Source organism: Nicotiana tabacum, chromosome 10 (genome assembly GCF_000715075.1).
Source record: "Nicotiana tabacum cultivar K326 chromosome 10, ASM71507v2, whole genome shotgun sequence".
In the NCBI taxonomy this organism is placed as follows: domain Eukaryota; kingdom Viridiplantae; phylum Streptophyta; class Magnoliopsida; order Solanales; family Solanaceae; genus Nicotiana; species Nicotiana tabacum.
Genome location: NC_134089.1, coordinates 173,181,931 through 173,254,019, shown reverse-complemented (window position 1 = coordinate 173,254,019; position 72,089 = coordinate 173,181,931). Strand labels below are relative to the sequence as shown.

Genomic DNA, 72,089 nt, shown 5'->3' with positions numbered 1-72,089 from the left:
ACCTTACAACGCTACTTGCATGACGCTTAGCCGTTCCATTGCAAAAAGCCATCAGCCGCCACGAGAGGGGGTTACAAACACAACCCACAACAATCGATGGCAATAGGCAACTTACTATGCTTCGCCCCATGCACATGGCACCTTGCAGCACTACTTGCACGATGCTTTGCTGTTCTTTTGCCAAAAGCCATCAGCCTCCATGAGCGATGTTTCCCGCAACACGCGATGGCAATTGACATGTATTGAGCTTTTCTCCATGCACACGGCACCTTGCGGCGCTACTTGCACGACGCTCCGCCGTTCGTTGTCAAAAGCCATTAGCTACCACTTGTGGTGCCAGAGACAACCCACAACAACCGATTGCAATCAGCAACTTACTAAGCTTCGCCCCATGCGCATGGCACCTTACGGCACTACTTGCACGATGCTTTGTCGTTCTGTTGCCTAAAGCCATCAGCCGCCACGAGCGATTATGCCTCCCGATTTAAACCGCAACATCCAATGGCAATCAACATGTATTAAACTTCGCCCCATACACACGACATCCTGAGGCGCTACTTGCATGACGCTCCGCCGTTCATTGCCAAAAGCCAATGTTTGCCACAAGCGGTGTCACCACCAGGCGTACTACGAACCCACACGAGTACTTGCCGGCGTGGTTTGCGAACATCGGGGACGTAGCACGGACAAGCCGTGCATGCCTCCAATGCCCACGCCCTCTACCAGCGTCCCCCATGCATGCCCGCCTCTTCCTGGCAGCAAGCACCTGAGGTGCCTTTCAACACCTCTACCCCCCTTATATATGCTTAAAAAAAACCAAGTTTCAGGAGTAGACATATTTTGGCCAGAGAATCATAATAGACATGTACAACACCAAATAGCACAAACCAAAGTACAACTTAGCTAATATAGTCACAAATGACTTTTAAACATTGTTAATGATATTTTTTTTCAAAAACTAATATTTTTTTGAAATATTTTAATTAAAAAACGAAAAATACTTAATAAAATACTAAAAAATATGAAAATTATTATAAATATAGAAAAAACAATAGAGAAAAACTCCAATACATCTTATAATAATATGATACATAAAAGATTAAATATTTTTTAAAAAAGTGACATAAAAACTATTTAAAATTACAAAAAATGCATAAAAATTAATAAAAAATAGGTAAAATACATAATATTATTATAAAAGCATATAGATGACCAACCACCAATAAGCATGAGGCACCTCCATTGTCGCAACCACAACAAGTTATTCCGATTTGAAATCACCGCCGCCAACCACCAAGCATCGACCAACCGTCGCTGATCGCTATCGCTCGAAACACCGCGACTTTCCACCACCGCCACCAACAACCACCAACGTCATTGCACTTTGCATGTTGCTAAGCATTGTCTAGCACTAAACGTGGTGTGACATGGAGCGACGTGGAGCGGCTTGGTGCGATGTCGTGCCATGGGCACGCCCTGCCATGTCCTGCAACGTCCTGACATGTCCTGCGCCATGCCATGTCGTGCAACATCCTGACACGTCCTGCACCGTGCCATGGCCACGCCCTACCATGTCTTGCGACGTCCTGACACGCCCTGACCCGTGCCATGGCCACGCCATGCCATATCCTAACATGTGCCATGGCCATGCCCTGCCACGTCCTGCACCATCTTGAAACGTCCTGACACGTGCCATGTCCATCTCCTGCCATGTCCTGCGACGTCCTGACACGTCCTGCCATGTCCTACAATGTCCTGACCCGTGCCATGGCCACTGTTACACCCCAAGTTTTCATACGTGAGAGTACGTCGTAAGTCATTGATGTAAGCTTGGAAATGAGATTATACTTGGAAGCAAATAAAGTAAGTTAATCATGTTACCTTGGAGGTTACAAATATTTAAGATCATGAATAATGAGTAACAAGAGGGTTGGAAATCTTAGAAGCTAAACCAATTGAAGAAAATAAGTTTCGTCAAAAGTCGACAAGTTTGGAATGTTATAACATGTACTTTGGGGAAAGACTAGGGTTATTAACATGATAAGGAGGTTATTATATGAGTTATGTTAGTCGTATGATAATAATTTTCTACATTTTGAAGGCAAGAAAGTTGTGGAACAAGAGTTGGCAAAGGTCATCACAAGTTACATTCATAAATTTGCTGAAATTTAGGTCAAATGTATATTAGAATTTCTCCAAATATACTTGGAATCATGGGGTTTTCTACCTACCAAATTGAAGATCCACGAGTCTAGTTTCTAACGCATTAAACCGTTTGGCAATACGACATCGGAGTAGAGAGATATTCATGTTTTCACGAGACCGCGCAAGCAGCTCCCAATGGGACCCACTTAGGCGGTGGTTGACCTACTTCAATTTATAAACGATTTGAACGCCTATTTTTGCTCATTTTTCAACTAAAATTCGTCTCCAAACTTCTCCTAACCCTCCTAAACATATACCACAAGGGTTTGATGTGATTCCAAAGTGATTACACCATATTTCAACATCAAAACTTAGTTCTAGTGAAGAACAACACCTCTTTGAGGTTGTGTTGTCACTGAGGATTGTTGTGGGCTGTATTTGGATGAAATTCCAAGTTTTTGCTGCTGTATAAGGTGAGTATAACATCCTACTAATTGTGCTTAATCTTGCTTGTATGTTGGTTAAGTTGTTAGGATGATAAACTACAAGATAATACTTGGGTTAGTTTAAGTCACTTCTATGGTGTTGTATTGCTATTGAGGGTTGTTGTAAACTGAATATAACTTGGATTTTGACTTGAAGTTACTGTAGGAGGTATTTATATAGTGTTCTTACTTATTCCTAAGGTTATCTTGATGTTGATTAAGTTAAATGGATGGGCTAGACATGAACTACTGAATAAAGTTGCTAATTGAGGATAGTTGAAGTTGTGGATTAGTTTTGTTGTTATAAATATATGGTTTAAGGATGGAATAATTGATTAATGACTTCATTATCATGTTAATGATACTTTTATGTTGAAGTAAGAAGTCTATAAGGATTGATAAGGGGTATACGAATTCCAATCGGAGCTTGCCGCTCGTCGTAATGTAGTTGTGACTTGTTATTGTTATATGGTGTCTTGATATTGATAATTATGTATTGATGGATTGCTCCGGTCATTGTTGTTTGTATATGGTATTGGAAGAGGCCCTTGTTACAAGGGAGATGCTGCCAAAATTTACGTAAACGAGCTACTAGCTTAAGTTATAGACTTAGCCTTTGCTCAGCACTGATTTTGAATCTCCTTATACTATGATAGATTTAGTTGACTTGTTTGAAGAGTTGCTTGGAATTGATTAAGGACTTAACAGGTTTAAGGTATGTTAAGGCACTTTCTTCTTTCTTTTGGCATGATCTAAAGTGAAATGAATACGCTACTTCATAACGGATCTACTCCTAGCAACTGAGGTTGTCCATGTTGTTCTTTCCTTATAAAATTATTCTAAGCAAGTGTGTATGATCCTTGAATCCTACTAAGGTTCATATTGAGTGTATGGATGTCCATAGTGTTCTTAAGTCACTCCAAAGGGTTTAGAAGGTGATTCCATTAGTCTAGCATGCATTATATATAGTATCTATTTTACACTACCGAGCCGCACTATAGTCGGCCGGGTACGGCACCTATTGTGCAACAACTGATCAGTTGGGTTTACTGAGCTCCACGTGGCCGGGTACAACTATACCAAACCTTATGATGGTCGGGTATGCTTTTACTGAGTCCTCTTTGAGGTCGGGTATGATATGATGATGATGATGCCCACAGAGGCGAATGTTTTATAAAGTTTATGTATATATATATATATTATGCATTTCATATCATAGACCCTAGAGGCACTCAGATGTTACATGTTGTATCTCCTCTATCTCTCTCTTTACATTACTGTTCTTGCTTATGCTTTCCTGCCTAACATACTCGGTACTTTATTCGTACTGACGTACCTTTTGCCTGGGGACATTGCGTTTCATTCCCGCAGGTCCCGATTGATAGGTTGACAGTCCTCCTAGTAGGCTATCAGCTCAGCGAAGGTGTTGGTGCACTCCACTTGCTCTGGAGTTCCCTATTTGGTCAGTATGCTTTGGATTTGTATTGATTGGTATGGCGGGGCCCTGTCCCGGCCTTTATGATTTTATGTACTCTTAGAGGCTTGTAGACAGATGTCAGGTGTATGGATAATTGTATGGCCTTGTCGGCCTATGTTTCGAGTTTACTAATGGTCATGTCGGCCTTATAGGCCCGTATGTCACATATATTAGTTTGTATATCATGTTGGGTCTTCATATGTTGAGTATTCCCTTATGTTTTTTTCTTGTTATCTCATGACGGGTTTTCTGGCTCATTTACTCATGATAACATGATAAGAAAGATATGTTACGTTGGTACTCGGTTGAGTAAGGCACCGGGTGCCCGTCGCGGCCCTTCGGTTTGGGTCGTGACAGAAGTGGTATTAGAGCAGTTCTGTCCTAGGAAATCTACAAGCCGTGTCTAGTAGAGTCTTGTTTATGGGTGTGTTGTGCACCACACTTATAAGCAGGAGGCTACAGGGCATTTAGGTTTGTCACTCTTTCTTCTTACTCTAGATCGTGCAGTAGAGCTCAGTTGTAAGAATTCAAACTCCTAAATTCGACTTTAGTCATAATACAATGATACCTACATCCACAAAGATAGTTGGTAAGAGATTGCATGTGAATGTGGAAGAGTTGAGTCAGAGGAACTCGATTTCGCATCATGCTTATGATGAGTAAATATGAGGTCTTCAACAGATCATGTGTATACTAAGATGTGTATGCTTCTTAATAAGGAGCCTTAAGGCACGAATATCTATTCACGAATATGGTGAAAATCTATGAGGAATTCAGAAGCTAGATACAAGTTTTAACAAGTAAAAGAAGTAAGGTGAAGAGGGGTACAAGGCACCTAGATAATGAAGATTATCAATATTTTCAAATCACATAGAGAAATATAAGCATTTTGGTACCTTCATCAATGACAGAGGTAAGTACAATTGGCCACACCTATCTCAGTTATGTTCTATGGGAGCTAACAAATATTATTTAAGAAAAAGATGGGATATCAGGATCCAGTTGGAGTTAGAGTAACCCAAAAATTGTGGATAGGTTGTTATCATTAACTAACGTTTCCGAAAGATGGTGCAAATGTGGTAATAGATCTCCTTCTAAGACACCCAGATGGTGAACTCTAGAGTAGTACAATCAGATACGAATACTGGAATATTCAGAAATTTCAGAAGATAGGCAGTGGGATCCTAGAAGGGACAAATATTTACCTTAGTATGACTCTAGCCCCGAGTAAAAAAAAGAATGTTAGGCATTCCCAAGAGCCAGTGAGATGAAGCTAGGGGAGCTTATAGGGAAAGAACTTTTTATTGAAGTTTTCAGAATAAAGTGATAGACAAAAAATATATTATCTGGAGAATAAGAAGAAAATAAATGAAGCATAATGAGTAAGATGTGATATATGGGCGATAATAGTAAATCAAAATATGACACGATGACAGAGTCTATAGTCAAGTGAAGGAAAATACAATAGGTGACAAGCCTTAAGGCAATAAAAGAGTATAAGCCATAAAGTCATATTCTTATTTCGATAAATGAGATGGTGACTTCAACGTGATTACCAGGAGGAAAGGTTAGACCCCAGAGTAATAAAAATCAGTATGGGCTGGTGAACAAGATAAAACCGAACATGAATTAGGGACCGGAGGATTTGATAATGGTCGAAATCGTGAGAATTTCAAAGATCGTGCTCCAACAATAATAGAATAGACAACAGACGAATAACCTTTAAAGGCCATTTAGGAAGTCGCTCACCTAAAGCAAGCATTCTGAGCAGAGTTAATCTTATGGGACTAAGTGTGCCAGTTACAGTAGGTGTCACCTTCGTGCGTAAGAAATTTAGTTATCCCTGGTACAGAAGGTTACCATAAGGTGATTAAGGTTCATTGATAATGTGAAAAGACTCCAAAGATGAAGAGGTAAAACAACTATAGGTAGATCGTCATAGTACTAAATCTTAGTACTCCACTGAAGGCGGAATATGGTGTGATATGGTATTAAGTCGGAGTTAAGCGGTTCAGTTAACTATGGAATGGTAAATGAAGAATGTGGTAAAAAGGAGAAAGGGATGATGTTGCATTTATTCAGTTCCTGCAGATATGTTGCGACTCCAGAACATTATACAAGCACGACACCGGGGAGAGGCAGTAAAAGTTTTCGGCCAGGATGTTATTAATAAATAAGTGTGAAGGGACACTTGATACATCAGGAGCTAGTGGCAAGAGATAAGTTAAGACAAAGGATATATCCCAAGAGGGATTAAGACAATAGATATATCCCAAGAGGGATTATATATATATATATAAGAATGGACCAACGAGTAATTAGTAGTTGATTCAGGAAGAGCCCAGTTATGGCTAGACAAGAGGTCACAGATAAATCAATAGATCATGCAAGATAAATGTAGTGAACCGCAACATAGTGAATTCAGTCTCGCAGATACGAGATCGCAATCATTTGAAAAAATTTCAGATAGGAGTTGAGGCAATTAAAGGTACCATTTTTAAGGTTTATAAAAATAAGAGAGAGTGCCACTAAGGAGACAATAAAAATTTGAGCTTAGAAGTAACCCTACGAGCACAAAGGCATAAATTTATGTAACTAAGGATTATTATAGGCGAGTAAGAGTAATGAAAATTACCTTCGGGTGTACGATATATCAAGCTCGCAACTTTACAAGAGCCAGAAGGTCTCCCTAAGTACTACAATGAAAGACTAGCTGAGGAAATAAGGAAGAAGGTTTCCACCTAAGCATAGTGAGCTAAAGAGTAAATGATCCTGTAACAACAGTCTCATTACAATATTGTATACACTCCATAAGAAAGTGGCACCTTTCATGGCTAATGAATGGTAAAAAAAAGCCATCAAAGGTGATGTTTGAGATCATATGAGGTACAAGAAATTATAGTATTCGTGGGCAAAAAGACAAGCCAAGTAATCATGCAACAAGTGATAGAACGACCAACAAAAGTAATTGCTTACATTTAAGGACAACTGAGAAGGAACGAAAGGAAATTTATGGTGCTAGCAAGTTAAAGGAAGGTCGCAAGTAGTATAAATAGATCGGTGTAGGTCCTAAAGTAAAGTATTGTAGAGCAACAAGGTTTTAGGTAGATAGGATAAAGGATACGAAAAGGTGAGTGAGAAGGTGACGAGAATATGTATATCCTCGGGATTAAACCCATCAAGACAAGGGAGCTGATGATTTCCATATGTAATAAAAAGCTCGGTACAACCTGAATGAACATAGAGAAGTCTGAGACTAGGTGCATTTAGAAGAGATGGAATGCTTCCCTGGCAGTAGAATAAGGGTGTAATTGTGATAGATAAGAGGATGATGCTTAGGCCTTTGATTGAGTAATGATTTAACGAGAAAGGGATTCCATTAATTGCACGGGATTAGAATACCCCCATAAGATGAATCACGTTGGGATTCAATGAAATACGGTTATTGAAGTATAGTATTATCCCTAGGTGGATCAGGAAAATCACTTCATATGTTCCCCGATAAGATGTGAGCCCTAGTGACAGTGTATTACGTAAGAGGTTGCAAGTTATCAGTGATAGATTATAGATCAACATTAAGGTGAATAAACAATAGATGGGTACAAGTTCCAAAGTTCGAGATGAGATTTGTTTGTTATTCTTAGATGAATAATAATGAGGAAGCACTAAAGGACTTAGATTTATACATATAGGATAAGCAGCGAGAGAGTAACCTGGAGTTGGGTAGCAAACCTCGGTAATAATAAACCGAAGTAAGTTTTATGGTATAGTATAACCTACCTAGATGTAGTAAATCCATAAGGATAGATATACAAGGCTATGAAACAAGAGATAGAAATAGTCTTAAGTTTGATAAAGTACCAAGCGAAAGACATCAGTACACTTATAGATGCCTAGAGGGACAGCTTGTCATAATTCTGTATATGTTCATAAAGGGAGGCTTAGAGATTGGCTAAAAGATAGAGGAAAATGAGAATACAAGTTGCTAGGCGCTCATACAAGGACACAGTCGTACATGCTGCATGACATAAGGTAGAAAATGTTACGATGTTGGAAGAATTCCGACCACATGTCATGGCGTGACAAAGAGGCCTAAAAGGGGGGAATGCCCAAGCATTTGGATTTATTCACAAAATAGTGGCTTAGATGGAAAGATGAGCATTAAAGTATTCATAAGAGCTATAGTTTATGAAACTGATAATAGCATCAATCAACATTCGAGGACGAATGTTCCAAAGGGAGGAAGGATGTTACACCCCAAGTTTTCATACATGAGAGTACGTCGTAATTGATGTAAACTCGGAAATGAGATTATATTTGGAAGCAAATAAAGTAAGTTAATCATGTTACCTTGGAGGTTACAAATATTTAAGATCATGAATAACGAGTACCAAGAGGGTTGGAAATCTTAGAAGCTAAACCAATTGAAGAAAATAAGTTTCATCAAAAGTCGACAAGTTTGGAATGTTATAACATGTACTTTGGGGTAAGACTAGGGTTCTTAACATGATAAGGAGGTTATTATATGAGTTATTTTAGTCGTATGATAATCATTTTCTACATTTTGAAGGAAAGAAAGTTGTGGAACAAGAGTTGGCAAAGGTCATCACAAGTTACATTCATAAATTTGCTGAAATTTAGGTAAAATGTATCTTTTCTCCAAATATACTTAGAATCATGGTGTGTTCTACCTACCAAATTGAATATATACGAGTCTAGTTTCTAACTCATTAAATCGTTCATCAATACGATATCGGAGTAGAGAGATATTCGTGTTTTTGCGAGACCGCGCAAGCAGCTCTCAATGGGACCCACTTAGGCGGTGGTTGACCTACTTCAATTTATAAACAATTTTAACGCCTATTTTTGCTCATTTTTCAACTAAAATTCGTCTCCAAACTTATTCTAACCCTCCCAAACATACACCACAAGGGTTTGATGTGATTCCAAAGTGATTACACCATATTTCAACATCAAAACTTAGTTCTAGTGAAGAACAACTCCTCTTTGAGGTTGTGTTGTCATTGAGGATTGTTGTGGGCTGTATTTGGATGAAATTCCAAGTTGTTGCTGCTGTATAAGGTGAGTATAACAACCTACTAATTGTGCTTAATCTTGCTTGTATGTTGGTTAAGTTTTTAGGATGATAAACTACAAGATAATACTTGGGTTAGCTTAAGTCACGTCTATGGTGTTGTATTGCTATTGAGGATTGTTGTAAACTAAATATAACTTGGATTTTGACTTGAAGTTACTATAGGAGATATTTATATTGTGTTCTTACTTGTTCCTAAGGTTATCTTGATGTTGATTAAGTTAAATGGATGGGCTAGACATGAACTAGTGAATAAAGTTACTAATTGAGGATAGTTGAAGTTGTGGATTATTTTCGTTGTTATAAATATATGGTTTAAGGCTGGAATCATTGATAAATGACTTCATTATCATGTTAATGATACTTTTATGTTGAAGTAAGAAGTATATAAGGATTGATAAGGGGTATATACAGATTCCAATCGAAGCTTGCCGCTCGTCGTAATGTAGTTGTGACTTGTTGATGTTATATGGTGTCTTGATATTGATAATTATGTATTGATGGATTGCTCTGGTCATTGTTGTTTGTATATGGTAATGGAGGAGGCCCTTGTTACAAGGGAGATGCTGCCAAAATTTACGTAAACGAGCTACTAGCTTATGTTATAGACTTAGCCTTTGCTCAGCACTGATTTTGAATCTCCTTATACTATGATAGATTGAGTTAACTTGTTTGAAGAGTTGCTTGGAAGTGATTAAGGACTCAACGGGTTTAAGGTATGTTAAGGCACTTTCTTCTTTCTTTTGGCATGATCTAAAGTGAAATGAATATGCTACTTCATAACGGATCTACTCCTAGAAACTAAGGTTGTCCATGTTGTTCTTTCCTTATAAAACTATTCTAACCAAGTGTGTATGATCCTTGAATCCTACTAAGGTTCATATTGAGGGTATGGATGTCCATAGTGTTCTTAATTCACTCCAAAGGGTTTAAAAGGTGATTCCATGAGTCTAGCATGCATTATATATAGTATCTATTTTACATTACCGAACCGCGCTATAGTCGGCCGGGTACGACACCTATTGTGCAACCACTGATCAGTTGGGTTTACCGAGATCCACGTGGCCGGGTACGATTCTACCGAACCTTATGATGGTCGGGTACGCTTTTACCGAGTCCTCTTTGAGGTCGGGTACGATATGATGATGATGATGCCCACAGAGGCGAATGTTTTAAAAAGTTTACGAATGTTTTTAAAATCTTTATGTATATATATGTATTATGCATTTCATATCATAGCCCCTAGAGGCACTCAGATGTTACAGGTTGTATCTCCTCTATCTCTCTCTTTACATTACTATTCTTGTTTATGCTTTCCTGCCTAACATACTCGGTACTTTATTCGTACTGACGTCTCTTTTGCCTGGGGACGCTGCGTTTCATTCCTGCAAGTCCCGATTGATAGGTTGGCAGTCCTCCTAGTAGGCTATTAGCTCAGCGAAGGTGTTGGTGCACCCCACTTGCTCCAGAGTTGCCTATTTGGTCAGTATGCTTTGGATATATATTGATTGGTATGGTAGGGACCTGTCCCGACCTTTATGATCTTATGTATTCTTATAGGCTTGTAGACAGATGTCAGGTGCATGGATAATTGTATGGCCTTGTCGGCCTATGTTTCGAGTTTACTAATGGTCATGTCGGCCTTATAGGCCCGTACGTCACATATATTAGTTTGTATATCATGTTGGGTCTTCATATGTTGAGTATTCCCTTATGTTTTTTTCTTGTTATCTCATGACGGGTTTTCTGGCTCATTTACTCATGATAACATGATAAGAAAGATATGTTACGTTGGTACTCGGTTGAATAAGGCACCGGGTGCCCGTCGCGGCCCTTCGGTTTGGGTCGTGACAGCCATGCCCTGCCATGTCCTGCGACATCCTAACACGTCCTGCCATGTCCTGCGATGTCCTAACACGTGCCATTGCCATGCCCTGCCATGTCCTGCGACGTCCTAACACGTCCTGACTCGTGCCATGGCCATGTCCCGCTACGTCCTGACACATCCTGACTTGTGCCATGGCCATGTCCTGCGACATCCTAACACGTCCTGGCACGTCCTAACTCCTGCCATGGCCTTGTCCTGCGACATCCTGACACGTCCTAACACGTGTCATGGTCGTGTCCTGCGATGTCCTTACACATCCTGACTCGTGCCATGGCCATGTCCTGTGTTGTCCTGACACGTGCCATGGCCATGTCCTGCGATGTCCTGATATGTCCTGACCTGTGCCATGGCCATGTCCTGCGATGTCCTGACACGTGCCATGACCATGTCCTGCGACGTCCCGACACGTGCCATGGCCATGTCCTGCGACGTCCTGACACGTGCCATGGCCATGTCCTGCTGTCACGGGGGTGTTTTTGGTCAGTCCAAAGTCACACCTACGCGGCAGTCAAGTCACGCACTTCACTCAGCCTTCCCCAAACACTTTGCCAATTTTCAGCAAGTTTGGCTTAAACGAAATTTTGGCAGCAATTCAATAAGAACAATAGCAAATACGGGAAAATCCAAACCTTTGCATTAATATGAAAAATATACAAAGGACCCCTCACTTTGCTATGAACACAGTCCGCTAACAGCCCACTTTTGACGAAGAACACAAGTCTTTCTTGGCCAACACTAAGACCTGCCCAAGCCTAGCCTTAGTCCCTTCTTGAAACACTCACGTTTCACTCTTGTTTCCCACTTGTAATTTCGCACGAAATTACCCACCACCTTCTGCCTAAGTCACAAAGTCCCTATTTATAGAATATAGGCAGCCCTTAGACTTGACAGCACATGACACTTGTCGTCTACACCTTTTGCCACTTTTCGGGCTAAGAGTAAATCTGTTACTAACATATAGTTGACATCCCCAACTACTTAGGACACAATATACACGAAATGGTATCATGATACAAGCATAATCAGATCATGGGACAAAGGGGTTATGACAAGGTAACCGCCAACTACTTTTCATGTGCATTGCATGTGCCATTTTCACTTGGCCAGCTGATTCACGCCCAAGGCTGGCATTGCGCCCAGCCTTGGCTCATCTTGACATTGCTCTGCGCCAATGCCTTGCCCGCAATCTGCTACCCATGATTTTGCTGCACATGCCTGACGCCGCTGCCGCCCGCACACTGCCTTGGCCGAGTTTCTGCCTTGCCCATGTCAACCTTCATTTCCCTCTACTTGCCCACAACAACCCTCAATGCAATGTCTTGTCTGTCATCCACATGATCGTTTTGCCCGCACATAGGCTAATGACAAGGCCATCATGCCTAATTCCTTGCCACAGCCGTACCACGTTTGATGACAAAGAGTCAGGCCCTAACAAACCACCCGCACTCTTTTAAATCGACGTCCTTGTCGAGCCAACTCAATGAAGCATCCCCAAGGGGTTTTTGACATACACCGCCCCTGGTGCTCCATTCCTATCTGCCACAGTGGCATTCGCCTCCGCCACTTGTTCCTATTTTTATGCAGCCAGCATAGCGTTCACCCTAGCTTGCACCAGACAGTCCTTCTTCAAGTGCGGTCCCCCACAAGTAAAGTAGCCTTTGAACTTGCCGCTCCTCTCTTTGCCGTTGTGAATCTCCTGTCTCACATTCTTGGCAAATCCCTCATCTTCGGCAGCTTGGCCCTTCCCACTTTTCTTCCATTCCTTAGCTTTGTTTTTCTTCCTGCCAGCCTTTGAATGTGAAGTTTCAGCAGGGTCATCACCTATGTTTAGGTCAGCCAACGCATCTGTCGCAACAATGGCAATAAAGAGGCTTTGAACATTCTGCCTTCTCAACTCCAATTGCGCCAGCCCTTCAGTGATACTGGTATAGTATATAAGTATGCTATATCAGTATACTATGCGAGTATATAACTGTATTGGTTTGTCTTTGTTATTATCAGTAAAACATAATACCAATATAGTATATATGTATGCTAAATCAGTATACTATGTGAGTATAGAATTGTGCTGCTTTGTCTATATTTTTTATCAGCAAAATATGATATTGATACAGTATATAAGTATACCAACAGAGTATACCATGTGAGTATATAATTGTACGGATTTTTGTGTGTGTTTTTTATCAATAAAATATTATACATAACTGTATTTGTATTATAAACAGGTATATCCTTGAATGCGTGGATGAAAGATGCACTTGGAGACTTAAAGCATCAAGCCTGCGAGCATAAAAAAAGGACGAAAATTCCTTGACATACTCTGCCACCGTGCCACTTTGTTTCAAGTGGCGCAGTCCATCTCGTGCAATCCATGACGAGTTAGTTGGAAGGAATTGGGATTTTCATTCCTTCTTCAGCATCTACCAAGTTTCGATCTTGGGCAGTCCAGCACTTTCCACCTCTGCCACTTGTGTACGCCACCACACCTTTGCATCATCAGTCAAATACATTGGTGTGATCGTCACCTTTTTATCATCCTGCACATGGGCAGCCTGGAAATACTGCTCCATATCCCACAAGAAATTTTCCAGTTCTTTGGCACTTCTTGCACCCCCATATGCCTTTGGTTCCGGAATCCTCAATTTCGTGCGTTCATCACGTCTAAGGACAACAGTTTGCAATTCCCTTCGAAGTTGAACCACTTCCTCACGCAGTTCTTCTCTTGGCATACCAAGGCCATTTCTGCCAGCGTTGTCTCATGTCTCGCTGCATAATCTACCTCCAAACGTGCCATTCTCGCAAGAATAGAAGAATTGCCATTCACTTAGAGAGCCTTCCCAATGAGTGCTTCCAACTGCTCTATCATTTGACGCAGTTCCGCATTTATGCCACCAGCCATGTTCTCAAATAGCCCAACGAAATCTGCCACCGATCGTCTTGCCACTGCCACGAACCTGCTCCGCTCTGATACCAATTGTCACGGGGCATTTTTGGTCAGTCCAAAGTCACACCCACACGACAGTCAAGTCACGCACATGACTCAGCCTTCCCCAAACACTTAGCCAATTTTCAGCAAGTTTGGATTAAATGAAATTTTGGCAGCAATTCAATAAGAACAATAGCAAATATGGGAAAATCCAAACCTTTGCATTAATATGAAAAATATACAAAGGACCCCTCACTTTGCTATGAACACAGTCCGCTAACAGCCCACTTTTGACGAAGAACACAAGTCTTTCTTGGCCAACACTAAGACCTGCCCAAGCCTAGCCTTAGTCCCTTCTTGAAACACTTGAAACACTCACGTTTCACTCTTGTTTCCCACTTGTAATTTCACACGAAATTACCCACCACCTTCTGCCTAAGTCACAAAGTCCCTATTTATAGAATATAGGCAGCCCTTAGACTTGACAGCACATGACACTTGTCGTCTACACCTTTTGCCACTTGTCGGGCTAAGAGTAAATCTGTTCCTAACATATAGTTGACATACCCAACTACTTAGGACACAATATACACGAAATGGTATCATTATACAAGCATAATCAGATCATGGGACAAAGGGGTTATGACAAGGTAACCGCCAACTACTTTTCATGTGCATTACATGTGCCATCTTCACTTGGCCAGCTGATTCACGCCCAACGCTGGCATTGCACCCAGCCTTGGCTCATCTTGACATTGCTCCAAGCCAATGCCTTGCCCGCAATCTGCTACCCATGATTTTGCTGCACATGCCTGACGTTGCTGCCGCTCGCACACTACCTTGGTCGAGTTTCTGCCTTGCCCATGTCAACCTTCATTTCCCTCGTGCCATTGCTTGTATTTTCCTTCACATAGCTTTGCCTTAGTTTTTTAAAGCCTTTGCCATCGTCCCGCATTTCCGTCTTGTCTTAGTTTAGCCCGTCCTTAGCTACCACAACCCAAAGTGTCGTGCCACTGACTTTGGAGCACATGCCATGCCATGCCGCCCTAATATTGCCCACCCAGCTTTGTTAAGCTTTTTCCAAGCACGACTTGCCTGTCCCAAGGCCTTGGCCAATACTTTCCCACAACAACCCTCAATCCAATGTCTTGTCCGTCATCCACATGATCGTTTTGCCCGCACATAGGCTAATGAAAAGGCCATCATGCCTAAATCCTTGCCACAAACGTACCACGTTCGATGACAAAGAGTCAGGCCTTAACACCTGCCATTTCCTGACTCATGCCACGTGCCATGGCCATGTCCTGCCATGTACTGACATGTCCTGACACGTGCCATGACCATGTCCTGTGACGTCCTGGCACGTGCCATGGCCATGTCCTGCGACGTCCTGACACGAACGGACCCGTGCCATGGCCATGTCCTGCCATGTTCTGCGACGTCCTGACACGTCCTGCGATGTCCTGACACGTGCCATGGCCATGTCCTGCGACGTCCTAAAACGTTCTGCGTCGTGCCATGGCCACGCCCTACCATGTCCTATGACGTCCTGACATGTCCTGCGCCTTGACATGGCCACGCCCTGCCATGTCTTACGATTCCCTGCCATGGCCACACCGTCATAGTCCTTGGACTCTCAAGCGACACCCCAAAAAACCTCTACTTGCGACATAGAATTGGCACATTGCTCTTGGCTTGTGCCTTGGCCTCGCACCGCGATGCCTCAAAAAACCTCTACTTGACAACTTGTATTAGCACATCACCCTTGGCTTAGGCCTCAGCCTCGCAAGCGACACACCGAAAAACCTCTACTTGCGGCATTATATTGGCACATTTCCCTTGGCATAGGCCTCGGCCTTGAAAGCGACACACCGAAAACCTCTAGTAGTGAAATTTGGTTTAACCTTTCGCTCGACATGACTAAGTGTCAAGTCACATTGGCTACTTAATACAGAAATAGTATACGTTCCAAGGTCTTGAGGACTTGTTCGATTTTCCAACACTTAGTATAATATAGCATCAAGGGAGGAGTAAACCTCTTTTCGGAAAAGTTTGAAACTGATTGGATTGGAGGGAGAGGGACGAATCGGAGCGACAAAGGGCTGAATCTCAGTGGATCATGGCAGAAAGGCCACTCTGCCACTTACAATACCTCATCGCGTATTTAAGTCATCTGCAAAGGATTATACCCGCCACTTGATGGAAATTGTACTTCAAGGCGGCCACTGCGGCTATTCCACTGCGATGACTTAGCCAACGACATGTGCCCTTGGGGGCCAAAGGCCCCTACTGCGGGCCGAAAAACGGACAGCGGGCGCATGCATCGCTTCTAGCCCGAATTCTGACTTAGAGGCGTTCAGTCATAATCTAGCGCACGATAGCTTCCCGCCACTGGCTTTTTAACTAAGCGTGATGACCAATTGTGCAAATCAACGGTTCCTCTCGTACTAGGTTGAATTACTATTGCGACACTATCATCAATAGGGTAAAACTAACCTGTCTCACGACGGTCTAAACCCAGCTCACGTTCCCTATTGGTAGGTGAACAATCCAACACTTGGTGAATTCTACTTCACAATGATAGGAAGAGCCAACATCGAAGGATCAAAAAGCAACGTCGCTATGAATACTTGGCTGCCACAAGCTAGTTATCCTTGTGGTAACTTTTCTGACACCTCTAGCTTCGAATTTCGAAAGTCTAAAGGATCGTTAGGCCACGCTTTCACGGTTCGTATTCGTACTGGAAATAAGAATCAAACGAGCTTTTACCTTTCTATTCCACACGAAATTTCTGTTCTCATTGAGCTCATCTTAGGACACCTGCGTTATCTTTAAACAGATGTGCCGCCCCAGCCAAGCTCCCCACCAGATAATGTATTCCACCCGGATTGGCTTGCAAGCAAGCCTTGGGTCTAAAACGAGGGGTAGTGCCCCGCTTCCGATTCACGGAATAAGTAAAATATCGTTAAAAGTAGTGGTATTTCACTTTCTCCTTTCGGCTCCAACTTATACTACACCTCTCAAGTCATTTCACAAAGTCGGACTAGAGTCAAGCTCAACAGGGTCTTCTTTCCCTGCTGATTCTGCCAAGCCCATTCCCTTGGCTTTGGTTTCACTGGATAGTAGATAGGGACAGTGGAAATCTCGTTAATCCATTCATGCGCGTCACTAATTAGATGACGAGGCATTTGGCTACATTAAGAGAGTCATAGTTACTCCTGCCGTTTACCCGCACTTGGTTTAATTTCTTCATTTTGACATTCAGAGCAGTAGGTAGAAATCACATTGCATAAACATCCGCAGGGACTATCGCAATGCTTTGTTTTAATTAAACAGTCGGATTTCCCTTGTCCGTACCAGTTCTGAGTTGGTTGTTCGACAACCGGGGAAGGCACCCGAAGGAACCATTCCCAGTCCGTCCCCCGGCCGGCATGCGGCGATCCGCTCTCACCGACGGGTTCGGGACATACCCTCGTGCCCAGCCCTCAGAGCCAATCCTTTTCCTGAAGATACGGATCCATTTTTCCGACTTCCCTTTCCTACATTATTCCATCGACCATAGGTTGTTCACCTTGGAGACCTGATGCAGTTATGAGTACGACCGGGCATGGACGGCACTCGGTCCAGGGTGCGTAGGCTATTAAACTGAAAAGATAACTCTTCCCGAGGCCCCCGCCGACGTCTCTGGACTTCCTAACATTGCCGTCAATCACCACGTCCTGGTTCAAGATTTTTAACCTGATTCCCTTTCAGGGTACGCATGAAACGCGCTATCTGTCGGGGTTCCCCCGACCCTTAGCATCGACTAACCTATATGCAAGTGCCGTTCACATGGAACCTTTCCCTTCTTTGGCCTTGAATGTTCTCACTTGAATATTTGCTACTACCACCAAGATCTACACCGACGGCCGCTCCACCCAGGCTCACGCCCAAGGTTTTGTAGTGACCGCCGCGCCCTCCTTCTCATCAGGGCCTGGAACTTGCCCCGACCGCTGGGTGTAGGTCGCGCACTTAAGCGCCATCCATTTTCGAGGCTAGTTTATTCGGTAGGTGAATTGTTACACACTACTTAGCGGATTTCAACTTCTATGACCACCGTCCTGCTGTCTTAATCGACCAACACCCTTAGTGGGATCTAGATTAGCGCACAGTTTGGCACCATAACTCGGCTTCCGGTTCATCCCGCATCGCCAGTTTTGCTTACCAAAAATGGCCCATTTGGAGCTCTTGATTCTGTGGCGCGGCTCAACAAAGCAGCCACGCCGTCCTACCTATTTAAAGTTTGAGAATAGGTCGAGGGCGTTGTGCCCCCGATGCCTCTAATCATTGGCTTTACCCAATAGAACTCGCATGCGAGCTCCAACTTTCTTGAGGGAAACTTTGGAGGGAATCAACTACTAGACGGTTCGATTAGTCTTTCTCCCCTATACCCAAGTCAGACGAACGATTCTCACGTCAGTATCACTATGGGCCTCCACCAGAGTTTCCTCTGGCTTCGACCCCTCAGGCATAGTTCACCATCTTTTGTGTCCCGACAGGTCTGCTCACACTCGAACCCTTCACAGAAGATCAAGGTCGGTCGGTGGTGCACCCCTCAGGGGGATCCTACCAATTATCTTCCTTACGCTTTACGAGTTTACTCGCTTGTTGACTCGCATACATTTCAGACTCCTTGGTCAATGTTTCAAGATGGGTCGAATGGGGAGCCTACAGGCCAGCGTCTGGAGCGCGTAGATGACAAAGCACACCAGAGGCACGCGTTGCCTACCACAATCAAGTAGATAGAGTTCCACGAGCATATAAAAATCCCGGGCTTTGACCTCTCCCCCAGTCCACGCTGGTCCACGCCCCGAGTCGATCGGTTGACCAGCTCAACACTGTTCCACATCCGACCGGGGCATAACTCCGGCCCCATCCGCTTACCTCCCGACAATTTCAAGCACTCTTTGACTCTCTTTTCAAAGTCCTTTTCATCTTTCCCTCACGGTACTTGTTCGTTATCGGTCTCTCGCCTGTATTAAGATTTAGACAGAATTCACCGCCCGATTTGGGCTACATTCCTAAACAACCTGACTCGTAGACAACGCCTCATGGTGTGATAGAATCCGGGCATAATGGGGCTCTCACCCTCTTTGGCGCCCCCTTCCAGGGGACTTGGGCCCGGTCCACCGCTGAGGAAGCTTCTCTAGACTACAATTTGGACGACGGAGCCGACTGATTCTAAGGCTGGGCTGTTCCCAGTTCGCTCGTTATTACTAGGGGAATCATTCAATCGGTAGGAGCAACGACTTCTAGGGGAACCACCGCGATCCGAATGTTTTACTAGGGGAACCACCGCGATCCGAATGTTTTACTAGGGGAACCACTGCGATCCGAATGTTTCACTAGATCATTCAATCGGTAGGATCAACGAGCGGTGTGTACAAAGGGTAAGGACATAGTCAATGCGAGCTGATGACTCGCGCTTACTAGGAGTTCCTCGTTGAAGACCAACAAATGCAATGATCTATCCCCATCACGATGAAATTTCAAAGATTACAAGGGCATATCGGCCAAGCCTATAAAATCGGTGAATACAACAGTGTAGCGCGCGTGTGTCCCAGAACATCTAAGGGCATCATAGACCTGTTATGGCCTCAAACTTCCGCGGCCTAAAAGGCCGTAGTCCCTCTAAGACGCCGACCGCGAAGGGATACCTCCGCATAGCTAGTTAGCAGGCTGAGGTCTTGTTCGTTAACGGAATTAACAAGAAAAATCACTTCACCAACTAAGAACGGCCATGCACCACCACCCATAGAATCAAGAAAGAGCTCTCAGTCTGTCAATCCTTACTATGTTTGAAGCTGGTAAGTTTCCCCGTGTTAAGTCAAATTAAGTCGCAGGCTCCACTCCTGGTGGTGCCCTTCTGTCAATTCCTTTAAGTTTCAGCCTTGTGACCATACTCCCCCCGGAACCCAAAAACTTTGATTTCTCATAAGGTGCTGGCGGAGTCCTAAAAGCAACATCGGTCGATCCCTGGTCGGCATTGTTTATGGTTGTGACTAGGACGGTATCTGATCGTCTTCGATCCCCCAACTTTCGTCCTTGATTTATGAAAATATCCTTGGCAAACTCTTTTGCACTTGTCCGCTTTTCATAAATCTAAGAATTTCACCTCTTACTATTAAATACGAATGCCCCCGACTGTCCCTGTTAATAATTACTCTGATCCCGAAGGCCAATTTAATAGGACTGAAATCCTATAATGTTATCCCATGCCAATGTATACAGAGCATAGGCTTGCTTTGAGCACTCTAATTTCTTCAAAGCAATAGCACCGGAGGCACGACCCGACCAATTAAGTCCAGGAGCGCATCACCGGCAGAAGGGACGAGACGACCGGTGCACACCTAAGGCGGACCGGCCGGCCCATCCCAAAGTCCAACTACGAGCCTTTTAACTGCAACAACTTAAATATACGCTATTGGAGCTTGAATTACTGCGGCTGCTGGCACCAAACTTACCCTCCAATGGATCCTCGTTAAGGAATTTAGATTGTACTCATTCCAATTACCCGACTCATAGAGCCCGGTATTGTTATTTATTGTCACTACCTCCCCGTGTCAGGATTGGGTAATTTGTGCGCCTGCTGCCTTCCTTAGATGTGGTATCCATTTCTCAAGCTCCCTCTCCGGAATCGAACCCTAATTCTCCGTCACCCGTCACCACCATGGTAGGCTACTATCCTACCATCGAAAGTTGATTGGGCAGAAATTTGAATGATGCATTGCCGGCACGATGGCTGTGCGATCCATCGAGTTATCATGAATCATCGCAGCAACGAGCAGAGCCCGCATCGACCCTTTATCTAATAAATATCCCTTCCAGAAGTCGGGGTTTGTTGCACATATTATCTCTTGAATTACTACGGTTATCCGAGTAGTAGATACCATCAAACAAACTATAACTGATTTAATGAGCCTTTTGCAGTTTCAGAGTCTGAATTTGTTCATACTTACACATGCATGGCTTAATCTTTGAGACAAGCATATAACTACTGGTAGGATCAACTAGGTAGCATTCCTCATTGATGCCATCGTCGCATGAGCATGGCCGATCCAAAGGGCACTGCCAAGTCCAAGACGAGCACGACCGTCTTTTGTAAGGAGCATTCTTTGGGCAGATAGGAGCCAATGAAGACTCCATGCCCATTGCGTTTACCGAATCCGAGAGTCCGAGCATACTAGTCATGGACCTAGACATCGCACGATGAAGTAATGATGACCTGGGACACAACTACAGCTATTGGTTCACCCCGCACGTCAAACGCGAGTGGTGAAAGACGACCAATTGTGCTTGATAATGCCTTGGCATTAGGTATGCAACAGAGAAAACCGACGCCGAACAAGCCTAATTTGCGCTTGTGCCACGACTGAGATGGCATGCGGGCTAGGACGTCGCTGCTCAAGCAGGGATCCAACCTAGCCACACAAACCGAACACCACTCATGTGCAGCACGTACACTTGCCTCGCTGATAAAAGCCAACAACAACCCCAACACGCGATGCGCAGCCATGTATTGTTGCCGATGCCAACATTGCAAAGCCAAGACAAGCCCCGCAAAGTACTAATAGGGGGTTGGAGAAATGCCAAACACAACCCACAACAATCGATGGCAATCGGCAATTTACTAAGCTTCGCCCCATGCGCATGGCACCTTGCAGCGCTACTTGCACAATGCTTTGCCGTTCTATTGCCAAAAGCCATCAGTCGCCATGAGCGATGTCGCCTCCCGATGTTGCCCACAACAACCGATGGCACTCGGCAACTTACAAAGCTTCACCCCATGCGCACGACACCTTGCGGTGCTAATTGCACGACGCTTTGCCGTTCTATTGCCAAAAGCCATCAGCCACCACGAGCAGTTCCTGACACAACCCATAACAACCTATGGCAATCTGCAACTTACTAAGCTTCGCCCCATGCGCACAGCACCTTGCGGCGCTACTTGCACGACGTTTTGCCGTTCTGTTGCCAAAAGCCATCAGCCGCCACGAGGAATGTCGCCTCCCGATGTTACCTGCAACAACCGATGGCAATCGACAACTTACTAAGCTTCGGCCCATGCGCATGGCACCTTGAGGCGCTACTTGCACGATGCTTTTCCATTCCATTGCCAAAAGCCATCAGTCGCCACGAGCGGTTCTAGACACAACCCACAACAACCGATGGTAATGGGCAACTTACTAAGCTTCGCCCCATGTGCATGGCACCTTGCGGTGCTACTTGTACGACGCTTTGCCGTTTTGTTGCCAAAAGCTATCAGCCGCTACGAGCGATGTCGACTCCCGATGTTGCCCGCAACAACCGATGGCAATCGGCAACTTACTAAGCTTCGCACCATATGCACAGCACCTTACGACACTACTTGCACGATGCTTAGCCATTCCATTGGCAAAATCCATCAGTCGCCACGGGGGTGTGGGGTGTGGGGGAAGGGGGTTTACAGACATAACTCACAACAACCGATTGCAATAGGCAACTTACTAAGCTTCGCCCCATGTGTATGGTACCTTGCGGCGCTACTTGCACGATTCTTTGTCGTTCTGTTGCCAAAAGCCATTAGCCTCTATGAGCGATGTTGCCTCAGCACGTGGGCAACACCAACACTTGGTCCGCGATATACGTTAACTCATACGCATAGTTTTAACATTACATCTGTATCATCATCACAACTTGTTGGTACCCAAATGATATCAAGTAATAAAAATCACATACAATGAGTAGAAAGGAATTTGATATATAGGCTTCTATCCAAGATAAAGACACATGATAAGAAATCAACAAAAGGGAAAGTTTCCTAAAGCCTTATTGTTACACCCCATGTTTTGTATGTAAAAGTACATAGTAAGTCAACTGATGTAAGCTCATAAATAAGATTATCTTTAAAAGTATATAAAGTAGTTAATCATGTTACCTTGGAGGTTACAAATACTTAAGACCATGAACAACAAGTACCAAGTGGTTTGGAAGGTTTAGAAGCTAAACGAATTAAAGAAACTAAGTTTCATCTAAAGTCGACATGTTTAGAATATTGTAACCCATAGACAAGTTTAGAATATTGTAACCCATACTTTTGGGGTGAAACTAGGGTGCATAACATGATAAGATGCTTATGTTACGAGTTATTTTAGTTGTATGATAGTCATGTGTTAAGTTTCTAAATAAGAGAGTTGTGGAACAAAAGTCGATGAAAGTCGTCACAAGTTACATTCATAAATTTTACTGATATTGGGTATAATATCACTGAGCTTTTCTCCCAATATACTTGGATTTACGGGGTTATCCACCCATCAAATTGAAATTTTACGAGTGTCGTTTCCAATAAATTAAATCATTCATCAATACGACATTAGAGTAGAGAGATACTCACGTTTTTGTGAGACTGCTTAGGCAGCCCCTATGGGACCCACTTGATCGATGGCCGACTTTCACCTATTTTTATCTCATTTTGGGATGATCTTTGCTTATTTTTCAGCCTCATTCCATCCTCATACTCTCCAAACCCTCTCAATAAGCTTCCCTAAGGCTCCAAACAAATTCCAAAACAAAATACACCATAACCCAACATTGAAGTTAGCCAAAAGTGAAGAATGACCCCTCTATGATGTTGTGATGCGAATAAGGATGATGGTGAGCATAATCTTAAGGTTCGAATTTTATCTACCGCATAAGGTATGTTTAACATTATTTTGGTTGTGTTTAAGGTTAATTACATGTTGATTGTGATGTTGGAGTGAAATATTACAAGATAGCAGTGGAAGATATGTATGTATGTATGTTGTATGTATATTATGGCTGGATATTATGGAAAATAATTTGATTATGATATGGTTTTTGTTGTTATGCATGTCTATATGTTTCTCATACGAATTGATTAAAGAAACATATAAAACTTTAGATTAGAAGTGAAGATTAGCTTAAGTGAAATTTAGCACTTCTATGGCTCCTCCCCTAGCCTGAGAGACGGCTGGTGCCATAAGAAATACACCGGCCTAGGACACACTCTCTATAAGGCCTACCACGTGGACTAAGGCATTCTGAAGTACCGGGGTAGTAATAAACCCCTCTGGGACCTGAGCTTGTCCAATTGGAATGGCCAGAAGAGGGATTTCCTCCCCCTACTTGATCTGAGGCTCTGCAATAAGTGTTGTTGCACGTGCTCTAGTTTGAACTCTACCTCTGCCTCTGCCTCGACCCCGGCCCCTACCCCTTGTAGTGGCTACAACCTGAGGCTCTGGCTCCTGATCAACTGCGGATGTTGTATGTCTCCTCACCATCTGCGAGAGATTAAGATAAGAATGTTTCATACTTCAGCGATAGAATAAAGCCACGCGGTAGAGAATGAAATAAGTGAAATTTTGTAAAAGCCTTATAGCCTGAAGATAAGTACAAACGTCTCCATATCGATCTTCAAGACTCTACTAAGATTTCTCATAACTCGTGAGACCTAGGCAAGCTAGTGCTCGATACCAAATTGTCACGACCCAAAATCCCAACCATAGGGTCGTGATGGCGCTTAATATCCACTTGTTAGGCAAGCCAACATTAGCTAAAGAATTAATCAATTTTAACAATATAAAGGTAGAATATTAATAATTAGTGATTGAATCCTCTAAAATACATTTAATGAATCCACAAATAAAGCGGTCTAAACTACTCCCAAAAATTCGGGGTCATAAGTACATGAGCAACTACTATACTACAAATATAGTCTGAAATAAAATACAACTATTTGAAATAAGATAAACAGTAAAACAATATAGAAGGGAGTTTAGGGATTGCAAACACCATGCATCTCCACCTCAAGTCTCCCGAAAAGATCGGAGAAATATCCTCTATGCACCGCTAGGACCAATAACGAAATCTAGACAAGAAGTGCAGAAGTGTAGCATGAGTACCACCGACCCAATGTACTCTATAAATGTTGAGTCTAACCTCGACGAGGTGGTGACAACACTAAAACAAGACACCTACAATAAACTTGTACCGTTATATATATGTATGATAGAATAAAAAGTAAAGAGTCAAATGAAACAACAAAGTAGGGACGTGTATAAGGAACAATAGACAGAAAGAGTAAATAAAGAATCATAAAATAAACATCTTTCTAAAATGGGTAATGAAACCACCACGTGAAAATCCACATTACCAGATATCAAGTAAAATTATGGAATCAATAAACTCGCACAGAATCACCTTTCATGCTTTTACTCTCATGCTCACTGTATTAGATAAATGCAAGTACACAACATCATATTTTTACTCTAATACTTATGTGATCAATGTATAGGAACGACATCACCCTTTGTGCTTTAACCTCTCATGATAAATAAGCATTGTAACACCTCGAAAAATTTCAAAGTACTTAAGCGCTATTAAGAAAGTTGATGTGTGCTAATTATATTATTTTATGCACTGACGAGGACTATTAATATGATGGATATAACTTTGGCATGATAATAAGTGTACGATGCATATTATAAGTGATGTGGGGTCTAAGGATAGACCTAAGTCTAAGTCGAGTTGGAAATTACATGACAGACTAAAGTTCCAAAAGAGTACACACAAGACCAATTTTGGATGAGTATAACTTCATTGATATAAGGAGTTATGTGATAATTAACCTATCATATTAAAGACATTTGAGTCTAGTTTCTAACGCTTCAAACCGTTAATCATTTGGACACTCCTACAAGAAGTTATGACCAAATTACAATAGACTGGAAGAATGTGATTCTACGGTCAGATGGGCGACCGCAAAACCATTATGCGCACCACAAAAGTGGTTTGCGGACAGCAAAATGGTCGCAGACCTGACCAGTGTAGCCTAGATCTAGGCATCAGTTTTATTGTCCATTGTAGAACCCACATACCCATTGTGCGGTCCATTGTGTGACTGCAGACCTGAGTTCGGAGGGTCCATTTTCATATTTTTATAACCCAATCCTAATTCATTAAATAGACGAGATAGTCCATTTCTTGAGCAAAAATGTAATATTTTGAGGGTGTGATAGTGCTGTAGTGGAGAAAGTTTTCCAACAAATTGTTCTTCAATTCTTGCTCAAATATTGAAAGATTAACAAGGAAAACTCACTCGGTCTTCATCCTTAGAGGTAAGATTCTACACCCTAGTCCTTAATTTTGAATTTTCATTAAGGATGGGTAATTACCAAAACAATTCTTGGGTAAGAGAGTTGTTTATTTTGCATGCATGTATTATCAAAGGGTGTGAGAAGATTGTTGAGCTAAAAGGGTAGAGAATGGGTTGTGGGATGATGGAATCCTCCATAAACGGACCTTGAAACCTTAATTCACACCTAGTGTTTGATATAATGCTCAAATGAGCTAGAACAACGATCATCTTCCTAATTTTGATTCAATTTGTTATATTTCTAAAATAGATCGAAGTTGCTAAGAATTCTGGAACATTTTAGAGTTTAAGGAAGCTCAATTGAGGTATGTTGGCTAAACTACTCTCTTAGAATTGAATTTTATGATATTCCCGTAAGTTTCAAATATGGTTGTCTCAAGTTCCTTATTCTATGATCCGAGTTGTTCCCAATAAATTCGATTGTCCCGAATAAGAAAAGTGTTAAGAATTATGTATTCAAAAGATGTTTCGAATGTTCCTATCGCATTATGTTATCATTTGGGAATGTGTTCAAGAATGATATGTGCATTAAAATGCGATGTCTGTGAGTCGTGTTTCAAATGAAGGTTATGATGCCAAATTGTGTGAGAAAATCACAATATGCTTAAGACTATTAATTATTCATATGTGTACCTAAAGTCATGATTGGAAATGTATTGTTGTTGATAATTTATAAAGATGCTTGAAAATGAAATAAGCGAATTGGGAATATAAAGTGTGGCAAATGTGCCAAGAACGAAAGTTATACTTGTGGCTAGTGGTGCCAAACGAATGAGATGATGTGAGAAAGATTATGATATGATTTTTGATTCAATTGTTCCAAATTGACTTCGAAAATAGAATTGCCTAAAATATTATGTACCCAAATGATGCCCATTTGTGGCCGTTTTAGCTAATGCTATGTTTTGTAAGTAATTTCGATGTGTTTTGCGTTCTTACATATTCGTGAGTTGAAATTGTGTATTGCCCCTTTTGAGGAAAAATATTTCAATAATAAATGATGTGTTACTTGTTTATGATTTACTTGTGCTTCAATTGTCAATCATTCTACTCTATTTCTTGGAATGAAATCCATTGTGTTTAAAGCCTTCATTACTAATGAACCTAAAGTTGTGATTTTCGGAATGTACTATTTGTTGATATTTATGATGATGATCCATGAAAGGAAAGAAATGAAAGTGGAAAATATGGAATACGACCATTGTTCCATGAATGAGGAATCATATGTATGACAAAGAGAGCCAATAAAATAATGATGCTAAAAGTTGTTGAAAGTGTCAATGTGGCTATATACGGTATGACAGGTTATGAGGTAAATGCATTTGTATTGTTGTTTCATTTATAAGAAAATCCAAAATATTTTTGGGAGTATCGATAATTACCGAGGAAGGGTAGGCTGGAATAACCTAACCCCGAAATATTTTGGATGAAATTGATGTGATAAAATTATTCCCCTTAATTGGGATGAGATGATTCATAGAAAAGGATGATGTCGATCCACACAATATCGTAGTGAGATGGCCTAGCCGATCGGGTCGTGATGGGACACCATGCCGCACACATGGTGGTGGTTGTGCTGGAAATTATAATTAAAATTGTGATTGTGATTGATATCTTAGATGAGACGGCCTAGCCGATCGGGTCGTGATCAGACTCAGTGCTAAAAGTACGGTGGTACATGTCAATTGAAAGGGGCCACGTGTCCTCATAAAGTTAAAAGAAATTTGAGATTTATCACAAATTCGTCACATGAAGATCTTGTTGTTTGCCCATCTCAGTGAGACTTTCATGTCCACCTAAATCGTCTCATAATAAGTAGCTCACTTTGTTCCTGGTATTGTACTTTCCCATGAAGTGGCCTGGTATTATAGCTTGAGAGTTATTATGGCAGAAACATGTTTAGCACATAGAAAAAAATGTTCATTCTTTCTAACTAATACATAATTTCATCCCAATATTAAGATGTCCTAGCTATGTGGTTTCACTCGTGAAAGATTGAAATTAAATGCTTTCAGATTTTTGGCACATATCTTGAGTCTATTGTTTTGTCATACACCTTTGTCGCATATCTAGTTCTCTCATATGGGATCAACCATCGGAAAGGGGTAAGCTGTTAGAATGATAATAATCTCACAAGTGTTCCACTACTTTTTCATCCTCGTTAGCTTGGGGCATAGATTCCTTGTGCTAGCTACTGCTAAGCGTATCACATAAATAATGCAAGAAACATTATGTTTAAGTTGGTAAATTCCGTTAAGTTTAAGCTTAATAAACAGACTTCGCCTTGCTGTTGACAGATTGGTTAATTGGAATATTGTCAGAAAGTTATTGTTCTTCACTTTGTGCACTGTATCTGTTACCAAGGATTACATATATTTTGCATTTTCAACTCAACAAATAATATGTATGTGTACAACACCAAATCAAATACAATTATATAATAGTAAAAAAATATTATACATAATTAGAGGTGAACATGAGGTTGAAGAATCATAATAATTTGTTATTACCCATTTTAGAATGTTGGTGGAAAATGATACAGTAATACCGCAACCTCTTTTCAATACGCAATGTAAATACATATTCCTGCCATGTACTGCGTTAACTTTATGGAGAAATATCAAAGAACTAGGTGGTAACTAGAAGTGACCAAATTTAAGGAATGGAAATAAGAACATGTACGTTATTAGGTAGGAAACTTGAAGGATGAATAATATAGATTTTGCATTTCCAACAATGGCAGTAGCAGGCGTGCATTTTTAAATAGTAGCTAGAGAGCACAAAACAAGTTGCGAATAATAAAAATTTTAAACAGGCATAACTTTGCGCTCGGTTGTCGGATTGACGCGATTTGTTTTTGATTTCAGGTATTTTTTCGAGATCTAGGCGGACAAACAGACGCAAGGCGGTTTGGCCCAACTGAATTTGAGAAAAACAGCCTTTTACCCGGTACTGAACCGTTCGTTGCCAAAACAGCCAAAAGTACTAAGCCGAATTTGAGAAAAATAGCCAAAAGTACTGAGCCGTTCGTTGCCAAAAGCCAATGTTTGCCACGAGCGGTGTCACCACCAGGCATACTACGATCCCACACGAGTACTTGCCGGCGCGGTTTACGAACATCGGGGACGTAGCATGGACAAGCCATGCATGCCCCCAATGCCCACGCCCCCTGCCAGCGTCCCCCATGCATGCCCACCTCTTCCTGGCAGCAAGCACCTGAGGTGCCTTTCAACACCTCTACCCCCCTTATATATGCTTAAAAAAAAAACCCAATTTTCAGGAGTAGACATGCTTTGTCCAGAGAATCATAATAGACATGTACAACACCAAATAGCACAAACCAAAGTACAACATAGCTAATATATTCACAAATGACTATTAAACATTGTAAATGATATTTTTTACAAAAAATAATATTTTTTTTAAATATTTTAATTAAAAAACGAAAAATACTTAATAAAATACTAAAAAATATGAAAATTATTATAAATATAGAAAAAACAATGGAGAAAAATTCCAATACATCTTGTAATAATATAACACATATAAGATTAAATATTTTTATAAAAAAGTGACATAAAAACTATTTAAAATTACAAAAAAATGCATAAAAATTAATAAAAATAGATAAAAAATAGGTAAAATACATAATATTATTATAAAAGTGTATAGATGACCAACCACCAATAAGCATGAGGCACCTCCGTTGTCGCAACCACAACAAGTGATTCCGATTTGAAACCACCGCCGCCAACCACCAAGCATTGACCAACCGTCGCCGGTCGCTACCGCTCAAACCACCTCAACCAACGTCATTGCGCTTTGCATGGTGCGACGTTGAGCGAAGTGGTGCGACGTGGTGCGACTTGGTGCGACTTGGTGCCATGGGCATGCCCTGCCATGTCTTGCGACGTCCTGACACGTCCTGCGTCGTGCCATGGCCATGTCGTGCCTTGACCACGCCATGCCATGTCGTGCAACATCCTGACATATCCTGCGTCGTGCCATGGCCACGCCCTACCATGTCCTGCGACTCCTGACACGCCATGACCCATGCCATGGCCATGCCATGCCATGTCCTGACACGTGCCATGGCCACACCCTACGACGTCCTGCGCCGTCCTGAAACGTCCTGACACGTGCCATGGCCATGTCCTGCGATGTCCTAACACGTCCTGCCATGTCCTACAATGTCCTCACCCATGCCATGGCCACGCCCTGCCATGTCCTGCGATGTCCTGCAATGTCCTGCGATGTCCTGACCCGTGCCATTGACACGCCCTGCCATGTCCTGCGACGTCCTGACTCGTCCTGACTCGTGCCATAGCCATGTCCTACGACATTCTGACACGTCCTGGCACGTCCTAACTCGTGCCATGGCCATGTCTTGCGACGTCCTGACACGTCCTAACACGTGCCATGGCCGTGTCCTGCGACGTCCTGACACATCCTGACTCGTTCCATGGCCATGTCCTGCACTGTCCTGACATGTCCTGACACGTGCCATGGCCATGTCCTGCGACGTCCTAACACGTGCCATGGCCATGTCCTGCGACTTCCCGACACGTGCCATGGCCATGTCCTGCGATGTCCTGACACGTCCCATGGCCATGTCCTGCTGTCACGGGGGTGTTTTTGGTCAGTCCAAAGTCACACCTGCGCGACAGTCAAGTCATTTACTTGACTCAGCCTTCCCCAAAAACTTAGCCAATTTTCAGCAAGTTTTGCTTAAACGAAATTTTGGCAGCATTTCAATAAGAACAACAGCAAATATGGGAAAATCCCAACCTTTACATTAAAATGGAAAATGTACAAAGGACCCCTCACTTTGCTATGAACACAGTCCACTAACAGCCCACTTTTGACGAAGAACACAAGTCGTTCTTGGCCAACACTAAGACCTGCCCAATCCTAGCCTTAGTCCCTTTTTGAAACACTTGAAACCCTCACATTTCACTCTTGTTTCCCACTTTTAATGTCACACAAAATTACCCACCACCTTCTGCCTAGGTCACAAAGGCCCTATTTATAGAATATAGGCAGCCCTTAGACTTGACAGCACATGACACTTGTCGTCTACAGCTTTTGCCACTTGTCGTGTTAAGCTTAAATCTGTTCCTAACATGTTGTTGACATCCCCAACTACTTAGGACACAATATACACGAAATGGGATCATGATACAAGCATAATCAGATCATGGGACAAAGGGTTTATGACAAGGTAACCAACAACTACTTTTCATGTGTATTGCATGTGCCATCTTCACTTGGCCAACTGATTCATGCCCAAGGCTGGCATTGCGCCCAGCCTTGGCTCATCTTGACATTTCTCCATGCAAATGCCTTGACCGCAATCCACTGCCCATGATTTTTCCGCACATGCCCGACGCCGCTGTCGCCCACACACTGCCTTGGCCGAGTTTCTGCCTTGCCCATGTCAACCTTCATTTCTCTCGTGCCATTGCTTGTATTTTCCTTCACATAGTTTTGCCTTAGTTATTGAAAGCCTTTCCCATCATCCCGCATTTCCGTCTTGTTTTAGCTTAGCCCGTCCTTAGCTTCCATAACCCAAAGTGTCGTGCCATTGACTTTGGCGTGCATGCCATGCCATGCCGCCCTAACATTGCCCACGCAGCTTTGTCAAGACTTTGCCTAACGCGCCTTGCGTGTCCCAAGGCCTTGGCCAATACTTGCCCATAACAGCCCTCAATGCAATGTCTTGTCCGTCATCCGCATGATCGTTTTGTCCGCACATAGGCCAATGACAAGGCCATCACGCTCAAATCCTTGCCACAGTCGTGCCACTCCCGATGACAAAAAGTCAGGCCCTAACACCTGCCATGTCCTGAGTCGTGCCATGGTCATGTCCTGCCATGTCCTGACACGTGCCATGGCCATGTCCTGCGACATCCTGGCACATACCATGGCCATGTCCTGCGACGTCCTGACACGAATGGACCAGTGCCATGGCCATGTCCTGCCATGTTCTGCGACGTCCTGACACGTGCCATGGCCATGTCCTGTGACGTCGTAACACATCCTGCGTCATGCCATGGCCACGTCCTGACATGTCCTGCGCCTTGACATGGCCACGCCCTGCCATGTCTTACGATTCCCTGCCATGGCCACACCGTCATAGTCCTTGGACTCTCAAGCGACACCCCAAAAAACCTCTACTTGCGACATAGAATTGGCACATTGCTCTTGGCTTGTGCCTTGGCCTCGCACCGCGATGCCTCAAAAAACCTCTACTTGACAACTTGTATTAGCACATCACCCTTGGCTTAGGCCTCGGACTTGCAAGCGACACACCAAAAAACCTCTACTTGCGGTATTATATTGGCACATTGCCCTTGGCATAGGCCTCGGCCTCGCAAGAGACACACCGAAAACCTCTAGTAGTGAAATTTGGTTTAACCTTTCCCTCGACATGACTAAGTGTCAAGTCACATTGGCTACTTAATACACAAATAGTATACGTTCCAAGGTCTTGAGGACTTGTTCGATTTTCCAACACTTAGTATAGTATAGCATCAAGGGAGGAGTAAACCTCTTTTCGGAAAAGTTAGAAACTGATTGGATTGGAGGGACAGGGACGAATCGGAGCGACAAAGGGCTGAATCTCAGTAGATCGTGGAAGCAAGGCCACTCTGCCACTTACAAATCTCATCGCGTATTTAAGTCATCTGCAAAGGATTCTACCTGCCACTTAATGGAAATTGTACTTCAAGGCGGACACCGCGGCTCTTCCGCCGTGATGACTTAGCCAACGACATGTGCCCTTGGCGGCCAAAGGCCCCTACTGCGGGTCGGCAAGCAGACAGCGGGCGCATGCGTAGCTTCTAGCCTGGATTCTAACTTAGAGGCGTTAAGTCATAATCCAGTGCACGGTAGCTTCGCACCACTGGCTTTTCAACCAAGCGTGATGACCAATTGTGCGAATCAACGGTTCCTCTCGTACTAGGTTGAATTACTATTGTGGCACTATCATCAGTAGGGTAAAATTAACCTGTCTCACGACGGTCTAAACCTAGCTCATGTTCCCTATTGGTGGGTGAACAATCCAACACTTGGTGAATTCTACTTCACAATGATAGGAAGAGCCGACATCGAAGGATCAAAAAGCAACATCGCTATGAATGCTTGGCTGCCACAAGCCAGTTATCCCTGTGGTAACTTTTCTGACACCTCTAGCTTCGAATTTCGAAGGTCTAATAGATTGTTAGGCCACACTTTCACGGTTCGTATTCGTACTGAAAATCAGAATCAAACGAGCTTTTACCCTTCTGTTCCACACGAGATTTTTGTTCTCATTGAGCTCATTTTAGGACACCTGCGTTATCTTTTAACAAATGTGCCGCCCCAGCCAAACTCCCCACCAGATAATGTCTTTCGCCCGGATCGGCCTGCAAGCAAGCCTTGGGTCCAAAAAGAGGGGTAGTGCCCCGCTTCCAATTCACGGAATAAGCAAAATAACGTTAAAAGTAGTGGTATTTCACTTTCGCCTTTCGGCTCCCACTTATACTACACCTCTCAAGTCATTTCACAAAGTCGGACTAGAGTCAAGCTCATTAGGGTCTTCTTTCCCTGCTGATTCTGCCAAGCCCATTCCCTTGGTTGTGGTTTCTCAGGATAGTAGATAGGGACAGTGGAAATCTCATTAATCCATTCATGCGCGTCACTAATTAGATGACGATTCATTTGGCTAGATTAAGAGAGTCATAGTTACTCCCGCCGTTTACCCGCGCTTGGTTGAATTTCTTCACTTTGACATTCAGAGCACTAGGCAGAAATCACATTGCATAAACATCCGCAGGGACCATCGCAATGCTTTGTTTTAATTAAACAGTCGGATTTTCCTTGTCCGTACCAGTTCTAAGTTGGCTGTTCGACACCCGGGGAAGGCACCCGAAGGAACCATTCCCAGTTCGTCCCCCGGCCGGCAAGCGGCGATCCGCTCTCGCCGACGAGTTCGGGACATACCCCCGTGCCCAGCCCTCAGAGCCAATCCTTTTCCCGGAGTTACGGATCCGTTTTGCCGACTTCCCTTTCCTACATTATTCCATCGATCATAGGTTGTTCACCTTGGAGACCTGATACGGTTATGAGTACGACCGGGCGTGGACGGCACTCGGTGCAGGGTGGGCAGGCTGTTAAACAGAAAAGATAACTCTTCCTGAGGCCCCCGCCGATGTCTCTGGACTTCCTAACGTTGCCGTCAATCACCACATCCCGGTTCAGGAATTTTAACCCGATTCCCTTTCGGAGTACGCGGGAAACGCGCTATCTGTCAGGGTTTTCCCGACCCTTAGGATCGACTAACCCATGTACAAGTGTCGTTCACATGAAACCTTTCCCTAATTCGGCCTTGAAAGTTCTCACTTGAATATTTGCTACTACCACCAAGATCTGCACCGACGACCGTTCCACCCAGGCTCACCCCCAAGGTTTTGCAACGACCGCCGCGCCCTCCTACTCATCGGGGCTTGGAACTTGCCTTGACGGCCGAGTGTAGGTCGTGCACTTAAGCGCCATCCATTTTTGGGGCTAGTTGATTCGGCAGGTGAATTGTTACACACTACTTAGCGGATTTAGACTTCCATGACTACCGTCCTACTGTCTTAATCTACCAACACCCTTTGTGGGATCTAGATTAGCACCCAGTTTGGCACCGTAACCCGGCTTCCGGTTCATCTCGCATCGCCAGTTCTGCTTACCAAAAATGGCCCACTTGGAGCTCTTGATTCCGTGGCGCGGCACAACAAAGCATCCACGCCGTCCTACCAATTTAAATTTTGAGAATAGGTCGAGGGCGTTGCGCCCCCAATGCCTCTAATCATTGGCTTTACCCGATAGAACTCGCATGCGAGCTCCAGCTTTCCTAAGGGAAACTTCGGAGGGAACCAGCTACTAGGCGGTTAGATTAGTCTTTCGCCCCTATACCCAAGTCAGACAAACGATTTACACGTCAGTATCACTGCGGGACTCCACCAGAGTTTCCTCTGGCTTCGCCCCACTCAGGCATAGTTCACCATCTTTTGGGTCCCGACAGGTATGCTCACACTCGAACCTTTCACAGAAGATCAAGGTCAGTCGGCGGTGAACCCCTTAGGGGGATCCCACCAATTAGCTTCCTTATGCCTTATGGGTTTACTCGCTCGTTGACTCACACACATGTCAGACTCCTTGGTCCATGTTTCAAGATGGGTCGAATGGGGAGCCTACAGGCCAGCGTCTAGAGCGCGTAGACTAACAGCAAGGGGAGCCTACCACAATCAAGGAGACAACATTCCACGAGCGTATCAAAAGCCTGGGCTTTGGGCCCCCCCCCCAACCGGCTCAACACCGTTCCACATCCAACCGGGGCGCATCGCCGACCCCATCCGCTTCCCTCCCGACAATTTCAAGCACTCTTTGACTCTCTTTTCAAAGTCCTTTTCATCTTTCCTTCGCAGTACTTGTTCGCTATCGGTCTCTCGCCTATATTAAGCTTTGGATGGAATTCACTGCCCGATTTGGGCTGCATTCCTAAACAACCCGACTCGTAGACAGTGCCTCGTGGTGTGATAAGATCCGGGCACAATGGGGCTCTCACCCTCTCTGGCGCCCCCTTCAGGGGGACTTGGGCCCGGTCCGCCGCTAAGGATGCTTCTCTAGACTACAATTTGGACGATGGAGCCACCTGATTCTAAGGCTGGGCTGTTCTCGGTTCGCTCGTCATTACTAGGGGAATCCTTATAAGTTTCTTTTCCTCCACTTATTGATATGCTTAAACTCAATGGGTAGTCCCGCCTGCCCTGGGGTCGCGGTCAGAGCGCCTAAGTGCGATTAGGGTCGGGGAGCCCAAACATGCGATGAGTTGGAGCTCGACATTACAAGAGTTGAGTTTCAACCACCACTTGTCGTGACGTCCGTCGTCGAGGACTCACATTTAGGCCAACTGCATGCTCGAGGCACACGAGAGGCTAGTATCCGTCCCACGACACCACCGCGACCATGATAATGGGTGCGATGTGTGGGTGCGACGCGATTCATGATGCCCAGGCAGACGTGCCCTCGGCCTAATAGCTTCGAGCGCAACTTGCGTTCAAAGACTCGATGGTTCACGGGATTATGCAATTCACACCAAGTATCGCATTTCGCTACGTTCTTCATCGATGCGAGAGTCGATATATCCATTGCCGAGAGTCATTTGTGTTTTATAATAACCACAAGTCCCCCCACACGCGCAATGAATGGGGCGTGAGGGGCAAGCTTTGCATTTAGTATTCCTTAGCGCTTTCCGCACCGGGGTTCGTTAATCACCCAGCATGCACGCATGCGAGCACGCGCGTCGGGTATAGGAGAGAGCCACATAGGTTTCGACAATGATCCTTCCGCAGGTTCACCTACGGAAACCTTGTTACGACTTCTCCTTCCTCTAACCGATAAGGTTCAATGGACTTCTCACGACGTCGCGGGCAGCGAACCGCCCACGTCGTCGCAATCCGAATGTTTCACTGGATCATTCAATCGGTAGGAGCAACGAGCGGTGTGTACAAAGGGCAGGACGTAGTCAACGCGAGCTGATGACTCGCGCTTACTAGGAATTCCTCGTTGAAGACCAACAATTGCAATGATCTATCCCCATCACGATGAAATTTCAAAGATTACCCGGGCCTATCGGCCAAGGCTATAAACTCGTTGAATACATCAGTGTAGCGCGCGTGCGGCCCAGAACATCTAAGGGCATCACAGACCTGTTATTGCCTCAAACTTCCGCGGCCTAAAAGGCCGTAGTCCCTCTAAGAAGCTGGCTGTGAAGGGATACCTCTGTATAGCTAGTTAGCAGGCTGAGGTCTCGTTCGTTAACGGAATTAACCAGACAAATCACTCCACCAACTAATAACGGCCATGCACCACCACCCATAGAATCAAGAAAGAGCTCTCATTCTATGAATCCTTATAATGTCTGGACCTGGTAAGATTCCCCGTGTTGAGTCAAATTAAGCCGCAGGCTCCACTCCTGGTGGGTCCCTTCTGTCAATTCCTTTAAGTTTCGTCCTTGCGACCATACTCCCCCCGGAACCCAAAAACTTTGATTTCTCATAAAGTGTCGACAGAGTCCTAAAAGAAACATCCGTTGATCCCTGGTCGACACCGTTTATGGTTGAGACTAGGACGGTATCTGATCGTCTTCGAGCCCCCAACTTTCGTTCTTGATTAATAAAAACATCCTTGGAAAATACTTTCGCACTTGTTCGCCTTTCATAAATCTAAGAATTTCACCTCTGACTATGAAATACGAATGCCCCCGACTGTCCCAGTTAATCATTACTCCGATCTCGAAGGTCAATGTAATAAGACTAAAATCCTATAATGTTATCCCATGCTAATGTATACAGAGCATAGGCTTGCTTTGAGCATTCTAATTTCTTCAAAGTAACAGTGCCGGAGGCACGACCCGACCAATTAAGGCCAGGAGCGCATCGCTGGCAGAAGGGACAAGACGACCGGTGCACACCTAAGGCAGACCGGCCAGCCCATCCCAAAGTCCAACTACAAGCCTTTTAACTGCAACAACTTAAATATACGCTATTGGAGCTGGAATTACCGTGGCTACTGGCACCAGACTTGCCCTCCAATGGATCCTCGTAAAGGAATTTAGATTTTACTCATTCCAATTACCCAACTCATAGAGCCCGGTATTGTTATTTATTGTCACTACCTCCCCGTGTCAGGATTGGGTAATTTGTGCGCCTGTTGCCTTCCTTAGATGTGGTAGCCGTTTCTCAGGCTCCCTCTCCGGAATCGAACCCTAATTCTCTGTCACCCGTCACCACCATGGTAGGACACTATCCTACTATCGAAAGTTGATAGGGCAGAAATTTGAATGATGCATTACCGGCACGATGGTCGTGCGATCCATCGAGTTATCATGAATCATCGCAACAACGAGCAGAGCCCGCGTCGACCTTTTATATAATAAATACATCCCTTCCAAAAGTTGGGGTTTGTTGCACATATTAGCTCTTGAATTACTATGGTTATCCGAGTAGTAGATACCATCAAAAAACTATAACTGATTTAATGAGCCTTTCGCAGTTTCACAGTCTGAAGTTGTTCATACTTACACATGCATGGCTTAATCTGTGAGACAATAATATGACTACTGGAAGGATCAACCAGGTAGCATTCCTCATTGACGCCGGCGTCGCATGAGCATGGCCGATCCAAAGGGCACCACCAAGTCCAATATAAGCACGACCGTCATTCGTAAGGAGCATTCTTTGGGTAGATATGAGCCAATTAAGACCCCATGCCCATTGCGTTAATCGAATTCGAGAGTTCAAGCATACTAGTCATGGACCAAGCCATTGCAAGGCGAAGCGAGGACGACCTGGGACACAACTACAATTTTTGGTTCACCCCGCACGTCGAACGCAAGTGGTGAAAGGCGACCAATTGTGCTTGATAATGCCTTGGCATTAGGTATGCAACAGAGAAACCCGATGCCGAACAAGCCTAATTTGCACTTGTGCCAGGACTAAGATAGCATGCGGGCTAGGACGTCGCTGCTCAAGCAGGGATTCAACCTAGCCACACAAATCGAACACCACTCATGTGCCGCACGTACACTTGCCTCACCAATAAAAACCAACAACAGCCCCAACACGCGATGCGCAACCATGTGTTGTTCCCGATGCCAACATTGCAAAGCCAAGACAAGCCCTGCAAAGCACAAATAGGGGGTTGGAGCAATGCCAAACACAACCCACAACAACTGATGGCAATCGACAATTCACTAAGTTTCATCCCATGCGCATGGAACCTTGCAGTGCTACTTGCACAACGCTTTGTCGTTCTATTGCCAAAATCCATCAGTCGCCACAAGCAATGTTGCCTCCTGATGTTGCCCACAACAATCGATGGCAATCGGCAACTTACAAAGCTTCACCCCATGCCCACATCACCTTGCGGCGCTAATTGCATGGCGCTTTGTCGTTCTATTGCCAAAAGCCATCAACTGCCATGAGCTCTTCCTGACACAACCCATAACAACCCACGGCAATCGGCAACTTACTATACTTTGCCCAATGCGCACGGCACCTTGCGGCACTACTTGCACGACACTTTGTCGTTCTATTGCCAAAAGCCATCAGCCGCCACGAGCAATGTCGCCTCCCGATGTGGCCTGCAATAACCGATGGCAATCGGCAACTTACTAAGCTTTGCCCCATGCGCATGGCACCTCGCGACACTACTTGCACAATGCTTTGCCATTCCATTGCCAAAAGCCATCAGCCACCACGAGCGGTTCCAGACACAACCCACAACAAGTGATGGTAATGGGCAACTTACTAAGCTTCGCCCCATGCGCATGGCACCTTGCGGCGCAACTTGCATGACACTTTGCCGTTTTGTTGTCAAAAGCCATCACTGCCACGAGTGATGCCTCCTCCCGATGTTGCTCGCAACAATCGATGGCAATCGGTAACTTACTAAGCTTCGCCCCATACGCACGACACCTTACGATGCTACTTGCATGACGCTTAGTCGTTCTATTGCCAAAAGCCATCAGCCGCCATGGGGGGTGGGGGGTGGGGGCGAAGGGGGTTTACAGACACAACCCACAACAAACGATGGCAATATGCAACTTACTAAGCTTCGCCCCATGAGTATGGTACCTTGCAGCGCTACTTGCACGATGTTTTGACTTTCTGTTGCCAAAAGCCATCAGCCTCCATGAGCGATGTTTCCTGCAACACCCGATGGCAATTGACATGTACTGAGCTTCGCTCCATGCGCACGACACCTTGCGGCACTACTTTCATGACGCTCCGCCGTTAATTGTCAAAAGCCATCAGCTGCCACGTGCGGTGCCAGACACAACCCACAACAACTGATGGCAATCAGCAACTTACTAAGCTTTCGACATCCTGACATGTCCTGACTCATGCCTTGGCCATGTCATGCGATGTCTTGACACGTCCTGGCACGTCCTGACTCCTGCTGTTAGTCCTCCGCCAATTAAGCTCGACATGACAACAAGGGTGTTGTCATGAGGCAGCGAGAATGTTGCAAAGTTAGGTGCACGAGCAGCACCAATGTCAAAAATGGAAAACGGGCAAGTGATGGCCAAGGCTTTGACGGAGGCGAGGCAGCTTGGCAAGGGCTTGACAATGAGTTGCGGGCTAAGGATGGCACTTAATCATGGCAAAGGAATCAAGGCATGAGGCAGTAATGCCAAGGCAAGGCAAAAATGGATGGGCAAAGGCAAGCAAATATACAACGGGAAGGCAGTGCGCGGACAGACTTGTCAAGGCATTGAGTTGCTGCAAATGGGCCAAGTTCGTGGGCGATGGCAAGACAAGTTGCGGCATAATGAATCTGGATACAATGGCATTGGCGCCTGGTCAAAGCCATGACACGAAATTGGGCAGCAAGTCTTGGATTGACAAAGTCAAAGGCGGTTATCGGCATATGTTGTGCACATGGGCAGCAGCAAAGGCAAGCAAATGTGCAACGGGAAGGCAGTGCACAGACAGACTTATCAAGGCATTGAGTTGCGGAAAATGGGCAGAGTTCGTGGGCGATGGCAAGGCAAGTTGCGGCACAATGCATCTGGATACAATGGCATTGGCTCCTGGTCTAAGCCATGACACGAAATTGGGCAGCAAGACTTGGATTGACAAATTCAAAGGTGGTTATCGGCATATGCTGTACACATGGGCAGCAGCAAAGGCAACCAAATGTGCAACGGGAAGGCAGTGCGTAGACAGACTTATCAAGGCATTGAGTTGCGGCAAATGGGCCAAGTTCGTGGGCGATGGCAAGGCAAGTTGCGGCACAATGCAGCTGGATACAATGGCATTGGTGCCTGGTCCAAGTCATGGCACGAAATTGGCAGCAAGTCTTGGATTGACAAAGTCAAAGGTAGTTATCGACATGTGCTGTGCACATGGGCAGCAGTTGAGCCTTGTCCAAAAAGCTGGCAGGTGTTAGCACGTTTTTGGGGCCATGATCTCATTATCTTTAGCATGATTTACATGATCCTAGTAGTTGGGGGTGTCAACTACACTAAGCTAAAGTAGTGGGCTGAGTGGGCAAGTGCCTAAGCCTAAATATAGGCAACTATTGTGTAAATGGGGTTGGTTCATATATTATAAATGGACAGCACCCTTTCCCTTTTGGAGAATGGAGTGAAAAACATGTGAGATCACACTATTGAGTTAGGAAGAAGTCCTAAACCTGTTTTCAAGAGTGAAAACAACCTAAGGCTAAGAGTAGTCTTGTGAGGGTCAAGAGTGATCTTCATTTTGTACGCGGATGTACTTTGAGTTTTGAGTTTTCTTGGTATTCTCGAGTTAAATACAAAGTTGAGAAAGAGTTTCCTCTATATTGTGCCTTTTGTTCACTTTAATTTTCTGTCCTTCATCTATTTTTTGTTGCCTAAAATCAGTATCTACTTACTACGTTGAAAAGCTGCCTAAATAAATCTAAGTCCAAAGTTGCAAAATTTTGGCCGAGTGTTGGAGCAGGCTGAAGTCAAGTCAAGACTTGGCTGCTGCGCGGGCTGTTTTTGTGTGACATAAAATACGCCTGTGACAACTGGTATCAGAGCAGAGCAGGTTCGTGATGGAGACACGACGGGTAGTGGCAGATTTCGTGGTCTTGTTCGAGAACATGGCTGGTAGTAACAATGAACTGCGGGAAAGGCTAACAAAACTGCAAGCATTGGTGGGAAATATTCCTGATGGTGAAGAAATTTAGACCCTTATGACAAGGCTTGCCAACCTTGAGGCAGAATTGGCAAGGCTAAGTTGAGAGAATGCGGATCTGAGGGTCGAGATAGTGGTGCTATGACGTGTTGTGGGCGAGAATGCTCCTCAACGTGGTGCTGAACGTCTCAAGGTGAGAATTCCTGAGCCTAAGGCATTTAGTGGTGCAAGGAGTGCACGCGAGTTGGAGAATTTTCTTTGTGATATGGAGCAGTACTTTCATGTTATTCGTGTGCAAGACGAGATGGAGAAAGTAACCTTGACTAGCATGTATTTAAGTGAAGATGCTAAGTTATGGTGGTGCACTCGTGTGGCTGAAGATGAAAGTTTGGGTAGACCAAAGATTGAGTCGTGGGAGCGGCTTAAAAAGGAATTGAAGGATCAGTTCCTTCCTAGTAATACATCTTGGATTGCTAGGGACAAACTGAAAAAGTTGAAACACACTGGATCAGTTAGAGCATATGTGAAAGAGTTCACATCTTTGATGCTGAGCATCAGCAACATGTAGGAAGAAGACAAGTTGCACAACTTCATGAGTGGGCTGCAACAGTGGGCACAACTTGAGTTGCGAAGGTGAAATATTCAAAACCTCGCAAGTGTTGTGGTTGTGGCTGATGCATTGGGCGATTTTCACTTGAGTGATGAGGCTTCTACTTCAAATTCCAAAGACGGAAAGAAGGACAACGCAAAGGAGTGGAAGAAATTTGAAAATGGAAATGCAAATGAACACAAGGGGAAGGGAAGCAGGAAGCTGGAACTTCAAAGAGTAAGGAGAAGGGCAGCAAATTCAGTGGTTGTTTCCTTTGTGATGGACCACATCAAGCAAGGGACTGTCCGAACAAGGCAGTGTTAAATGTTATGACTGTCGCGGAGAAGAGGGTTGCATTGGAGGTGCTGAACAGTGACAAACAAACTGTTGGTGTCAATGAAATTGTAGCTGAAGAGAAAGGGGGTCAAGGTGCGTTGATTGTCAACCCCTTAGGACTCATACATTGAGTTGACCTCGACGAGGACGTTGAGTTTCAAAGGGTGTGGGTGGTTTGTTAGACCTCTGCCAATTGAGCTTGACTTGACAACAAGAGTGTTGTCATGAGGCAGCGAGAGTGTTGCAAAGCTAGGTGCACGAGCAACACCAATGTCAAAAATGGGAAACGGGCAAGTGGTGGCCAAGGCTTTGACGGAGGCAAGGCAAATCGGTAAGGGCTTGACAATGAGTTGCGGGCTAAGGATGGCACTTAATCATGGCAAAGGCATCAAGGTATGAGGCATTGATGCCAAGGCAAGGCAAAAACGGATGGGAAAAGGCAAGCAAATGTGCAACGGGAAGGCAGTGCACGGACAGACTTGTCAAGGCATTGAGTTGCGGCAAACGGGCCAAGTTCGTGGGCGATGGCAAGGCAAGTTGCGGCATAATGCAGGTGGATACAATGGCATTGGTGCCTGGTCCAAGCCATGGCACGAAATTGGGCAACAAGTCTTGGATTGACAAAGTCAAAGGCGGTTATCGGCATATGCTGTGCACATGGGCAGCAATTGAGCCTTGTCCAAAAAGCTGGTAGGAGTTAGCACATTTTTGGGGCCATGATCTCATTATCTTTAGAATGATTTACATGATCCTAGTAGTTGGGGGTGTCAACTACACTAAGCGAAAGTAGTGGGCTGAGTGGGCAAGTGCCTAAGCCTAAATATAGGCAACTATTGTGTAAATGGGGCTGGTTCATAAATTATAAATGGACAGCACCCTTTCCCTTTTGGAGAATGGAGTGAAAAACATGTGAGAGCACACTATTGAGTTAGGAAGGAGTCCTAAACCTGTTTTCAAGAGTGAAAACAACCTAAGGCTAAGAGTAGTCTTGTGAGGGTCAAGAGTGATCTTCATTTTGTACGCGGATGTACTTTGAGTTTTGAGTTTTCTTTGTATTCTCGAGTTAAATACAAAGTTGGGAAAGAGTATCTTGTATATTGTGCCTTTTTTCACTTTAATTTTTTGTCCCTTCATCTATTTTTTGTTGCCTAAAATCAGTATCTACTTACTACGTTGAAACGCTGCCTAAATAAATCTAAGTCCAAAGTTGCAGAATTTTGGCCAAGTGTTGGAGCAGGCTGAAGTCAAGTCGAGACTTGGCTGCCGTGCGGGCTGTTTTTGTGTGACATAAAACATGCCTGTGACACCATGGCCATGTCTCCTGACACGTCTTTACACATGCCATGGTCGTGTCCTGCGACGTCCTGACATGTCCTGACTCGTGCCATAGCTTTGTCCTGCACCATCCTGACACGTCCTAACATGTGCCATGGCCATGTCCTGTGACGTCTTGACACGTGCCATGGCCATGTCTTATGACGTCCTGACACGTGCCATGGCCATATCTTGCCATATCATGACGCGTCCTGACACGTACCATGGCCATGTCCTGCCATGTCCTGCGTGACCTGACACGTCCTGACTCGTGCCATGGCCATGTCTTGCGATGTCCTGGCACGTGCCATGGCCATGTCCTGCGATGTCCCGACATGAGCGGACCCGTGCCTTGGCCATGTCCTGTGACGTCCTGACACGTGCCATGGCCATGTCCTGCGACATCTTGACATGTCCTGCATCGTGCCATGGCCACGCCTTGCCATGTCCTGCGACGTCCTGACATGTCCTACGCCGTGACATGGCCACGCCCTACCATGTCCTACGACGCCCTTCCCCGTGCCATGTCCATGCCGACATAGGCCTTGGCCTCTCAAGCGACACCCCGAAAAACCTCTACTTGTGACATAGAATTGGCACATCGCTCTTGGGTTGTGCCTTGGCCTCGCACTGCAACGCCTTAAAAACCTCTACTTGACAACTTGTATTAGCACATCACCCTTGGAATAGGCCTCATCCTCGCAAGCGACACACCGAAAAACCTCTACTGGCGACATTGTATTGGCACATCGCCCTTGTCATAGGCCTCGGCCTCGCAAGAGACACACCGAAAAACCTCTAGTAGTGAAATTTGGTTTAACCTTTCCCTCGACATGACTAAGTGTCAAGTCACATTGGCTACTTAGTACACAAATAGTATACGTTCCAAGGTCTTGAGGACTTGTTCGATTTTCCAACACTTAGTATAATATAGCATCAAGGGAGGAGTAATATACCTCATCGTGTATTTAAGTCATCTGCAAAGGATTCTACCCGCCGCTCGATGGATATTGTACTTCAAGGCGGCCACTGCAGCTCTTCCGCCATAATTACTTAGCCAAGGACCCGTGCCCTTGGGGGCCAAAGGACCCTACTACGGGTCGGCAAGCGGATGGCGGGCGCATGCATCGCTTCTAGCCCGGATTCTAACTTAGAGGCGTTCAGTCATAATCCAGCACATGGTAGCTTCACGCCACTGGCTTTTCAACAAAGCGCGATGACCAATTATGCGAATCAATGGTTCCTCTCGTACTAGGTCGACTTCCATGACCACCGTCCTGCTGTCTTAATCGACCAACACCCTTTATGGGATCTAGGTTAGCGCGCAATTTGGCACCGTAACCCGGCTTCTGGTTTATCCCGCATCGCCAGTTCTGCTTACCAAAAATTGCCCACTTGGAGCTCTCAATTCTGTGGCGTGGCTCAACAAAGCAGCCACGTCGTCCTACCTATTTAAAGTTTGAGAATAAGTCGAGGATGTTGTGCCCACGATGCCTCTAATCATTGGTTTTACCCGATAGAACTCGCACGCGAGCTCCAACTATCTTGAGGGAAACTTCGGAGGAACCAGCTACAAGACAATTTGATTAGTCTTTCTCCCCTATGCCTAAGTTAGACGAACAATTTTCACGTCATTATCACTGCAGGCCTCCACTAGAGTTTCGTATGGCTTTGCCCTGCTCAGGCATAGTTCACCATCTTTCGGGTCTCGACAGGTATGCTCACACTCAAACCCTTCACAAAAGATCAAGGTCGGTCGGCGGTTCACCCCTCAAGGGGATCCCACCAATCAGCTTCCTTACACCTTATGGGTTTACCTGCCCGTTGACTCGCACACATGTCAGACTCCTTGGTCCGTGTTTCAAGACAGGTCGAATGGGGATCCCATAGGCCAGCGTCTAGAATGCGCAGATGCCGAAGCACGCCAGAGGCACGCGCTACCTACCACAATCAAGGAGACGACGTTCCACGAGCGTGTCAAAAGCTTGGGCTTTTCCCCTCCAATCCACGCTGGTCGATGCCCCGAGTCGATCAGCGTACCGGCTCAACACCATTCCACATCCGACCGGGGTGCATCGTCGGCCGCGCGCAGACCCTGATGCCAAAGACTATGCTGCTGACAACGGACCTGTTTCTGCCTTATAGAAAACTAAGTCTTTTTCATTGTAAATATAGAATAGTTTTATTCCATGTACTTCCAATATGTTTCTCTAGCTTAATCAAGTCTAGTCTTGTACCTTCGGTTTATTTTTTTAAGTATTATTAGGGGGGATCAAGCAATCAAACTTTCTAGCAAGAAAACAATTCTCTGTACTGGTGTCTCTCCCCCTCGACACCGCGTTGCCTTTCTGTAATATCTTTTGTTAATGCAATCAAGCTTTCTTTCATTCTCAATTCTTAATTTTGTTCTCTCAATTGCTCTTGACATTGGTTTTTCCGTACGTCACTGACAATCTAGTCTAGCATACGGAGGGGACCTTAGTTGGCGGACAACAACTGCACTGACATCAGTTGCTTAGCCTTACGTCGCCCTTCCAAGCAATCTCAGGAAGGTGTCGCGTAACAGTTGGTATCAGAGCCTAGGCTCGATATCGGACGAGGGAACGCATTGCCATTACTACCATTTCTGACCATGGTGAATCATGGGGACCGCATTGCGGCCCTTGAACAGACGGTCAACGAATTACTACCCATCATGGATACGGTGCCTGAACTAAGAACCAGCCTAGGGCAAAGGTTGGACGACCAGGACCGCAGGGTGCTCCAGGCCGAAGTTTACATAGAAAACATCAGTCGTGACTCCGAGGGAGACCGGCAAACGGCAGCTACGGAGGCAGCTGAAATATTTGGCAAATTTGAGGGACTCTAATAGGAGCGTGCCGAGGATTTAGCTTATAGGGCACAAGAGGTAGATAGAGAGACTGCCATACAATAAACTATTGACAACTTGACAGACAAGCTCAATGTCGTCAATGCTACTTTACAGGGCCTACTGCGAGGCGGTGGAAACCAAATCGGGGGCACTGCAAACCCCACTTCCGCGAAACAAAAACTAAAAATTCCTGATCGAAAGCCATACAGTGGAGCTAGGAATGCCAAGGAAGTGGAGAACTTCATATTTGATGTCGAACAATATTTCGATGTTGTTGGGGGCCTAGAAGAAGCTAAGAAGGTAGCAACTGCTGCCATGTATCTTCAGGGTGATGCTAAACTCTGGTGGCGGGTGAAATACGAAGCCATCAAGGCCGGTGAAGATGCTCTCGAAACATGGGCAGAACTGAAGGCAGCCATCCGCCTACAATTCTTCCCCGAAAATGTTGAATACAATTCAAGGAGAAAGCTACGGGAGCTCCGTCAGACCAAATCTGTGCGGGACTACGTGCGGGAATTCTCCGCGCTCATGCTAAGCATACGCGACATGGGGGACAAAGACAAGCTCTTCACTTTCCTAGAAGGGCTGAAACCTTATGCCCGTATGGAGCTACAAAGGCAACGGGTAGATACCCTGCCCAAGGCGATCCAAGCAGCTGAATGCCTTGGGGACTATCAAATGGAAGCTCGGAAGGATAGGCCTCAACCGCCTACCCGAGCGGGATTCAAAGGGGGCCAGTCTAGCAATGGTGGCCCTAGTAGAAGTGGGGGAGATCGGGTCTCAACCAAACCTAAGTCTCCCTCCACAAGCAGCAACAGTGCTGCATCTAACAACAATGATCGGGGGATGAAGCCTCCTTCAGGATGTCGCCATTGCGACGGACCACATTGGAACAATGAGTGCCCACATACACATATGAACGCCCATTAGACTTTTGATGATGGGACTGATGACGACTCAGATGATGTGGATCAGACTGAACCAGTAGGTACCTTCAATGCAATTATTGGATCCATTTCTGAGGCATTAGCAGAGACTAGTGCTGGTATCCGTAAGAAGAAGGTCCCATGTCCAGTCACCAAGAAAGGGAAAAAGAAGGTGGATGAGGAGACTCCTCTTAGTCATGAGAGGACCTTAATGTTCGTTGAGATGAAGGTGAATGGCAAGCCCATCCGGGCCATGGTAGACACGGATGCTACTCACAACTACTTAGCCTCAACTTAGGTGGAGAGCCTTGGTCTAGTTGTAGGGAAAGGTAGAGGCCATGTCAAGGCTATCAACTCACCTCCCCAGCCAGTGGATGGAATAGCCATAGAAGTACCAGTGAAGCTTGGCCCTTACAAAGGAATATTCAACCTGCGTGTGGTGATCATAGATGACTTCAAGTTGATAGTTGGATTGGAAATCATGAGGCAAACCAAAACCATGCCTATACTGTATGCTGACATATTACTGATGATGGGAGCAAACGGGACCAAGCCCTGCATTATCCCGTGCATGCCCATGAAGATGGCTGTTGAAAATATCACGGCCTTGCAGTTGAAGAAGGGGGTCAAAAGACATGAACCCACGTTCTTAGAAACCCTCTGCATTGAAGATGTAGAACGCTCCTCGGGTCCCATTCCTGAGCCCGTGAAGGAGCTACTACTAGGTTTGAAGATGTCATGCCACAAGACATGCCAAAGCGACTACCGCCTAGGTGCACTGTGGACCATGAAATTGAGCTGGTGACGGGCGCGAAGCCACCCGCCCGGGTGCCTTACAGAATGTCACAACCCAAACTCACCGAGCTTTGGAGACAATTGATGGAAATGCTAGACACGGGGATTATCGTGCCCTCCAAATCCCCATATGTGTCCCCTATGCTATTCCAAAAGAAACATGATGGTAGTCTATGACTCTTTGTGGACTATCGGGCTCTAAACAAAATTACTGTGAAGAATAAGTACCTTATTCCTCTAATGGCAGACTTGTTCGATAGACTGGGTGGTATGATGGTGTTCACCGAAATAGACCTAAAGACAGGTTATTGGCAAGTTCGGATTGCAGAGGGTGATGAGCACAAGACGACCTGTGTGACAAGATATGGGTCGTACGATTTCCTGGTTATGCCATTTGGCTTGACTAACGCCCTAGCTACGTTTTGCACTTTGATGAACCAAGTCTTCCGAGAGTACATTGATGAATTCGTGGTGGCCTACTTGGATGACATTGTGGTATATAGCCAAACATTGGAGGAACACCTGATGCACTTGCGGAAGGTCCTAGCTCGATTGCGGGAGCATGAACTATATGTGAAGCTATCTAAGTTCTCCTTTGCTCAAAAGCAAATTGACTTCCTAGGACATGTCATTGAGGAAGGGCAGATCAAGAAGGACCAGCAGAAGATTCAGGCAATCACAGATTGGCTGCCGCCTAAGGATATCCACGCCTTGAGGGCGTTCCTTGGTCTATGCAATTTCTATTGGCGATTTGTGAAAAACTACTCCCTCATTGCAGTACCATTGACAGAACTCCTTAATAAGATCATGCCTTTGGAATGGGGACCCAAGCGAGTGGAGGCCTTCAACACATTGAAAGCGGCTATGTCTAGTAGCCCCGTCTTGGCCCTTCTTAATCTGGCCAAACCATTCGAAGTACAAACAGATGCATCTGACTATGCCCTCGGTGGAGTCTTGCTACAAGAAGGACATCCTGTAGCGTACGAGAGTTGGAAGCTGAAAGATGCAGAACGGCGCTATGCCGCCCATGAGAAAGAATTATTGGTTGTCGTCCACTGTTTGTACCTTTGGAGGCACTATCTGCTGGGGACCCCATTCGTGGTCAAGACAAACAACATAGTTGTTAGCCATTTCATGACCCAGCCGAAGTTGAATGGTCGACAGGCCAGATGGCAGGAACTCCTAGCTGAATTTCACTTCAACCTGGAGTACCGAAGTGGAAAGACCAATCATGTTGCTGATGCGCTCAGTCGGAGAGCTGATCTAGCATCGTCATGCCTACTCGCCACCCTAAGGGGGAGCGAAGTAGCCACCTCCATCAAGGACTATATACAGGATTTACTCATCAATGATCCTGCTGCACAGTATTTGGTTGATTTAGTAGGACAGGGCAAGACTCGCCAGTTCTACATGGAAGATGGTTTTCTGAAAGTGAAAGGGAACCGACTTTATGTTCCTAAAGGAGGAGATTTACGAAGGACCCTTCTGGCTAAATGTCATGATACTTTGTGGGTCGGCCATCCCAGTGAGGAACGCACCATGACGTTACTTCGCTGTGCATATTATTGGCCTCAAATGGCCGATGACGTTGCTCAGTATATGAAGACTTGTCTAGTATGCCAGAAGGACAAGTCAGACCTCTTAACACAAGCGGACCCTTGGAACCACTAGCTGTCCCAAAGAGACCTTGGGAAAGTGTTTCCCTGGATTTCATTACCGGATTGCCCAAGGTCGAAGATCTAACAACTATCTTGGTTGTGGTAGATCGATTTTCCAAGTATGCTACCTTTATTGCTGCCCCACAATATATATCAGCAAAAGATACAACTCGACTCTTCTTCTCTCCTGTCGTCAAATATTGGGGCCTACCCAAAGACATTGTTAGTGATCGTGACTCACGCTTCACTAGTAACTTTTGGACCCAAATCTTTAAGTGCCTTGGGTCGAAGTTGAGTCACAACTCAAGTTTTCATCCGCAATCTGATGGCCAGACGGAGTAGTTCAATGGTATGTTGGAGGAATATCTCCATCATTTTGTAACCGGATCGCAGAAGAATTGGGTGAAGCTTCTGGATGCTGCTCAACTGTGTTTCAATTCACAAAAGAGCTCTAGTACAAATAAAAACGCTTTTGAAATTGTTATCGGATAGCAACCACTACTCCCACACACAGTCAATTCACCAAATATGTCTAAATCTCCTCGAGCTGCTAGCTTCTCAAAAGAGTGGAAGAAAAATTTGGAGATAGTGCGGAGCTATCTTGTAAAGGTTCAAAAGCGGATGAATTGGCATGCTGATCAGAATCGTCGCTTTGTTGAATACCAAGTAGGAGACAAAGTGATGGTCAAAATTCCAAATCGTTACTTATTTGCGGGGGTCCATGACCCTCGCCTATTGAAAAAATACATTGGACCCTTGTCCATTGAAAGGCGCATTGGGAAAGTTGCATACCGAGTGGATACCCTAGCTTGGTGGAAAATTCATCCTGTCTTTTATGTCAGCCTCCTGAAACCTTTTCGGGAAGACATGGAGGATCCTTCACGGAGCCAGCTCACAATACCCAGTATTCGAGGGCCCAATTCAACCAGGAAAAGGCGTGTTGAAGCTATCCTTGATGATAGAGTGATTCATGCCTCAAGGAAAGATCACCAAGAGTTCTTGGTGAAATGGCAGGGCTGTGATGCAGAGGAGTACACTTGGGAGAGTGGAACAAACCTCAAAGCCTATAAGAGCCTAATTTAAGATTATCTTGCAAGTAAGGCGCCGAGGACGTTGCCAACTCAGGTGGGGGAGAATGTCATGGGCGGCTTTCCTTGATGATATCGGCGTGTTGAAGCTATCCTTGATGATAGAGTGATTCATGCCTCAAGGAAAGATCACCAAGAGTTCTTGGTGAAATGGCAGGGATGTGATGCAGAGGAGAACACTTGGGAGAGAGGAACAAACCTCAAAGCATATTGAAGATTATCTTGCAAGTAAGGCACCGAGGACATCGCCAACTCAGGTGGGGGAGAATGTCAGGAGCGGCTTTCTTGTCGTGCCCTATGACCCCTTGGGCGCGCCCCGTGGCGTCCTAGCAAGCCTCTCAATGCCTAGCGCCACAGATGGCCCCGTGGTCTTGGCCGTGCCAAGTGACAAGCGCGCATGTGCCTCTGTCGCCCCACAGATATCCCTCGCCAGCGCACAACCGTAGGCGGATTCCAACAGCACCGCACGCGTGGACAACACAGCACACGCAGACCCTGATGCCAAAGACTATGTTGTTGACAACGGACCTGTTTCTACCTTATAGAAAACTACGTCTTTTTCATTGTAAATATAGAATAGTTTTATTCCATGTACTTCCAATATGTTTCTCTAGCTTAATCAAGTCTAGTCTTGTACCTTCGGTTTATTTTTTTTAAGTATTATTAGGGGGGATCAAGCAATCAAACTTTCTAGCAAGCAACAATTCTCTGTACCGGTGTCTCTCCCCCTTGACACCGCGTTGCCTTTCTGTAATAGATTTCATTAATGCAATCAAGCTTTCTTTCATTCTCAATTCTCATTCATGTTCTCTCAATTACTCTTGACATTGGTTTTCTCGTAAGGCACTGACAATCTAGTCTAGCGTACGGAGGGGACCTCAATTGGCGGACAACAACTACACTGACATCAGTTGCTTAGCCTTACGTCGCCCTTCCAAGGAATCTCAGGAAGGCGCCGCGTAAAAGAATGGACACGGTGTGCGGGGGTGACGCGATGCATGATGCCTAGGAATATGTGCCCTCGGCCTAATGGCTTCGGACGCAACTTGTGTTCAAAGACTCGATGGTTCACGGGATTCTAAAATTCACACCAAGTATCGCATTTCGCTACGTTCTTCATTGATCCAAGAGCCGAGATATCTGTTGCCGAGAGTCGTTTGTGTTTCAATAGAAGCACAAGTCCCCCCGCGCGCGCTGAGAATGGGGCGCGAGGGGCAGTCTTTCAATTTAGTATTCCTTGGTTCTTTCCACGTCGGGGTTCATTAATCACCCAGCACGCACGCGTGCTCGCCGGGCATAGAAGAGAGCCATGCGGACGGAAGCCGAAGCACCCCGGCCACATTGCTCCCCAGTGTTTAAACAAGTTCGCGGGTTTTTCTGCTTTGCAAGTTTCGACAATGATCCTTCAGCAGGTTCACCTACGGAAACCTTGTTATGACTTCTCCTTCTTCTAAATGATAAGGGTAAATGGACTTCTTGCGACATCGCAGGCAACGAACCGCCCACGTCGTCGCGATCCGAACATTTCACTAGATCATTCAATCGGTAGGAGCGACGGGTGGTGTGTACAAAGGGAAGGGACGTAGTCAACGCGAGTTGATGACTCGCGCTTACTAGGAATTCCTCGTTGAAGACCAATAATTGCAATGATCTATCCCCATCACGATGAAATTTCAAAGATTACCTGGGCCTTTCGGCCAAGGCTATAAACTCATTGAATACATCAGTGTAGCGCGCGTGCAGCCCAAAACATCTAAGAGCATTACAGACCTGTTATTGACTCAAACTTCCGTGGCCTAAAAGAACGTAGTACCTCGAAGAAACTGGCCGCGAAGGGATACCTCTGCATAGCTATTTGGCATGCTGAGGTCTCATTCATTAACGGAATTAACCAGACAAATCGCTCCACCAACTAAGAACGGTCATGAACCACCACCCATAGAATCAAGAAAAAGCTCTAAGTCTATCAATCCTTACTATGTCTAGACCTGGTAAGTTTCCCCGTGTTGAGTCAAATTAAGGCGCAAGCTCCACTCCTGGTGGTGCCTTTCCGTCAATTCCTTTAAGTTTCAGCCTTGCGACCATACCCCCCTAGAACCCAAAAACTTTGATTTCTCATAAGGTTCCGGCAGAGTCCTAAAAGCAACATCCGCCGATCTCTGGTCAACATCGTTTATGGTTGAGACTAGGACGGTATCTGATCATCTTCGAGCCCACAACTTTTGTTATTGATTAATGAAAACATCCTTGGCAAATGCTTTCGCAGTTGTTCGTCTTTCATAAATTCAAGAATTTTACCTCTGACTATGAAATACAAATGCCCCCTAATGTCCATGTTAATCATTTCTCTAATCCCGAAGGCCAACGTAATAGGACCAAAATCCTATAATGTTATCCCATGCTAATGTATACAGAGCGTATGCTTGCTTTGAGCACTCTAATTTCTTCAAAGTAATAGCACCGGATGCACGACCCAGTCAATTAAGGTCAGGAGCGCATCGCCGGCAGAAGGGACGAGATGATCGGTGCACACCTAAGGCAGACCGGCCGGCCCATCCCAAAGTCCAACTATGAGCTTTCTAACTGCAACAACTTTAATATATGCTATTGGAGCTGGAATTACCGCGGCCGTTGGCACCAGACTTGCCCTCCAATGGATCCTCGTTAAGGGATTTAGATTGTACTCATTCCAATTACCAGATTCATAGAGCACAGTATTGTTATTTATTGTCACTACCTCCCCGTGTCAGGATTGGGTAATTTGCGTGCCCGCTGCCTTCCTTGGATATGGTAGCCGTTTTTCAGGATCCCTCTCCGTAATCGAACCCTAATTCTCCATCATCCGTCACCACCATGGTAGACCGCTATCCTACCATTGAAAGTTGATGGGCAAAAATTTGAATGATGCGTCGCCGGCACGATGGTCGTGCGATCCGTCGAGTTATCATGAATCATCGTAGCAACGAGCAGAGCCCGCGTCAACCTTTTATCTAATAAATGATTCCCATCCAGAAGTCGGGGTTTGTTGCACTTATTAGCTCTAGAATTACTACGGTTATCCGAGTAGTAGATACCATCAAATAAACTATAACTAATTTAATGATCCATTCGCAGTTTCACAGTCTAAATTTGTTCATACTTACACATGCGTGTCTTAGTCTTTGAGACAAGCATATGACTACTGCCAGTATCAACCAGGTAGCATTACTCATTGACGCCAGCGTTGCATGAGCATGGCCGATCCAAAGGGCACCGCCAAACCCAAGACGAGCACGACCGTCATTCGTAAGGAGCATTCTTTCAGTAGATAGGAGCCAATGAAAACCCCATGCCCATTATGTTTACCAAATCCGAGAGTCTAAGCATACTAGTCATGGACCAAGCCATCGCAAGGCAAAGCGAGGATGACCTAGGACACAACTACAGCTTTTGGTTCTCCCCGCACGTCAAATGCGAGGGGCGAAAGGCAACCAATTGTGCTTGATAATGCCTTGCCATTAGGTATGCAACACAGAAAACCGACGCCAAACAAGCCTAATTTGCGCTTGTGCCATAATTGAGATACCATGCAGGCTAGGGCGTTGCGACTCAAGCAGGGATCCAACCTAGCCACATAAACCAAACACCACTCATGTGCCGCACGTATACATGCCTTGCCGATACAAGACAACAACAGCCCCAACACGCAACGTGCAACCATGTGTTGTTGTCGATGCCAACATTGTAAAGCCAAGACAAGCCCCGCAAAGCATGAATAGGCGGTTGGAGCAATGCCAAACACAACCCACAACAACCGATGTCAATCGGCAATTTACTAAGTTTCGCCCCATGCGCATGGCACCTTGCGGTGCTACTTGCATGACGCTTTATCGTTCTATTGCCAAAAGCCATCAGCCTCCACGATGGATGTCGCCTCCCGATGTTGCCCGTAACAACCAATGGCAATCGGCAACTTACTAAGTTTTGCCCCATGAGCACGGCACCTTGCGACGCTACTTTCACGATGCTTTGCCGGTCCATTGCCAAAAGACATCAGCCGCCATGAGCGGTTCCAGACATAACCCACAACAATCGATGGCAATCGGCAACTTACTAAGCTTCGCCTCATGCGCATGGCACCTTGCGGCACTACTTGCACGATGCTTTACCATTCTGTTGCCAAAAGCCATCAGCCGCCACGAGCAATGTTGCCTCCCGATGTTGCCCGCAACAACCGATGGCAATCGCCAACTTACTAAGCTTTGCCCCATGCACATGGCACCTTGCGGCGCTACTTGCACGATGCTTTGTCATTCCATTTCGAAAAGCCATCAGCCACCACGAGCGGTTCCAAACACAACCCACAACAACCAATGGCAATCAACAACTTACTAAGCTTCGCCCCATGCGCATGGCACCTTGTGGCACTACTTGCACAATGCTTTGCCGTTCTGTTGCCAAAAGCCATCAGCTGCCACGAGCAATGTCGCCTCTCGATGTTGCCCGCAACAACCGATGGCAATCGGCAACTTACTAAGCTTTTCCCCATACGCACGGCACCTTATGACACTAATTGCACGATGCTTAGCCGTTCCATTCCCAAAAGCCATCAACCGCCACGGGGGGTGGGGGTGGGGGGTTTACAAACACAACCCACAACAACCGATGGCAATATGCAACTTACTAAGCTTCGCCCCATGCGCATGGCACCTTGAGGAGCTACTTGCACGATGCTTTGCCGTTCTGTTTCCAAAAGCCATCAGTCGCCACGAGCGATGTTGCCCGCAACACCCGATGGAAATTGACATGTACTGAGCTTCGCTCCATGCGCACGGCACCTTGTGGCGCTACTTGCACGACGATCCATCGTTCGTTGTCAAAAGCCATCAGCTGCCACGAGCGGTGCCAGACACAACCCACAACAACTGATGGCAATCGGCAACTTACTAAGCTTCGCCCCATGCGCATGGCACCTTGCAGCCTACTTGCACGATGCTTTGCCATTTTGTTGCCAAAAGCCATCAGCTGACACGAGCGATGTCGCCTCCCGATTTTGCCCGCAACATCCAATGGCAATTAACATGTACTAAGCTTCGCCCCATGCGCACGGCACCCTGAGGCGCTACTTGCATGACGCTCCGTCGTTCATTGCCAAAAGCCAATGTTTGCCATGAGCGGTGTCACCATCAGGCGTACTACGAGCCCACATGAGTACTTGTCGGCGCGGTTTGCGAACATCGGGGATGTAGCACCGACAAGCCGTGCATGCCCCTAATGCCCACGCCCCATGCCAGCGTCCCCCATGCATGCCCGCCTCTGCCTTGTAGCAAGCACCTGAGGTGCCTTTCAACACCTCTACCCCCCTTATATATGCTTAAAAAACCAAGTTTCAGGAGTAGACATGTCAGAGTATCATAATAGATACTCTGACATGTACAACACCAAATAGCACAAACCAAAGTACAACTTAGCTAATATATTCACAAATGACTTTTAAACATTGTAAATGATATTTTTTACAAAAAATAATATTTTTTATGAAATATTTTAATTAAAAACGAAAAATACTTAATAAAATATTAAAATAATATGAAATTTATTATAAATATAGAAAAAACAATGGAGAAATTTTCCAATCATCTTGTAATAATATAACACATAAATATTAAATATTTTTATAAAAATGTGACATAAAAACTATTTAAAATTACAAAAAATGCCTAAAAATTAATAAAAATAGATAAAAATAAATAGGTAAAATACATAATATTATTATAAAAGCGTATAGATGACCAACCACCAATAAGCATGAGGCACCTCCTTTGTCGCAACCATAATAAGTGATTCCAATTTGAAACCACTACCGCCAACGTCGAATAGATCATATTTTAGTCTAGCTTCTTTATTTTTGTCATGGTGTAATAAGGAGGCCAGTAAGCAGTAGCAGAAGAAGCAGCAACAACAGTAAAACCACAGCTTCGTGGTGTTCCCAGCTACCGAAAACTTCCCAAACTACAATGACCTGATTTCTTTATAGCCAAGGATATGTAGGAAACCTTTGAAGCAGTGGTTCGGTCAAATCTTTCAAAAAATGCTTCCCACGGAGTATTCAAACGGGCAAAAATCGCTCGTATCCGCTCACTTTATCTTTGCACGAAAACTCTTCGTGTTTTCGGGCAAAGAGGGGCAGCTGTGAGCACGTGATTTTTTCCCTATACGAATTACTCCCAAAAATTTCAAAACAAAATAATATTTCCATTATTTGCGATTTTTGTAGATTTTAGTGGCATTTTCTGTTACTGTGTGAATATTGTTTGTGCTTGTTTATTTTATTTAGTAATGAAAAATACAAAAACATATTGTAATTGAATTTAGGATTTAATTTGACATTTTTGAATTAATTAATAATTAGGAGTTTTATAAAAATGAAAAAAAATCACAAAAATAGTTTATTCTTGTTTTTTTTTATTTTAGTCTTGAATTTTAGTAGTTTTACCTTTGATTTGTACTTAATTAATTGGGTTAATTATTATATAGAGATAATTAAGTTAATTTGGTGGAATAATTTGGTGTAGGGATCAATTTAGAATTTAAATTAATTTTGAGAAGAAAATAGTTTGAAAATGAATAGAAAAGGAAAAGAATTCTTGGGCCAATTCAATTTAATCCCCAGGCCCAAATCAAATACACCTAATACCCAATCAAAACCAGCCCAAAATCCATGCCATACCCGGTCCATTCAATTCAGACCTCAAAGACGACTCAAACGACGTCGTTATAGTGTCAACCAATCTCAACCGTCCATTCCCCACATCCAACGGCCAGGAATTAACCCATTACCCGTTTAACCCAACCCTGAACCGTTTTCTCCTAAACCCGATCCAGCCTCTAATCCTAATAAACGACACCGTTCAAATTAATCAAATAATCCAAGTCGTTGATCTCGTTTGATCGAACGGCCTGGATTTAACGTCTCCCCTAGTACATAAAACAAACCCCGCCCCCTCATAACTCCCCCCCCCATCTCATCGCTCATATTCCTCACCCAAACCTTAGAGACCATCCGCCACCATTCCCCACCGCCTTCCGGTGGCAGCGCCGGCTCCGTTCACCTCCAAAATCACACCCCAGAACCACCACAACCCCCTCTTTCCAAATCCCCGATTTGTTTCCCTCGAGTTTTGCCAGAACCTCTCGAATCTCAAATCTAAGATTGAGCCCTAAAAGTTTAAAATCGGTTTCTCATGAACCTAATAACATGCATCGATCCAGACCTCTAATCTTCGTCATTAGAAGGATTGATTCACTACAAAACCGATGCTGCTCATTTGTTCTTGACAAAGAAAAAATGATTGGCATCAGTTTTGGATGAATCAGAGTATCGAGTGTAATTTCAAGTTTAGCCGGTAAGTTCCCTTCATTATTTCTGTTCGTTTAGTGTTTGTTTCATCTTTATCTCTTCTTCTTTTCTACTTTGTGTATCTTAGTTGTCTGACTTTGGATTGAAATTATAATAGTATCTTCCTATTAGGTTAATTTGTTTGTTCATTCATTTCTGTCCATCTTTAGCTTTTATTTTAATTCCTAAAAAAAGGATTGTGCCCTAATTTTAGTTTATCCGTTCTGTCTAGTTTTAGGTTTGTATCCAACTTCTATTTTAGTTGTTTAAGCTCATGAGTTTTCCATTGAATCAGCAGGTTTCCAGTTTTCGATTTATGTTTATATTATTCTAATAGGCAGCATATTAGTATCCTCGTGATGTTTTGATTCCTTGTTAAAATGGTTATGTTAAATGTGTCAAAGGTCAAATCTCAAATAGGCTCTTCACTATTTTTTTCTTGCTAATGTCAGTTCAGATTGTTTATATCAAGGGTTATGGTTGACTCTGTTTCAATGCTAAACCTATTTAGGTTTCAGAAACTGATGCCCTTTGGTTCTGGTTGCCTAGCAATTCTGTAAATGTTTAGAACTTTCAGAGATTCTAATTGAATAATTAGGAACTTAAGGGGTAGTCTAGGAATTATTTAATAAAGGAGATTGTTTACCTAACTTAGGAAGCTTCTCAATAGTGGTAGGGTAGAAATTGCATTACTGACTTAATTAAAAGCACTAAGTTAGTGGATAGTTAAGAAATGAAAATCAGAATTGATAATGGGAATGGCACTAATTGAATGCCTATTTAAAGGTTGAAGATTAGAGAACCAAGAAAAGGGAGGCAGAACATTCTAAGAGAGGGAGATATATAGAGTAAAAGATAGAGAAGAGAGGACAGAAGAGAGATTCTGAAATACTGGAAATGAAGAAGAACACTTTCTGAAAAATACTAAAAGAAATATTGAAGAGATTTTGAGAGAGTTAAAAATTCCCGGAAAATACAGTATACTACAAAGGAACTACTGTTCCATTGATCTTCCTTTGAATCTAGAGGTTTTTGGCATTTCGAAACAGAATCTGATTTCTCTTAGGTATCGAAGAAATGGTTTAAAACTGGTTTTTGAAAGTTCTGGGTTGAGTTTTGTTGCCTGATTACTATTCCATTGGATTTCACAAATCGATTTCATTGTTCAACTGGTTGAATCTGGGCTTTACTGCTCCTGCTGCCTATTTTTTCCTAGCTAAATCAATTCTGCTGCTGCCTACTGATCCCTCATTTCTTCTTTCTTTCCCTTTATTCCTAGGTATCTCTTTCAAAACATGAATGGAAATGAAGTTTGTTTAGGCTATTGTGTGAATAGATGTAATTACAGTTGAAGAAATGGACCATTGTTACTGGAGTGATTTCCATTCAAAGAGGGGTTAGTGGTTGGTCAGGGTTTGAGGAGTTTCTCTACATCACTCAGAGAGAGGTCTATCAGAGGCAGTTTGAGCGTCTCCAGTAGGGTTCTATGACTGTTACTTAGTACGAGATCAGATTCATCGACTTGGACCATCATGCTCTTATCATACTTTCCACTGTGAGAGAGAGTGAGGAGGTTCATTAAGGGACTCGTACAGCCCACTCAGTTAGCTGGAAGTGAGGTAGAGGTATTAGAGGTGGAGGTAGAGATGCTAGAGGTGGAGGTAAAGGTATTTGAGGTAGAGGTGTAGGTACTGTTCTGGTCTGAGACTATGAGGGGCACCTTGTGACTGAAAAGTCTGTGGAGGTGCACCCCTCCCAAGTCTAGGGCAATGCCTCACCATATGGCGTGTGTCATCACACTCAAAACAAGCTCTGGGAGGACGTGGTAGTTGTGACTAGCTCAGGCCAGGTCTGCTGGACTGACCTCTAAAAGCACCCCGTGGATGAGGCGCGCTAGATACCGGAGGTGCATAATAAGGCTCATGAGGTCTAGGAGGAGCTTGACTACCACTGGCTGCTGCGACTCATATAACCCCTACCATGACGACCTGCTGCTGGGGCACGGGCACCGGAGAAATGGCCCGACTCTTGAGACCTCTTGGCATCCCTCTCCTCTCTCTCCCTAGCATGCATACCCTCAATCCTCCTAGCAATGCTCACCACCTACTAATAAGAAATATCCATCTCCAACTCACGAGACATGCTAGACCTGATGTTGGGAATAAGCCCCGCAATAAACCGCTGAACCCTCTCTCGAACAGTACAAACCAAGGCTGGGGCATGTCTAGCCAAACTAGTGTAACGGACAGCATACTCTAAGACAGTCATAGCACCCTGGCGCAAGAGCCCAAACTATGCGCGCCATGTGTCCCTGAGGCTCTGAGGAAAATACTTTCTCAGGAACAAAATTGAAAACTGAGTCCAAGTCAGTAAAGCAGCCTCATCCGGACTGTCTAACTCATAGGTGCGCCACCACTCATAGGTGGCTCCTCGAAGCTGGAAAGTAGTGAAGGAAACCCCGATCGATCCTGATATACCTATGGTACGGAGAATGCGATAGCACTCATCTAAATCCTAGAGCATCATCCGATGCTAGACCGCTGAAAATAAGAGACTTGTACTTCTTGAACCTCTCAACCCTCAGCTGCTCATCCTCGGAAGCCGATGCCCTATCCTCGGGCTCATCACGGACTGCACACTGTACATGAATAATCTCAGGGACTTGCTCAACATGCACTCCCTGTTCAGGAGTGCGGGCGGCGGGAGTCTGTGCTCCTCCTCCAGCCTGAGACGTAGCTGCAGCAAGGGTAAGCAACCTTGCCTGAGCCAAAGTGGTGTACATGCTCATGAACTGTGCCAAAGTCTCCTGAAGTACTGGAGTAGTAGTAGCAGTAGGCGTATCAGGTGCTAGGGATCCAGCTGGATCTACTGGTAGTACCTTGGTGGCAGCTCGCACAGGTGCTCTGGCTGCACCGCGTACGCGTCCTCGGCTTCTACCCCGGCCCCAGCCTCTGACGGTTGCAGTAGGGGAGTGGGTGCTTGATCATCTCGGGTAGCGTGTGTCCTCACCATCTATGAGAGAATAGAAGGCAGAAGTTTAGAAAGGTGATGTCCAAAATATCGCACGACAAGGAAATCAAATGAAGTGGAAATTTTCCTAACGGTTACACAGCCTCTCGTAGATAAGTACAGACATCTCTGTACCGATCAGCGAGACTCTAATAAACCGGCTTGTGATGCATGACTCCTATGAACCTAGAGCTTTGATACCAACTTGTCATGACCCCAGTTCGCCCTCCGTGAACCATCGTGATGGCACCTAGTCTCTATGACTAGGTAAGCATAAAATGCGGAAGATAAACCAATTTGCAGAAGAAAAAAAATTAAAACAAAAATAGAGTGATATAACAACGTTTAAAAGTGCCGCTCGGCATACACAATATAAATCCTCAAAACTAATACATTTTCCCAAAACCCGAAAACCCATGAATCCACAAGCCTTGGAATGTCTACCAGTGTCTAACTCCAGAATATCTAATAAGAAAAAGGAAATACAGAAGGGCTAATACAATAGGGAGAGTAGAAAGGGACTCCTCGGTCTACGGACGCGGCAGATATACCTCGAAGTCTCTGGAATAGTCGCCTCACCTCAAGGGTGATAGGACTGAGTCAAGGTACCTGGATCTGCACAAAAAATAGGCGCAGAAAGGGCATAAGTACACCACAGCGGTACTCAGTAAGTGTCAAGCCTAACCTCGGTCGGGTAGTGACAAGGAAGGTCAAGACCCTACTGAGGTTAAATAAAATATAAAGTTCAATAATGTAGAACAGAACAATATAAATAATTACAGCAACAAAAGTAACACAAGATATAAAGGGCAACAACAATATTACAGAGACAAGTACACACAGAAAGAGATACGGTTCAACACCAAAATAACAATCGGTGATCTCCCAGGATACCGTCCTGCAGTCCCAAATATATATATCCAATGTATCTCCCGGGATCCCGTCCCGTAGTCCGACTTATAGTGTGCGAGGATCTACCGGAATCTCATTCCATAGTCCCAAATATAAATACCCAGTATTGGGGGAATCTATCGGGTGTATTCCCGTTGTTCCATATAACTATGCAGGGGGATCTACCAGAATCCCACATCCGTAGTCCCAAAAGAAACAGATAAGGGGGAGCTACCGGAATCTCACATCTGTAGTCCTAATGTAAATACACAGCAGCAACAGGAGAAATATTCAGAAATGGCAAACTTCATATTAAGGAAAACAAGTAATTCTAGCCTAGCATGCTGCACAAAATTCAGGTAAGGCAGTTTGAGCAAGTAAAGCAATTAAGTCACTTAGACATGCTTTCCTAAACTAACAACAGGCTTAATAGTGCAAGTAATAAAAACAGGAAAGAAAACATACTAGAAATTACTTAATGAAAACCGGATTTTCAACAATTAGCACAAGTACGCACTTGTCACCTCACGTACAAGGCATTTCAATTATCAAATATACCAAATCCTAAGGGGAATGTCCCCCACACAAGGTTAGGCAAGCCACTTACCTCGAACCAGCTCAAAATCAACTCAAAATCATGTTCTTGCCACGAGTATTCGACTCCAAATGGCCCAAATCTATTAAATTCAATTGCATAATGTAAATAACACTTCAAGTAACTGATTCTACAATTAAATTCTAAGTTAATACGTAGAATTAGGTAAAATAACCAAAAAGCTCTCGGGCCCACGTCCCAGAATCGGGTAAAATTTATATTTTCAAAATCCTCACACTCTCATGAGTTCATGCATACCAAAATTATCCAAATATAAGGCCAAATTCCCAGTCAAAAGTCGAATTCTAGGTCTAAGAATTTCTTCCAACTTTTCCCCAATTTTTCACCTCCAATCCGAAATTAAATGATTAAACTAACTATATATTGATGGAATATAACTAGAAAGGGTTAAAGAATTGTTACCCAATGACCACCTCTTCAATTTCCTCTCAAAATCGCCCTCTCCCGAGCTCCAAATCGAATTTCCAACTTTTGAAACTAAACCTTCAAAATTTCCTATTTCTGCCCAGCTATTACCGCATCTACGATTAGGGGACTGCATTCTACGGTCCCGCTTTTGCGGAGCAATAGCCGCACCTGCGACCTTTCACTTAAGACCAGCTTTCGCATCTACGACTCCCCATCCGCAGATGCGTTACCGCTTCTGCAGCTCCTGCAGAACCTCCCCATTTCTGCTTCTGTGACCATAGAGCCACTTTTGTGGTGCCGCAATGTGGTTATGACAAAAAACCAGCAACTGAAGCTGCAACTCCAAACTCCAAAATCCTTCTGTCAACCATCCGAAATTATCCCGAGGCCCCAGGGACCTCAACCAAAAGCACCAACAAGTCTAGTTGCACTATCCAAAGTTATACCAATCCTTAAAACATCTAAAACAACATCGAAACGATGAATCAACCACGGATTCAAGCCTAAGAACTCCAAAACTCTAGAAATACGCTTTCGATCAAAAAGTCTATCAAACCTCGTCTGAATGACTTGAAATTTTGCACACACATCAAATTCAACTCTACGGAGCTACTCCAACTTTTGGAATCCATTACAACCCTCGGATCAAAATCTCACTATCGGACCAGAAACTTCAAAATTCGACCTTTCGGTATTTCAAGCCTAAATTAGCTATGAACCTCCAAAATACAATCCAAACATGAACCTAAGCCTGAAATCACCTAATGGATCTAACTGAACCATAGAATTTCCATTCCAAGGTCGTCTTCACACTGCTCCGACTACGGTCAAATTTTCAACACTTAAGCTCTCATTCAGGGACTAAGTGTCCCAAAACTCTCCGAAACTCAAAACCAAACATCCCAGTAAATCAAAAAAGTAGAAATAAACACGGGAAAAGCAGTTAATAGGGGATCGGGGCATAAATTCTTAAGATGACCGGTCGGATCATCACACATGCAAAGAGAAGGCAATGCTTAGCCTTATGCAAATAGGGAGGCAAGGCTTAGCCTCATGCAAGATTTGAGACAGGGCGTAGTCTCATGCAAAGAGAAGGCAATGTTTAGCCTTATGAAAATGTGGAGGTAGGTTTTAGCCTCATGCAAGACTTGAGACAGAGCTTAGTCTCATGCAAAGAGAAGGCAATGCTTAGCCTTATGCAAATAGGAGGCAGGGATTAGCCTTATGCAAAGAGAAGGCAATGCTTAGCCTTATGCAAATGTGGAGGTGGGGCTTAGCCTCATGCAAGACTTGAGACAGGGCTTAGTCTCATGCAAAGAGAAGGCAATGCTTAGCCTTATGCAAATATTGAGGCAGGGCTTAGTCTCATGCAAAATTTGAGACAGGGCTTAGTCTCATGCAAAGAGAAGGCAATTCTTAGCCTTATGCAAATGTGGAGGTAGGGCTTAGCCTCATGCAAAATTTGAGACAGGGCTTAGTCTCATGCAAAGATAAGACAATGCTTAGCCTTATGCAAGTGTGGAGGCAGGGCTTAGCCTCATGCAAAATTTGAGACAGGGCTTAGGTGAAATTTGAGACAAGGCAAGGAATCACACAGCAGGGGTTGTACCTTCCACTCTCCACCAGATGGTGAAATTTGAAAATGAAGATCAGGAGATTGTAGTCCATGGAGACGATGAGCAGTCAATTTACCGAGACCCGTTAGTCCCATGTCGCGAAGCTAGGGAAGGAAGTGAACATATAGTCTATCAAGCTTTCGAGGTTGTGGTCACACACCAATGTGAAGAAGGAAGCCCTTGTCCTTAACCCTTTCTATCAAATGTGTCAATTATGGTTGCCAAGGAAATGATCAGGCATGGTTATAAACCCGGGAAGGGGCTCGGGACGTCATTGCAAGGAATCACAGAACCTATCACTCTGGCTACTAGCAAGAAGTTCTTTGGTGTGGGTTTCCAAGCCACGCCAGCTGATGAAACATGGGCAAATGAGCGAAAGAACAATGGTTGGGTCTTGTCTCAGCCGATCCCGCATCTGTTCGAAACCTTTGTCAAGCCCAAGTACAATGAAGAACAAGAAGATGAGGCCTTCACAGCCGAGGAAATTGAAGAAATATGTGGGTCTATGAGGCAAATATTGTATGAAACCCACATGGTTCATCCAGGAGAAGGCTCGATCACCACTGAGGTGCTATATATGGGGCTCGATGCCAAGTTGCAAAATTGGAAGGCTACTCCATTCCCAGTCAGGCGGGAATCACGGTAGTCCAGTCTTGCCATCTTTTCTACATCATGAGTTATTTTAGGGTGTAACTCGGATGTTTCTTTTAGTTTATTGTCTTTAATTTCCAATGTAAACCTTGTGATCTTCAAAATTCAATAATGAAATCAATATTTCATCGTTCATCTCTCTTTATTCTTTCTGATTTTTGTTACTTTTTCTTATTTCTTCTTTCAGTTCTAATAATGCGGCTTTAAATAAGAAGACATACTTGCAGACTTCATGCCCAAATCCAAACACGCTGTCTAATTGTGAAATAATGAACCAAGAACCGGAATACGAGGGAAAAGAGGCTTTTAGAGAACTAAATCGAGAATTGGAAAAATTTGAGAATAAACCTAAGCCGAACTTAAATGAAACCGAGCTGGTTAATTTGAGTAGTTCTGAAAAGGTCCAAGAAACCATGATAAGCATTCACACCGATGAAAGAACCAGGGATGCATTGATCTAACTTTTGTTCGAATTTAAAGATGTGTTTGCTTGATCTTACGATGACATGCCAAGATTAAGTGTCGATTTAGTGATCCATAAGATGCCGACTTACCCCGATTGTCCCCCTGTCCAGCAAAAGTAGAGGAATTATAAAACTGATATCAATGACAAGATCAAAGAAGAGGTCACAAAACAGTTGAAGGTGGGAGTGATCCGAGTGGTCCGATACACCACATGGCTGGCCAATGTAGTTCCTGTACCAAAGAAAGACGGGAAGACCCGAGTGTGTGTTGACTACAGGGACCTAAATTGTCCCAAGGACAATTTTCCTTTGCCAAACATCCACATCCTTGTTGATAACTGTGCCAAACATGAGATACAGTCTTTCGTAGATTGTTATGCAGGATATCATCAGGTGTTGATGGATGAAGAGGATGTGGAAAAGATAGCTTTCACCACACCTTGGGGCACCTACTGACAGGGTCATGCCTTTTGGTTTGAAGAACGCCGGGGCAACTTATATGAGGGCCATGACTGCCATCTTTCATGGCATGATGCACCAAGAAAATGAGGTGTATGTGGACGATGTAATCATTAAATCCAGAACACAGGACGACCATGTTCGGGACCTGAGAAAGTTCTTTGAGTGGCTGTGTAAGTATGATTTGAAGCTAAATCCGGCTAAATGTGCATTTGGGGTTCCGTCTAGAAAACTATTGGGATTTATTGTCAGTCGGAGGGGCATCAAGTTATACCCAACAAAGATAAAGTCTATCCGGGATTTACCTCCTCCAAGAAACAAGAAAGAGGTTATGAGCCTACTGGGAAGGTTGAACTACATTAGCTAATTCATCGCCCAGTGGACTTTTACATGTGAACCTATCTTCAAGCAGTTAAAGAAAGATGCAAAAATTAAATTTATGGATGAGTGTCAAGAAGCCTTTGACAAAGTCAAAGAATATTTGTCGAACCAGCCAGTTTTGGTCTCACCTGAACCTGGGAGGCCTTTGTTTCTATATTTGACAGTCTTGGAGAATTCTTTCAGATATGTCTCGGGAAACATGATGTGACTGGGAGAAGATTTGAGCAAAAAGTTCACAAGTTATGAAGCCAAATATACCCTGTTGGAAAGGACTTGTTGCGCCCTAACTTGGGTCGCTCAGAAGCTTAGGCATTACCTATTGGCCTATACCACTTACCTCATCACCAGGTTGGATCCTTTAAAGTACATATTCCAGAAGCCGATGCTCACAGGGAGGTTAGCAAAATAGCAGATCCTGCTCACTGAATTTGACATAGTCTATGTCACCCGCACGGCAATGAAAGCCCAGCTTTAGCAGACCACCTAGCTAAAAACCCTATTGATGATGAATACCAGTCCTTGAATACCTACTTCCCGGAAGAAGAGGTAAATTCACTTGAGGTAACATAAGAAGACACCAATGCGTGGAAAATGTTCTTCGATGGCGCTGTGAACACAAAAGGTGTCGGAATTTGGGCAATCTTGATCTTACCCACGGGTTAGCACTATCCAGTCACAGCCCGACTTCGATTTTTCTACACAAACAACACTGCCGAGTATGAAGCCTGCATTATGGGTATGAATATGGCAATCGACTAAGATGTCGAAGAACTTTTGATCATGGGATATTCAGACCTGATTATCCGACAAGCTCAGGGTGAATGGGAAACTCGAGATGTCCAGCTTATTCCATACCGGCAACATGTGGAAGATCTTAGTAAATAGTTCAAGTCAGTCGAGTTCAGGTACATTCCTCGTTTTCACAATGAGTTGGTCGATGCACTCGCTACTTTGGCCTCGATGTTGCCTTATCCAGGCAATCTCCACATTGACTCGTTAGAAATCCAAATCCGGGAAAGGCATGGTTACTGCAATATGGTCGAGGTGGAGCCAAATGTTCAGCCATGGTATCATGATATCAAGAGATTTCTGAAAACGAAAGAATATCCCGAGCAGGCCAATGGAGATCAAAGGAGAACCATTAGACGGCTCGCAAGCGGTTTCTTCTTGAGTGGTGAGGTCTGGTACAAAAGGACTCCGGATCTCAATTTGTTAAGATGTGTTGATTCCGAAGAGTCCGGAAGAATCATGTATAAAGTGCATGAAAGAGTGTATGGACCTCACATGAATGGGTATGTTTTGGCAAAGAAAATCCTCCGAGCGGGCTATTATTGGATGACTATGGAAAAAGATTGTTTCAGTTTCATCCGGAAATGTCATCAGTGTCAGGTGCATGGTGACCTGATTCATGCACCGCCTACAGAACTGCGTCCCATGTTAGCACCTTGGCCATTTGTTGCCTGCGGTATGGACGTCATTGGGCCGATCGAGCCAAAAGCTTCAAATGGGCATAGATTCATATTGGTCGCTATCGACTACTTCACAAAGTGGGTTGAAGTAATTACTCTCAAATATGTCACCAAGAAAGTTGTAGTGGACTTCGTGCACTGCAATCTCATCTGCCATTTCGATATTCCTGTAACTATCATGACAGATAATGCTGCAAACTTGAATAGTCACTTGATGGGGGAGATATGTGAGCAATTTAAGATCACACATCGAAATTCTACTCCTTATCGGCCCAAAGCTAATGGTGTCGTTGAAGCAGCAAACAAGAACATCAAGAAGATTCTGAGAAAGATGATCCAAAGTTCTAGGCAATGGCATGAAAAGTTGCCATTTGCATTGTTGGGATATCGCACAACTGTGCGCACATCAGTCGGAGCAACCCCGTATCTTTTGGTTTATGGCACTGAAGTCGTAATACCCGCATAAGTTGAAATCTCTTCTCTTCGGATCATTGTTGAAGCTGAAATTGAGGACAGTGAGTGGGTCAAGACTCGTTTAGAACAGTTAACCCTAATTGATGAAAAGTGAATGGCCGCAGTCTGCCAAGGGCAGTTGTATCAACAAAGAATGGCTCGTGCCTAAACAAGAAAGTGCGGCCTAGACACTTTGAAGTGGGGCAACTCATTTTGAGGCGTATTCTCCCCCACCATCAGGAAGCAAAAGGAAAGTTCGCTCCTAACTGGAAGGGCCCATACATTATCAGCAAATTGTTTCCAAAACGGGCATTATACTTGGGAGACATTGAAGGAAATGACCCCAAAACAGCTGTAAATGCAGACGTAATCAAAAGGTATTATGTCTAGTCTTTCTCCAGCAACAACATTATCCGATTGGGATGACGAAGGCTTTCTTTCTCACTACCCCAAATGCTCCAAACCTTTGCTAACCCTTTGAGCCGGTTACCTTTCTTTCATTACCCTTTTTGGAACTTGGAAACGTTTGTAAAAAAAATCATCAAAACAAAAGAAAAGAAAAACAACAAAAAAGAAAACAAAACAACAAAACAAAATATTTTCCTGAACTACATTCGACTTGATTCCGAAAGGATACGTAGGCAGCCTCTCTCTGGGGTTCAGTCACACCAAAACAAAAATCCAATTTCCCCCAAAGTTAAACCGGGGAAGATGTTATAATGGTTCGGCAATGATCTCGCCTGAATGGTTCCAATGTTGTAATACGATCCAAGCTCTTTTACTCAAACCTTGTTCAAGTCCTTCCGATCAATCGGTGAAAGGTGTCTAAAATCAGAGAACGCAGTTGTTTGGATCCGATGCAATCAGGATGAGAGAAATAAAATGAGAGAGTCTTATTAGTGAAAACCCACGGGCACCGTAAGTCGATGGTGAGCAGAGAAATTGAAAAATTAGAGAGTCTTGTTAGTGAAAACTCGTAAAGGGCACTATAAGGCGACGGTGAGAATAGAAATGAGAGAGGTTGATTGGTGAAAACCCGCAAAGGGAACCGTTGATCAAAAAGAAGAAATCCCTTACAACCATGGGCACTGAAAGAGTCCCGGCAAGGTTTTCCGGTTTTAAAACATGGTTCATCATGGGTTTATGAGACTATGGATGGTTGTATGGATCAGGTATCCAGTCCAAGAAGCATGTCATGTCTATTTAAGACTACATGAACCCCAGATAAGTCCTTCTTCCTTCCCTGAAGGGGACACTTCTTTTTAAATTCACTTTCTTGTCCTTTGTTGGCTTTTCTTTGAATCCCTTTCGGTCTAACTCTGTTCCGAAACTAATACAAAGAAAAGGTGGCAAGATCGGTTTTACAGGGTTCTGCTTAACAAAAGCCAAAAATCCAAAGAAAAGCACCCAGCCTCAGCGGGTGCATCAAGTTGATCCTGGTTGGCTATAATAGCCGATGCTCAGAAGTCAAAATTATGGAAAGTGAGAGAAATCCAAAGTCAAGTGCCCATAAAGGCAGAATAAGATGAAAAGGTCAAAGCCACACACAGTTGAACCATCATGTGAAATTCTGGGAAAAGTCAAGTCATCCGATTTTAAAAGAGAAATTGGTCTCCAGAAAGCGAGCAAACAGTAAACGGTTTCAACAAAAGAGTTGTGTCGAGATCAAACAATCAAAACAATCAAGGCCACAAAAACAACCACCATTTCAAATTGACAAATTGTTCTTTGATTTGAAAATAGGTGCAATTCAAGATAACCTCGTAAGGAGCAAGTGCAATAAAAGCAAGGCGCACAGAGACCAAAATGGTCCTGTAGCAGAAATTAAACCAAAAAGAGAAGTCTCTTTCAAACTCTGCATGCATTCTCTTGAATAAAGTGTTAATAAGTGAAATGAAAACAAGAAGAAGAAAAATCCCACAAAACAAATCATGGTAGCCTAGGGTCCCCAATCTCTAGTTAAGTTCTCCCAACATAGGGTTCCATTCCCTAATCGCTCCCGGCATAACCTGGTAGTCTTTTCCATTACAGGGTTCCACTCCCTAGTTATTTCCCGGCATAACCCGAGGGCCTTTTCTTTTTTCGGCATAACCCGATAACTTTCCCGGCATAACCCGAGAACCTTTTATTTTTCCGGCATAACCCGATGACTCTCCCAGCATAACTCGAGGACCTTTTCTTTTTCCAGCATAACCCGATGACCTCCCCGACATAACCCGATGACCTTTTCTTTTTCTGGCATAACCCGATGACTTTCTCGGTATAACCTGAGGACCTTTTCTTTTCCGGCATAACCCGATGACTTTTCCGGCATAACTCGACAACCTTTTCTTTTCCGGCATAACCCGATGACCTCCATGGCATAACCCGAGGACCTTTTCTTTTTCCGGCATAACCCGGTGACTTTCCCGACATAACTTGAGAACCTTTTCTTTTTCCAACATAACCTGATGACTCTCCCGGTATAACTCGAGGACCTTTTCTTTTTCCGGCATAACCCGATGACTCTCCCAGCATAACCCAATGACCTTTTCTTTTTACGGCATACCTGATGACTCTCCCGGCATAACCCGAGGACCTTTTCTATTTCGGCATAACCCGATGACCTTCCCGGCATAACCCGAGGACCTTTTCTTTTTCGGCATAACCTAATAAATTTCTCGGCATAACCCGTGGACCTCTTCGGCATAACCCGAGGACCTTTTCTTTTTCTGGCATAACCCGATGACTCTCCCTGTATAACCTGAGGACCTTTTATTTTTTCGGTATAACCCGATGACCTCTCTAGCATAACCCGAGGACCTTT

General features: G+C 44.4%; 2 non-coding genes and 1 pseudogene across 2 annotated transcripts; all 3 read right to left on the bottom strand.

Annotated features, from left to right (window-relative positions):
• Nucleotides 1–32,804: 32,804 nt before the first annotated feature.
• LOC142165661 (28S ribosomal RNA) lies at nucleotides 32,805–36,015 on the bottom strand (annotated as a pseudogene).
• Nucleotides 36,016–36,243: 228 nt separating this feature from the next.
• LOC142165533 (5.8S ribosomal RNA) lies at nucleotides 36,244–36,399 on the bottom strand. The gene has a single exon (XR_012696195.1). It is a non-coding gene; the product is annotated as a 5.8S ribosomal RNA (ribosomal RNA).
• A 16,088-nt stretch (nucleotides 36,400–52,487) lies between these two features.
• LOC142165642 (5.8S ribosomal RNA) lies at nucleotides 52,488–52,643 on the bottom strand. The gene has a single exon (XR_012696296.1). It is a non-coding gene; the product is annotated as a 5.8S ribosomal RNA (ribosomal RNA).
• Between the last annotated feature and the right edge of the window lie 19,446 nt (nucleotides 52,644–72,089).